Source organism: Phyllostomus discolor, chromosome 3 (assembly GCF_004126475.2).
Source record: "Phyllostomus discolor isolate MPI-MPIP mPhyDis1 chromosome 3, mPhyDis1.pri.v3, whole genome shotgun sequence".
NCBI lineage: Eukaryota > Metazoa > Chordata > Mammalia > Chiroptera > Phyllostomidae > Phyllostomus > Phyllostomus discolor.
The window spans coordinates 156,032,618-156,104,706 of record NC_040905.2 but is presented as its reverse complement, the minus strand read 5'-3'; the positions used below and the strand labels follow the sequence as shown (position 1 = coordinate 156,104,706).

Sequence of the window (72,089 nt, the reverse complement as noted above, 5' to 3'; positions counted from 1 at the left end):
TAATGTAAATGCAATTATTTCTACATCAAATAATCATTTTGCATGTATTCCATTGTACACCATCTTATCCAAGAAAAGACTTTAAGTAACTAAAAATAGCACAAAAATTTAAATCTCCATAAGTTAAAGAAAAACAGCTGACAAACTGAATCTAAGAATTAATTTTGTATCAATGTTTAAACATCTATATATGCATTGCTCATCAATGTGCATATATGTGTAGATTACTGCTAGAATTTCATTTATATTAAACTGAATCTAAATTTTTTCTATTATAATAATATGTAATTTCACTGTATACTTTCAAATGATTATATTTCTTTTAAAATTGAGTGAATATAGTTTAGTCTTCTAAATTCATTGTTTAAATTATGGCATATTCCCATATAAAATAAAAATAATATTGACACTTTCTAATCTATACTCTATAGAGTAGTATAGATTTATAATCTATACTACTCTTTGAAAATGTGGTTCAATATTTAATGCTTGACTAGATTAGGAGGAATGGTTATTATATATATATATATATATAATAGGCTTCTCAATGATATTTCTTGTTTATTTTCTAAAAGATAGGCTAAATATCTAGAAACTAAGGAGCACTACCAAGCATTTAGAGTACTCCTAATTCATCTCTCTAGTGTACCATAAATCTCTTTTTTGAAAATTTTTTTCTTTTATCAGACAGGGCTTCACATAATGAATCACACTGATATAAAATGGTGACCATTTGTGACAGATGTTGCTAGTTCCAGGAATCATATCAGTGATGAAAAATAGAAAGGTCCAGGATAACACAAGTGCATAGTACAGGTGGAATCAAAAGAGATGTTTTCCATTCAGTTTGGAGAATGATTTGAGTCTCAATAAAAGTACAATATCCCCCAGTTATAAAAGCTTAGAAAAGCTATTAACCCTATAAAAGGGTTAATAGGTGTTAAAAAATCTCTTAATCACATCAGCATGAACCTTGCATCAAGAAACACCTACAACTCTTCCTTTCCAAGTCTCTGAACATTTCCCCCTATAAAAGGCTGCTTTTCTTAACTTTTGTGTATGTGGGTGTTATGATACAAAGGCAGGTGCACAAGGGTTAATTTAGTGTAATTTAGTGACATAAAATCACTTTGTCTTTGATTTATGTTTTCGCTTTGGCCTTAAGATTCATTTATAGTAGCTATAGTTAAGCCTTAAACTTTTAAAAGTTCAGTTCTTAAAAAATGGGGAAAAACAGTCAGTGCTGACCTTCAGTATTTGGGCTAATAAATTCTCTGCCTTAAAATTTCATAAGCTCTCTCACAAGAGATCGGTTACTGGCACTTTACTCAGGTCAGTATTACCAGTAAAAAAAAAAAAGATCTTTCTAATGATAAATTTAATTCAGTGCAAGAGCAAATGTGAGTGAAAGGGACCCCACACTTCTTGCTGTTGACTCACTGGCTTCTCCAGAGTCATGAACTTTCTAAAGCAAGAGAAACTTGTCAAGATGATCCATGGTCCATACTTGGCTCACTTCTTCCTCTTCTTTTTTTAATATGTTATTTATTTATTTAGAGAGGCAGAGGGAGGGAGAAAGAAAGGGACAGAAACATCGATGTGAGATAGAAACATTGGTTGGTTGCCTCTCACATGTGCCCCCACACCAGGACAGGCCACAGCCCAGGCATGTGCCCAGACCTTTCATTTTGAGGGACAATGCTCAGCCAACTGAGACATGCTGGTCAGGGAGGCTTACTTCTAAGGTACTGTTAGAAAAGAGAAAATTGCTTTCCCACCAACAAAAGACAGGAACTAACACACAGGAATATAAACCAAGTCTACCAAGTATTAAAAGACAAGCATAGTTTTAGGTCAGTAGTTTTAGAGGACAGCAGCAGTCATTCCTGTGGCAGCCAGTTTGGACTAAGTGTGGCCAATTTTAGTAGGCATGCAAAATGATAGGTAGAATTTATCAGTTTTTTTCATCAAAAAGAGGGGAAGAGAAAAAACTGAGACTCATGGATATAAGCACTTTTCCATTAGAAATATCATTCAGCTATATTAACTGAGTAGTGTAAAAAAAAAAAAACCTTAAATAATGTTTGCTCCAAGGAAAAAGTATTTCATAACCCCTTACTTTCTGAAGGTAAGTGTTACTATTTTAATTGGTTAGACTATAATAAATAAATATTTTAAAGACATCACTTTTGGCTTATAAGTTAGGAACAACTTATTTATTTGAGCAAATACTTTTTAAGATGATGCAATGATTGCAAATGTGTGATTCATTGCTGAAAATGCTTGTCTGAAGGCTTTAAATCATAAAATAATTAAATGGTGTGAGTGTACTTAAAATATGAACAAAGAAGATTTGGCTTTCTCAGTAATTAAAAGTGAAATAATTATTATTATTAAAAGATTTTATTTATTTACTTCCTAGAAAGAAGGGAAGGGAGGGGGAAAAAGAGGGAGAGAAACATCAATGTGCTAGAAATACATCAATTAGCTGTCTCTCACACACCCCTAACTGGGGAACTTTGCCCTGACTGGGAATGGAAACTGCAACCTTTTGGATCACAGTCCAGAGCTCAATCCACTGAGCCATACTAGCTAAGTTGGGAAAAAGATAAAAACTTTTTTTAAATGATGGAGCATTTTATATAATGTCCCAAAATTTTGAAAGAAGGAGTTACCCTTCTTCAGGATCAGAGATGGGTGTCAAATCTGTAGAAACTGGCATATTATACACAAGGGCCTACATTGGTCAATTCCAGTAGTGGGGTTACAAGCTCCCAGGTAAGAATTCCCTGAAAGAACCTAAGTTCTGCCTGTACTTTTATAAATGAAATTCTGACTTTTCATGTAAAGTGCAAAAACACATTTCATCTGTCAAAGAGTCTGACAGTGAAAGGGGGACAGAGCCCTAGAGAATATGTGTATTAAAATGTAGTTATTTCTCCCATGATGCTTTACTCTCTGGATTTTGGCAAGAGAATTATTGCTTTGGAGGCTAATATAGAGAAGAGCAGTGTCTCAATAATTCTTTTGAAGTAAATTATAAGAATCAGTGTCTACACGGCATTGTAAAGTTATTGGGGACAGTGGCCCTAATTTCTTATTGGCAACACTGTTATCAACTCCATACACACTCCATAAATAAGGCACCAAAATAATCTTTTGATGCCTGAAAAATAAATTAAGCCATTGGTAAGCTAAATGAAATAAAATATGTTAAATCCAATTTATGTAAAGAAGATTAAATCAGTATATAGCGACAAACTGTATTCAAGTTTAAATCTTTGTATGTGGCTTTCCAGTTTTCTCAGCATCATTATTGAAGAGGTTTTCTTTCCTCTGTTGTATGTTTTGGCTCCTTTGTCAAAAATTATTTTCTCATACACATGTGGGTTTATTTCTAGGCTCTCAATTCTGTTTTATTGGTTTGTGTGTCCATTTTCCTGTCAATACCATGCTGTTTTGATTGTCATCATTTTGTAGTATAATTTGAAGTCGGGGAGTATGATTTCTCTGGCTTTGTTCTTTTTTCTCAGGTTTCTTTGGATATTCGGGTCTTTTATAGTTTCATACAAATCTTATGTTCTATTTCTTTAAAATAATGTCATTGGGATTTCAATGTGGTTGCATTAAATTTTATTTTGGGGGGAAGTGTAATATGGATATTTTGACTATGTAAATTTTTCCAGTCCATGAACACAAAATATCTTTCCATTTCATTTTGTGTCTTTTCTATCTCTTTTAATAATTCTTTGTAGTTTTCAGTATACAAGGTCTTCACAACCTTTGTTGTTTATTCCTAGGTATTTTATTCTTTTTTATTGCAATCTCAAAGTGGGCCTCAAGAATATCAGACTAAATGAATGTCAGTCAGAAAACCTAAGAACCCTATGTGAAATATAAAATTAAAAGCAACAAATGAACAAGCAAGAAAAACCAAGAAAAACTCATAAAAACAGCCAACAGTATGGTAGTTACTAGAGGGAGAGAGTGGGGGAGTAATAAAAGACAAAGGGGGCCAAATACATGGTGGCAGAAGATCTTTGTCTTTGGGTGGTGGGCACAAAATGAAATACACAGATCATGTATCATAGGTGTGTATACTTGAAACCTATGTGATCTCATTAACTACTGTTACTCTAATAAATTTAATTAAAATAGGCAAAAGGACTTTAGTGCAACACCAATAAGTTTTCTAAGCTCAAACATTTATTTAGCCAAAAATTACTTTGTCTCTGATGAAAATATATTTTTGTGCTAAGGAAAAAATTATCAAATGATAAAAAAATTAAATAGAAATGAATTTGAAAAGAATACATTCAGTAAGAAGCTGTCATAATACTAATACTGTGAGATTGCTGTTAATTATTTCTCATTAAAAGCTTTGCTAATTTGGGTTTCTTTACTAACTTTTCAAACAGTTATAAGAAACACTTTGAAACAATTGAAATAATTACTTTTTGTTTTACTTAGGAAAATGAAGGGGCAAAGTAATACATTCTCTGGAATGTTTTAATTCTATCAATATTAAAATGCTAATACAAGTTTTATTTTTATAAGCATTTAAGATCAACAACCTACATTAGAACAAATTTTTAATATAAATCTAAGTTACAACACTATTACTTTTTTTAAGTATGTTCATATTAAGTAGTTTCTCATTAGTGCAGAATGCCTCTCAGCTATGTCTAATCCTCTGTAACAAAAAAGGACAAAAGCCAGATAAAATCCAAAGACAATTTACCTTATGCTTTTATAGATTTAATTTAAGGAAGAACATTTAAAATCAAATAAAAATGATTACACACAAAACATATATAATTAACTTACAGGTGTATTAAACAAAATTTTAATATCATAATGGTTTCCATTTTGCCATAGAAATTTTGTGAATTTCTATAATACATTAAATGTCCAATTAAAACATAAAATCCATTTAACAGATTTTTGACTGAGCAAAACTAAGTATCGGTAGTATACTCATCTAAGATCCTTTATCTGAATTTTAAATTTTTAATATAAAATCCTGATATAAACTTAAATATTCACAAAATTAGTAACAAACAAAAATTGAAATTTTGCATTGTAACTATTGCAATGGCTATACAAAATACTTTCCTTAGCCTAGGCCCTCTAAGCCATATTTTTGATATTCCTATTTATGATCTTATAGGAGTAAATTAATTTGTGTCTTTCCTCTCAAACTTAAATTTTTTGTATTATGTTATAGTTTCATATGTATATGTAATTATATAATTTAATAGAAAACCATTATAAACATGATAAATATTAATTCAACTATCTCAATAATCACTCCAAATATGAATTGTTTCCATACATCGGAGGCTTTTGAAAGGTATACAAAAGCAATTAATGTTATGTTATCTATAAAAATTTGACTTTACATGTCAAATTTTACACAGGATAAGAGTAAATATATAAAGAAAGATATACCATAATAAGATTCGTGAAAAGAAAGATAGAAAAGTTATATTAATTTGAACAAAACAATCTATACAAATGATTCCCTGGGATATAGAGGATCAATAGCTAATGATAAATGAGTTAAGTCTTCAAGATTACATAAAAATTCTAATTCTATATGCATTTAACTATATACAGGACTTCAAAAATACATGTAAAAATGGATATAACTGAAAGATAGGCATGTACCCTTTTTAAAATGATTGTTTATGCTGTTACAGTTGTTCCCACTTTTCTTCCATTGCCCTTGCCCAGCCTCGCCCTCTTCCCACCCCCATGCAAATATCCACATTATTATCTGCATCCATCACTCATGAATAAATGTTCTTTGGTTAATCCCTTCACCATCTTTCATCCTGCCACCACTCCATCCCTCCTATCTAGCAGCTGTCAGTCTATTCTGTGTACCTAAGCTTCTGTTACTATCTTGTTCATTAGTTTATTGTGTTCATCAGATGCACACAATAAATCTGTAAGTGAGATCTTGTGTTGTCTTTCACTGACTGGCTTAATTTTCTTAGCATAATTTTCTCCAGGTCCATCCATGCTGTTGTAAAACATAAGAGACTCTTCTTTTTTACTGCTGCATAATATTCCATTGTGTAAATATGCCACTGCTCTTTTATCCATCATCCACTGATGAGCACTTAGGCTATTTCTAAATCTAGGCTATAATAAGTACCACTGCCTGATCATAGAGTGCATGTATTTTTTGTATTGGTGTTTTGGGATCTTTAGTGTATATTTCCAAAAGTGGAATCACTTGGTCAAAAGGGAATTTCATCTTTTATTTTTTAAGGATACTCCATATTGTTTTACACAATGTCTATACCAGTCTGCATTCCCACCAACAGTGCACTGGGGTTCACTTTTCTCCACATCCTCACCAACACTTGTAGTCTGATGAGTTATTGACGGTAGCCATTCTGACCAGTGTCAGATGATACTTCACTGGGGTTTTAATTTGCATTTTTCTGGTGATTAGTGATGTTGAGCATCTCTTCATATGTCTCTGGGCCCTCTGAATGTCCTCTTTGGAGAAGTGGCTATTGAAGTCTTCTGCCTGTTTCTGAATTGGGTGGTTTGTCTTCCTGGCATTGCGTTGGATTAGTTCTTTTTATATTTTGGAGATTAAACCCTTGTCAGATGTATCATTATGGAAATGTTCTCCTTTACAGTGGGTTCACTATTCATCCTGTTCATCATTTTTTTAGCTTTTTAATTTGATGTAGTCCCATTTGTTTATTTTCTGTTTTGTTTCTAGTACCTTAGAAGATACATTGTCGAAAATATTTCTACATTGAATATCTGATATTTTACTCCCTATGTTTTTGCCTAGGATTCTTATGGTTTCACAATTTACTCTTAAATTCACTAGTTACATATATACTGTTTTTGCTAATGAAACAAAAATAATGTGTCCAAGTAAGTATAAAATACAGCCAATACTTTACAAAGCAAACAACTCCTTTTACTCATTTATTACTTAAGCATTACTAATGCCTTAATGACACCTTTACAGCAGTGATTTTCAACCTTTTTCATCTCATGACACTCATAAACTAATCACTAAAATTCTGTGGCACATAAAATATATATATATATATATATATTTTGCCAATCAGATAAAAAGTGCATATAATTTTGATTCATCCGCCCTGGACAGTAGTGTTGTATTGGTTATTAGTTTTTTATGTGAAAATCTAAGGGAAAAGAGAGCGTACATGACTAAATAGTTTTGGATTGTATGTTTTAAAAATTCTAATAGTATGCCAGTTGAAAATTGCTGGCTTAGAGCCAAGAAGAAATTCCCTGGCCTGTGATTTATCTCCTAAGAGGAAAGGGAGTGCACGTGTGTTGAGTACCTGGTTTCCCCAACTCTGTGGGACACTGCACATGGGGCTCATTTCACCTGTCCCTTATTCAGAGTACTAGCTCAGTTCTGTGTTCCTGGAGGCAGGCAGAGTCTGGGGCAGTGAGAGATAGCAATCTCAGAGGACCTTAAATGGACATGGATCTTAACTGCAGTGCAGATTCCCTCACACATACCACTCCAGTGTAAACCATTCCACACATACCATTCCATTCCACACATACCATTCCATTCCAGTGTAAACTGGAAGGAATCAGTTTATAAGGAACAATGGGAAAGAGTTCAGATTTTTAAAGACAAAGCCAAATTTTAAATAGGAAAACTATGTCTTTATAGTCAATTGAAGTAACATATTGTTATGATTTCTGAGAAAACAAGGTTACTATAGATTTATAATTTCTCTTTTTCACTTGATGTTTAAAAGGATTTTAAAATTTCGAGCTGAAAATTAGTTAACAGGCCCCTTGTTTCTCATCATATCAGGTTCATGAGAAAGTGAAAAGGAATACTTTCATACTTGTCTTTAGGCAGCAGGGACTACATATTCAGGAAAAGAAATGCAAATATCAGGCTTCAGTCAATGCTTAATAGTATTTCTTAGTATTTTTATTTATTCCTGGTTCATGTGTTATTTGTTTACTGTGTTGAAAGGAATAAAATTGAATGTTTCTAAGATTTCTTCAGAGGTACCCAATGATTAAGAAACTCATGACATATGCTTGAACCTATCACTAATTTTTATAAGTATAATAAAATTCTCTCATAATTTAAGAACATCTTAACTCTGATAACCTATGTCAAATAATTACACAGAAGCCCAGGTTCAATTAAAATAAGTGGTATACAGATTTTAGCAAATTTGGCAGAAAAGTATGCTATGTGTAACTAAGTGATATTAAACATGTTACATTTTACAAAATTTTGTTCTTAGAGATTTTACAAATTAGAACACTGATTTTACTTATAATCCCAGAGATGATATAAAGACAAATATATTTTTCACTAAAGTGTAAACATACTAGGTTAACTAATTAGTGTATATCCCAGTGTTTATAGTGTAAAAAGTTTTGAAATTATTTTGTAATTCGAGAATAAAACATTGTACAAATCTTTAATTGTATCCAACTGGCCTATCATATATTAACTATTATAAAACATTTATTTTTTTAAAACTTGATATGTCTTAGCATATTATAAATAAAAAGAATCACAGAATCATAAAGTAAAGCATAAAAGATTAAATAAAATATTCTAAAATGTAATTAAAGACAAATCTGTATATTGTGCTTTTAGATCAAAATTATTCATCTAACTTTCATTAATGTTAAAAGATGTAATTAAGACCATAAATAGTTCTATTAGGTAAAGTGATTCATCTGAATAATACTAGAGAAAAACTCTATTTAAATCACTTGTTCTGGAATATTTTTAAATATATTTTTTAAAGATTTTATTTATTTATTTTTAGGGCGGGAAGGGAGGGAGAGAGAGAAAGAGAGAGAGAGAAAGAGAGAGAGAGAGAGAGAGAGAGAGAGAAACATCAATGTGCGGTTGCTGGGGGTTATGGCCTGCAACCCAGGAATGTACCCTGGCTGGGAATCGAACCTGGGACACTTTGGTTTCCAGCCCGCGCTCAATCCACTGAGCTATGCCAGCCAGGGCTTGGAATATTTAATATTAGCTAGTAACACAAAAATAGCTAATATGTGTCAATCATTTTGTAGATATGTAAACATTTGGCACCATGTAGAGTTAAAACATTTCAAAATCTTTCTGCACATGGCAAAATATTATATATAAATCTGTTTCTAAAATGCAAAACATGTGCACATGTTTTATAAAAACTGACTTGTATTTGCTAGTGTTTTTTTTATAAAAGTGCAATATATTAATATTCCTATTGATACTAGTCAATCAAGAGGAATGCTTAACACACATTCACATAAATTCAATCGTAAAGTTCAAATTCTGTAAGAAAACATTGAATAGGTGTAAAATGTTTGTTCCTCTGATAAAAATCTTTATATTCTATTTGGACTCAATTAATTCATTCAAAGGCATAGATTGTAATCTGACTTTTAATGACTTACTGTACCTATGTCAATATAGTGAAATCTTTATCAAAGAGTAAAAATAAATGTAAGGACTATTGAAGTAAATTGTAAATTATAAACATTATGATATTTAAAATGTAACTTATCTTTTTTTCTGTTTATATCTTATATAAGAAGTCGATCTACCACATTCTCTTTGCCATTCATGTTGGAAAACTCCTGCACCCAAGCTCTTGTTTTATTTTATTTGGATATTTTTTTTTATTTTAGTTGTTGTTCAAGTACAGTTTTCTGTCTTTTACTCCCATCCCAGCCCACCCCCCACCCCTCCTCACCCCCCTCCCATTTCCAACTCCCCTTTTTTTTGTCCATGTATCCTTTATACTTGTTCCTGTAAACCCTTCTGCTTTTCCCCTGAAATTCCCTCCCCTCTCCGTTCTGGACACTGTCAGCCTATTGTCTATTTCAGTGTCTTTGGTTATATTTTGCTTGTTTGTTGTTTCATTTATTAGGCTCCTGTTAAAGGTGAGATCAAATGGTATTTATCTTTCACCTCCTGGCTTATTTCACTTAACATAATGCTTTCCAGTTCCATCTATGCTGTGGCAAAGGGTAGGAGCTCCTTCTTTCTTTCTGCTGCATCTTGTTCTATTTTTGTGTACAATTGTACTTATATTCAGCAATTACATTTGTGCTCCAGAGTAGAAGGTTATATCACCCTTATCTCATACATCTGAGTTTGGAAAAGCAGTAGCATATTATCAGGAACTATTTCTCTAATATTTTTGTTCTGAATATACCAACCATATACAGTTTCAAAGACTTTTCTAAGATTGTTAAAATAATGCTGGAGAGCCCTGTCTGGCATGCCTCAGTGAATTGAGCACCAGACGACAAGCAAAGGGTCGCCAGTTTGATCCCCAGTCAGAGCACATGCCTGGGTTGTGAGTCAGGTGTCCAGTAGGAGGGCACACAAGAAGCAACCACACAGTGGTGTTTCTCTCTCTCTCTTTCTCCCTCCTTTCCCCTCTCTCTAAAAATAAATAAATAAAATCTTTAAAAAATAATAGTCCTGAAGAAGGATATTTGAATAATATATATTTATATATTTTACAAATATATAAATTCATAATATATATTTGAAAAATTGAAAAACAGTTACTGAGCAGTAAAATAATGCCCCCCCCCACCTGCCAGGGTCTATTAAGTGATTAACACACTTAATGGGGCTGGAATTCAAATCATCAGTGTTGCTGTTTTTGAGCATCTCTGCCCTGCTTACCAGTTCCTCCATCTACCCTTTCTTCTGTAACATTTCAGCTTTAAACATGTATGTAGGCTCCAGCAGCTAAAACTGTGCTTTATAAGCACAGCCTCCCAGATCACGGTTGATTAACCTGTGTGGTCATCCTCCATAAGAAGATTTTCTTTGTCTACTAAGGAAGTTTTGCTTTCGTGTGTGTACATATATGTTTGTGGAGTGAATGTGTGATGAATAAAGACATTCACAATGTAAGTGCAAAACTACAGAGAGCTAATCTAAACACAGAAATAAAATAGATATACAAACAAAGACAAAGATAAGACGGTAAGAAAAAACAAATATAGTACCTATATCTTTTCAGTTCCAAAAATATCACTGGCCTGTTCTGATCTCTCTACCTCTCTGTCTTCCCTTCCCTCTTCCTCTTCCCACATACAGAGTGCACATGCATTTGCATGTATACAGGCAATATTCAAGTGAAGCAAGTGTATTTGTACTATTGTAAAGTTTCAAATTGCAATTTGGTTTGCCTCGTTAAGCTTTGTAACTTATAAAACATAATTGTGGGGTCTCGGGTTTCAGTAAGAAAATTAAGAGGAAAGAGATGAAGAAACAAAGATTAGAAATATGTAATTAGGATCAAACAGGTGAAATCCAGAGAACACTGATGGCTTTTCAATTTTTTTAATTATGCTTCTTCATGGGACCTGACTACTCTACTACATTTGAGTTCTGTTGACACAGTCCCAGTGTGAACATTTTGATAATCATATATGCTTTACTTAACATAGATCAATCTGATTATATCCAACAAATATATTGATATAAACTGATATATTCTCACCAGCAATATTAAAGTAACACTGTTTTTCTCAAAAGTTTTTTTAATAAAATAAATTAGATTAAAGAATAAAAAACATAGCTAAAATAAATATTTATAACAGTACTGTTCCTGCATACTTGACACCTTTTATCATATTTTTATCTGCTCAATTTTATTTGTAATTCTTAATTCTTATAAATTCTGGACTATACAATAATTTTTAACATATTTTGTTCTCTTAACTTTATACACTAAAATAATTTTAAATTTATGAAATTTTACAAACATAATATAAAGATTTCCTGTGTTCCCATATCCCAACTTTATCAAATGTGAAAATCTGAATCATAGTAAATTCAGCAAAAACATGAAAGTAATTTTTCTACAATACTGTTAACCAACCAGAGACCTTTTCAACTTTTACATATTGCCCCACTTGTGTCTTTTCTCTGGTACACGATCTGATCTGGGGTCCCACATGACACTTGAATGGCATGATTCTTTAGGCTTCTCCGTGTGGGAAGGTAGCTTGTTTTTTTTTTGTCTGACTTTGAGATAGTATTTAAAGAGTACCAGCCAATTATTTTCTAGAATTTATTATAATTTAGATTTGTGTGGTGTTTTGACATGATTAGATTCAAGTGGTATACTTTTGGTAAGATTACCACTAACCTTTACTAAATATTTAGTAATCTATAGTAATTTTATATGTAGTAATAAATAGTATAAATATTTAATACATATGTTGTGGAACATATTTCAAGATTCTGCAAATATTTGATACCTTATCATATTTTGCTCCACTAATATTAGCATCCACTCTGATTCTTGACCACAGAAGTTATTTCTATAGTAATTGTCAAAGATAATTATCTATTTTCTCCATTTTTCACATTTTAATTAGGATTTTAGTGTAAGAAAAAGGAGTTTCTCCAAATCAATGTATTCATTTAGTCAATTATTTATTTATATTGTCATAAAGTCACATATATATTTCATATACATTTTACTCTGTGGTTAATACTTCATTTTTATTGCTAAAATTGTCCTAGATTTGGGCAATGGGAGATTTTTCAAATTGGATTCTTGCTGCAGACAGGTTAGGATCACTTTTCGAAGATATAGGGGCTTACTTTCTGGCACACAAAATATCCCAGGCACACCTTGCTCTAGCACCAGCAGTTTTTTAAAGAGCTCTGATTTATTTCATGGGAACAATGGTAGTTAGTGCAACATCTCAGTACTAGGCATGTTTATTGCTACTGGGTTACCACTTTTCTAGGAGGTCACAATAAATAAGCTAAGATATATGTATAAGATATAGATAACATATAGATATATAAGGTAAACTATCACATACATGTATGTGTGTAGGCATGTATATATATATGAAGAGAGAGATAGAGAGACATGTAAAATTACTTAGATAAATTCCTGGCATGTATAAAGCAGTGGGTACATATTAGATATCAATTTTTAGTGGGAGAAAATAGGCATACTTGAAGAGTACAGGAGATGTTGAAGAAAGGTAATACAAGCAATGTCAGTGAGAATGTAAGTTTGAATACAGAGAAAAAAAAATCTATTTGATTAAGGGAGCAAAGGAAAATAGAGTGTGGCCAGAAATACAGGAATGAAAGGTTATAAAGATTCCAGAAAATGTCAAGATAAAGAGACCCTCTCACCCCACCTTTAGCCTCAGATATTACTTTAGATATAAAATACATGAACAAACCTCAGTAAAAATGCTGTTCCAAAGTAATCTATATAAACAGTCTATATATTTGCAGAAAATTATTTGTTGCAAAAGGAAAATGAGTGTCAGCTTTAGCCTCTGAGAAGAAGAGACCTATTTGTTTATTTTTTATTGGTATTGTAGCTACTAGATCATCATGTTGTTTGTCTTGTCTGTAATGTCCTTTCTGGCCTTGCATTTCAGGAAAATGTAAATCAAAAGCCTTTAGGGTTATAGATCCTGATGATTCACAAGGTAATCTTGCAGACACAGCAGGGAAATATATGTTTTGCAAATTGCTTAACTGACATCTCTGCTATTATCCAAAAATATTGTTTCAGTAGAACTCATTTTATAATATTTCAGCTTGATTATATTTTAAAACTTTGCCTTTCTCAAGATAAATATATTACTTCCATTTGCATATTTTTATTTTGTAAAGTTGTACATGTTTTGAAGGGCAAGGTGCTTTATTTCAAGATGACCAAGAGTTCTTCTTTTTGTGTTTGTTATTAAGTTTGTTCCTCTTCTCCTACTGAACTCATTTAAATATTTTTTTGCACTGGACTTTCTTACAATTAGAAATTATTATTGAATTTCCCTATAAATGAACACTACAACTTTGATGTTTTCAATTTTCTATTATGTTTATTTCATGAAAAAAGGTCTATTAAATGTAGAATTCATCCTCAATACTTTCAAATGATGATGATCTCTCTAGTGCATTTTTCATCAGCCTAATATAAGCACTGAAATGTACTTACCAATATTATACAAAACTCTTTTCATTTAGGTACCTCATGCTGCAAAAATGTAACTGTAGGACAATTTTCTCAAAGAGGTTTATTAATAAAACCCAGCATTTGTAATAACTTTGTCATTGTGATTTCGATAGACATATACCTGCTTTATATACACTTAGAGAATAAGAGTGAAATTATTTGCACATATTAGAAAATATTCCAGCCATTCACATCTTGTCAAGTAGACATCCAGGGTTTAATCAGATAGACACTGCTCAGGGCAGAGTACTGTGATACTAGAAGAAAGGTCAATGGCAAATTAGGGAATCACTTATAAATAAGAAGAAGAAGAGTTGGTGAGAATTATTACGAACCACTCTGTTAATTTTAACCATTTAGCATGGTATTTTAAACTTTAATTATGGATGAATAAGCAAACACACACACACACACACACACACACACAATTAAAGAGTAAGCATTTTGTATCTTTATTGAGGGGATATTTTAAGTTTTATAGAACCAAAATTAAATGAGGGGGAAACAGAATGTAAATGTTAATAAGAAATGTTTCTTTAGTGTAGAGAAATATTTTTCATTAAGAAATAAATTAATTTAGAAGTATCCCTCTCCACAGATATTCAACCCAATTTCAGATTATGTCAGTATAACTAAAAACAACCTTGATCCACTCATTACTTAGAATAAATATCAATGTGAATCAGTATTAGAAACAGGAAGGGAGACAGAGGACATAAGCACATATTCAGAATACACCTGGGTTGTATGTCTTAGCACCAGTCTAGTACTTTCACAGAGGAAAATGTAGGAAGGGAAAGCATGTTAAAGAATTTCTACTAATTGTGGCAGAAATGGGTGTCCTTCATTACCTGCTGTACAAAATCATTCACCAAACTAGAATTATACCAGAGATATTTCTCTAGATGAATGGAGTAGAGTAGAGAGAAAAAGGCAGGGAGATGAGTTGTTTTTGTGATAATATTTCGTGTTATTACATATTGAAAGATAATTGTCAATTTACCTTTACCTATACCTTTCAGAAGGTATTATCTTAGAAAGGATATCTGCATGGAAAAGATTACATCAAAGTTTTATATGTTTGACAATATTTGATATGTTTACAGTGTTTTAAATTCTAAAATGCACCCCAATTTCTCTGCTTGGCTTTATATAATTCATTAATATTTACATTTTCTCTAATATATAAAGAAATTTCTCTGTTCTTTTTTTCTCAGAATTTCTAATCTTTTGTCCTATAGCATATTAAAATGAAAACTGAGTCTAAAAAAGTTGAAAAAGTGTAAATTATATTTTTAGCTCAGGGAAGAGCTTTGATCTCACCTATAAGTGCAACCAAATCAACAAAACAAACAAATGAGCAAAATAGAACCAGAGACTTGGAAATAACAAATTGGCAGTGCCCAAGGGTAGGGTGTAGGAGGATAATGGGGGACAAAAGGGGAAGCGTCAAGCAATGAACATGAATGGAGGACTCATGGGCAAGGGCAATGCAGTGGGGGGATTGACTATGGAAGTGGGGGGATGGGGTTGGGATGAGCAAGGGGGGAAAAGGTGGGACAACTATAAGTAAACAATGATAAATTTTTTAAAAAGCATTTAAAAATGAAGACCTTTTTATTTTTCAAATATTGATTATATATTACAAATTTTTAATATTTTAAATCCTAACCTGAGGATTTTTCTTTTCCATTTCATTTAGACACAGGTGTGTCAAACCTGTGGCCCAGGATAGCTGTGAATGTGGCCCAACACTAAATTGTAAATGTATTTAAAACCATTTATTTTTGCTCAACGGTATTCATTGGTGTTTGTATATTTAAAGTGTGATCCAAAACAACTCTTCTTTTTCTAGTGTGGCTTAGAGATGCCAAAAGTTTGGACACCCCTGAGATAGAGGATGGGAAAAGGTAAAGGGGAAAGAAAAACATCAATACAAGACAAAAATATCTAGCGGCTGCCTCCCACATGTGCCCGGGCTGGGGATGGATGCCCAGACTGGGGATCAGCATCTGGAAGGGTGTTGTATACATCTGCTCATGGACCAAGGATTGAACCCACAACCTGGGCCTGTGCCCTGACTGGGAATTGAACCCACAACCTTTCTGTTTCTGGCTGGCACTCCAATCAAGTCACACCATCCAGGGACAAGTCATTTTGTATATCTGCCCTACTGAGTATATCAATTATTAGTATAGTTTTTATAATTTTTACAAGTGATATATTCAAAAACATTCCTTTATCTATGTAAAAACAAGGAAGGAATGACCACAATTCAATATTTTAGGGCTAATGAAACTACTTTTATGAAAATTTGAACTATTCATAATACTATGTAATATATAAGACTTTTAATAGCAAAGGTAAATATAATGAAATTGTTGTCAACAGCAAAATTTAGGCACAGATATTTGTGATATCTAATTAGGGTCTGAAATCAGAGAACCTAATTATGTACTCTCCCTAAATATAGCGAAATCATAACTGTGATGTGGCCTACAGTTCTTCAAAATAGATATAATTGTCAGAAATAAGAGGACTGTAAGTTGCTCATATAATACCTAAAAGTATGAGAGTAAGTTGCAAGAAATTGTTTTTTTTTTTTCTCATGGTGAATAGATAAACAATGGGATATGCGGACAAGAATTCAAATGTATGTCCACATAGAATATTGGATTGCAGTATTATATGTTAATAAGTATGAGCCCAATGTAGCATGGGGTTTGATTTTCTTTATTCTTTCCCAATGGGAAAATAAAACAGAATTTTAGTAGGTAGGAGAGAATACATATTGTAAATATAATTCTAGGTTAGTGAAATGAATGATGTTTTTGTTAATAATTTTATTAGTTATCGTATTAAGCAATGCTTAATGTGTTCCTGAGGTAACTTAATTTTATCCCATAATAGCTGATAAATGCAATTTATAAACAAATTGTTATGAATGAATTTTGTTTAGGAAATTGTAGGGAGGGAAGTTTTTAGTTCTCATGTTCAGTAGCTGATTATAGAGGACAGCCAAAATTACATTATCGTCATAAGAGCATTGTATTTATTCCCACTTTTTTCGTCTCAGTGAAGGCTGGTAAAACTAGAAGTAGTGAAGGTATAAGTGTTGATAAGGACTTATACATACATTGAACTTATGAAGCTTTTAGGTATATTATAAAAATACATTCAAATTAACTTATTATATAAGGTCTCAGATAACTTTATATTTCAGAGGATCTATCACTAAGAGAATTAGCAATTGATTATATATAAGTAAACAAAAATCAAAGCTGATACAATTATGTACTTATGATAATATCTATTATATTAGAAGACAATTTCAAAAAGCTCTTCTTGTAATACCCTATCTCTGATAATTCTTTCCTCAGAATATCAAGACTTAATTAAAATGGTTGTAATACATGCTTCAATATAATGTTAAAATAAGAGTATTGTGAGAATAAAGACAAAGTTTATACAATTTGGTTATTTAAATTGAAGAGAGATTATTTTAAGAGAATTGTGGCCATCAGTAGAACATCCTGGCAATATATGAAAGGATCACAATATATTTTAAATCCCTGGGAAGACAAAAATAAGGATTGTCTCCCAGATTGACTACTGTTAAAGCAGTCATTGAAAAAGAAAACAATATGTCTGCTGCTAGGACATGAGTACCCATGTGTGGGGCTGAGATTAATGTAATTGAGAAAGAAAGATAAAATTAAGATAGTGCATTGTAGTAGTTTCTGCATAAGAAACTAGAACCAAAGAAAGAAAAATTAAGAAGCCTCTCCTGTAAAGCCTCAAAGAGAGCCCAAGAATAATTAGAAAAATATCCCTTGAAGTTTTGGAAATTCTGCCAGCCTGGTATTAAATGTCTGTATAGCCTTGAAAAATGAAAATAATATTAAATCTAGAATTTTAATATATATTAAATTACTATTAAGTTTATGTGGCATATTTAACATCTCCTATATAATATTACCATTAAATATGTATTTATATATCCACAGATGGATGAAAGGATGGACAGATAAGTGGGTAGGTGGCTGGATGGGCAAATGGAGGGATGGATGCAGAGATAGGTAGATGGTAAATAGATAGATCGATACAAACAGATATTTTAAGATAAAGGCAGCAGTATCTGTGGACTAAGGGTTATGCTTGTAAACATTTATGGAATGTCTACTCTACTGGAAGGCAGGGGAATAATGAACCTATCAATGGAAAGCTAGGCAGGATATTGATAGAGTTTAGCTGAAGAGAATTTGTAGGTTCTATTAAAGAATTTTTACCGTTAAAATCATCAAACTCAAGGAAAGCAATTTTTTAAATGATTTGTTTAAACATTGAATGCATTTAGTAAATCTGTAATTACATTACAATTATAGAAAACCAAGTAGACTCTAGCAAAATGTAAAATATATTATACTCCATGATCTAATACTATTTATCCAAGAAATGCAAGGTTAATTTAATTCTTACTTATGTGTAGAATCTAATAAACACTATAAACTAATGAACAAAATAGTAACAGAAGTTTAGATACACAGAAAAGACTGACAGCTGCCAGAAAGGAGGCACAGTGATGGAATGAAAGCTGGTGAAGAGATTAACCAAAGGACATTTATGCACAGCTCAGGGACAACAATATGGGAACTGATTTAGGTAGGGGAGTGAGTGGGGCTGGGTGGAGGTGGTGAAAAGGAGGAAAGACAGGAATAACTATAACAGTACAAACAATAAAGTACATTTTTTAAAAGATTGATTTAATTTTTAAAAAATAAGTCTTCAAAATGCATCATATTAATAGAATGATGATAAAAATACAGTACTCTAAAGAGAAATAAAAGACATTTGATGAAATCTACTACTCTTTTTGATAGAGACACCTCATAAATTAAGATTACAATAGAATTTCCTTCACCTAGTGAAGAATACCTGTGTAAAGCCCATAGCTAACACCATACATGGTATGGTGAAAACTGAGAGCTCCTGCTGATCACAGGATCACAACTTCCATTTTTCATCGTACAAGACACTTTAGCCAGGGCAGTATTTAAGAAACAAACTAAAAGGGGCCCTGACTTTAAAAGAAAAAATAAAATTATAAAAACTTCAAGGGACTCCACATAAAAACTAAACTACTTTCCTACTGTCATACACTTTGAAACAATCTCAGTATAAAATGACTTCAGCAATTTGTAGAATGCAAAATCAATAGACAAAAATCAATTGTATTTCTATACATTTAAAATGAACAATCCAAAGTAAGCTCAATAAAACAAACCCACATACAATAGAATTAAAATGAATAAAATATTTTTGAATAAACTTAACCAAGTAGCATAAGACTTGTGCACTGAAAATTATGAATTTGCTCATGGAGTGCATCCCTGCAGCCCCCGGTGGGAACAACTTAGTAGCTGGAACCTAAGCTCTTTGGGTTTTGCTCAATTCATTAATTTTTCTGTTGAGTTCCCTCTCTAAATTTTACTGGAAGGAAATTTAGCCAGGGGTTTTACAGGCTACTTAGTCCTGTGGGCCCTTTTAGTGAATCATTGGACTTATGGGTGATCTTGAGAACCCTGAATCACTAGTAATTGCAGAACAATTAATTCTTTTTTTTTTAAATCTTTTTTCTAAAGATTTTATTTATTTATTTTTTAGGGAGGGAAGGGGGGGGAGAGAGAGAGAGAGAGAGAGAGAGGGAGAGAGAGAGAGAGAGAGAGAGAGAGAGAGAGAGAGAGAAACATCAATGTGCAGTTGCTGGGGTTTATGGCCTGCAACCCAGCAATGTACCCTGGCTGGGAATCGAACCTGGGACACTTTGGTTCCCAGCCCGTGCTCAATCCACTGAGCTACGCCAGCCAGGGCAGAACAATTAATTCTTAACAGATATCCACCAGGTAACTACCATTCTGTTGTCTGTATCTATGAGTTTTTGTTTTTGTTTTGACAGTTTGTTTTTTACTTTAATTTTATTCATATGTGGAATATAAAATAATACACTTTTGTCTTTTTCATGACTTATTTCACTTAGCCTAATTCCTTCAAGATCCATTCATATTGTCATAAAAGGTAATATTTTACTTATTTATGGCTAAGTAGTATTCCATTGTATATATACTACATCTTCTTTGTCTGTTTATCAATTGATGATCATTTAGGCTTTTCCCATATCTTGGCTATTTTTAATGGAGCTGAAACTATGAATAATGGCAGAATTGGGCAATCATATTATTGTGATAAAATAGCTGAAGGCCACAAAAGGATAAATGGTATAGTACCTCCCTTGGTTATTTATAACAGCATATAACTCACTGTTTAGTTTACATATCACAACATTGCTTCAGCATTGTTTTGACTTGAATAGATTAATTCTACCTGACTCTATTCACAAAATTCAAAAGAGCATGTTTTATATGATTAATGTAAAAATTTCCAAATAGAGATATATGTTCATATTGGTTGTGCATTATTCCAGCATACCCCATGGAAAACCCAGAAGGACGAAAACTATTAATAAATAGCATGCATGCTGAACTTGCAGTCACAATTGAAAAAATTAGTGTTATCAGCTCTGAATATCTAGTGCTCCCATCTCAACTACTGACATGTGTTTGTCACCAGAGAGTTTCTTTGGGTTAAAACACCTTCTGTCTTAATATAATTTATGTGGACAACAACATGGTTTGTGCCATTAACTCTATTTCTTTATTAGCTTCTTCAAGCAACATCTTTTTTAAAAAAAATCCCAGGACCCATTGACAAAGACAACGGGGTGGGGGAAAGATTGAAAGTGGAATGTGAGGGGTGGGTAGGGCAAGGAAGAGTAATGGGGGGAATGGGACAACTGTCACTGGACAAAAATTTAAAAAATAAAATAAATAAAAAATCCCTTTTCTACTTATGCTGGTAAGTTCAGTCTAGACCTGTGCTGTTCAATATTGTACCCACTAGACATACTTGGCAAGTGAGCACTTATAATGTTGCTAATGCATCTAATGAATTATTAATATCATTCAACTTCATTTAAATTTAAAAACAAACATTAACCTTATTGACATAAAATTTTATTTTTTAAATAATTTTATCTTTTACTTTTTTGTATTGTATAAGATACTGTCTAATAGTATTTTACAGTTGCGTGATGTAAGGTTCCTATGATTACATACGAATGCATCTCTCATCCAGTCTGTGTCTTTGGACTGATTCAATTTGAATGATTGTCCTAGACACAAATGTAATATTATAATTTATTTATTTGATTATTTTATGCAGACAAAACAGGAACAATGATATCTATTTAAATCAAAACAGGCAATTAATTGAAATACTTATAATACCACATAATTAAATTATTTTGGTTAAAATTAAAGTATGAGCAATTTCTTAAATTTGAAATAAAGACATCTGATGTAGTATCTAGTAGGGATGAAGAACTACTATTATGGCAGGAACAGAAAAGATAAATTTGTTGAAATAAGGTATGCAACAATTGTTTCAATGAGGGACAATTGCATTTTCTGCAGCAGAGAAAAACAGAAAGCTATTCATTACTTTGAGGAAAAAAGATTGTGTTTTTTTAAAAGATTTTATTTATTTATTTTTAGAGAGGGAAGGGAGGGAGAAAGAGAGAGAGAGGGAAACATCAATGTGCAGTTGCTGGGGGCCGTGGCCTGCAACCCAGGTATGTGCCCTGACTGGGAATTGAACCTGTGGTGCTTTGGTTCGCAGCTCGCGCTCAATCCACTGAGCTATGCCAGCCAGGGCTTAGGAAAAAAGTTTTAACAATATTAAAGTAGATAAAATAAAGAGACATTTTTCAAAAATACATAGCAAATTTGATGTTTCCTCAACAGTCAGAAGACAATATCTGAAATGTTACTTTCTATTGAAATTAAATATCCACCAAAAGGTTTTAGAAAATTTTTAACAAAATCAAAGTTATACTATAGGTAATGAAAAAATAAAACACAAGTTATGATTATTTTTATTTTGGAAATTTTGTGGTAAACTCATGAAATAAAAACTAAAAAGTGACTTTACTATAGGTGGAAGATCTTCACTTAAGCCACCAAACAATCAGTTATAGAATACAACACTTTTCTTTAAATATCCTAATTCAGAGAAAAACTTTTAACCCCATCAAAATTAATTTTATTAAAATGTTTAGAAATGTTAAGTACCTTTCTTTTTAAAAATATTTTATTGTTTATGCTATCACAGTTGTCCCAATGTTCTCCCTTTGCCCCCCTCCTACCCCCCACTCCCATAGTCAATACCCACACAATTGTCCTTGTCCATGGGTCATTCATACATATTCTTTGACTAATCCCTTCATTTATTTCAGTCAGCCTTCACCCCACTCCTCTCTTACAGCTGTGAATCTGTTCCATGATTCTGTACCTCTGGTTCTATTTTACTGTTTATTTTGTTCATTAGATTTCACTTTTAAATGAGATCATATGGTATTTCTCTTCATAGACTAGCTTATTTCACTTAGCACAATAGTCTCCAATTACGCCTATGCTGCCCCAAAAGGTAAGAAGTCCTTCCCTTTTCACTACTGCATAGTATTCCATCGTGTAAATATACCACCAGTTTTATAAAGTTAATTATTTTTTAAAATTCATTCATCTACTGAAGGGCATTTAGGCTGTTTCCAAATCTTGGCTATTAGAAATAGTGCTGCTATGAATATAGGGGTGCATAAATTCTTTTGAATAGGTGTTCCATGATTCTTAGTATATATTCCCAACAGTAGAATATCTTGGTCAAAAGGCAGTTACATTTTTAGTTTTTGAGGTAATTCCACACTGTTTTCTACAGTGGCTGCACCAGTCTGCATTCCCACAAACAGTGCACTTGGACTCCATTTTCTTCACATCCTCGCCAGCACTTGTTGTTTGTTGATTTACTACTTTTGCTTAGATTTGGGTGAGTGTTACAATGTAAAAGTTACTGTAAAACTACGACATTCAGTTTATTTTATCTCAGAGGACTTCCAAATTTACTAACACAATTTTTATTGGATTAATTAACAGTAACATTGAACTCTTCTTACACAGATTTTTTTTTCATTTATCTTCATCACAGAGAAATACCACCTACATATGAAAAAAAAAATAGTTCCTATCTCAAACTACTCCACCTTTGTTAGGTAATAATCTGAATTGCTTGAAATTTTTAAACAAAAGACTGATATTTCCCTTACTAATTTGCTCTACTGTACTGCATATTGAAAATATTTGTGCTATATTTTGAAGCAGCTCTTTGGAAAATGTCATGGACCATTCAGTATTGAACAATTTATATGATTGTTCAAATAATTAGAAGATAATGCATTTAATGACTTAGTTATTTGCCAATACTTAGTATTTGTATAGTGAGAGACTTTTAATTTTACCAGATTTACTCTATTATTAATCAGAATTCAAGATTATCTAAGATAAAGAAAATGCTTGATAAAAAATATTTAATCAAAGACTAGAAGTGGCCTCATGGTTTATATGTCCCTCACAGATATTATGTTGTAAATGAAGGAGTCCAGGTTAGCTCTACAAGAAAAAAAAAAGCTTATTTGTGACACAGTCAGACAGGTACAAGGATTTGTATTGAAAATGAATTTTAACACAATGCAGATCTGTTTTATCTTACATTATCTGACATAAACCAATACAGAAAATATTTTCATTCTTATTGATAGTATTATGTAAATTGACTACAAAAGTAATAGCAAGGTTTAAGAAAAAATAACACTAATAAAAATTAGCTGGTTTTCAGTTTTATCACATTGTTGAATTTGCCATTACTGAAGTGTAGGCTGATATTCTTAACTTGGACAGGTATAATTTTGAAATTATGTTTTTTGCTTAAAAATTATTCTCAAGTAAATGAACTAATTCTGCTAATGTTGAGTTAAACATTAAATGAAAACAATCTTTTGGTCCTCTGTCCAGTTTGGAAATTTACATTTGTTTGGAAAAACACTGGTATATGTCTCTTTTCTACTGTAACCTTGAAGAAAGCTGAAGACAGACAATTTATTTTAGAATTAAATATAGTGTCTGAATAAGATGAACTGTAAGTGTAAAATATCTACTTATTTAGGGCATTTATTATAAGAAAAACTATGTGAAATTTCTCAGTAAGTTTGAGTAGTTATATTAATATAATATTTTGATATATTGTGTTAAATATATTATTAAATAAATTCTACTGACTTAAAATTTTAATGTGACTTCTATAAGTTTGAAAGTACATAATATCTCACATTATATTTTCATTAAGAAGCACTGATTTGGAAAGTCTAATCTGCCTTTTCCAAATATTCTGTCTCAAAGGAGACTTACATCCACTTTTTTTAATTGTGACTTTGGTAGTCTAAAATGTCTAAAGAAGTACTATTCAAATATTCTCAACTCATGTGGAATCTTACTTAATATACTTACCTAGTGCTTTATCTAAACTATTGTGTAACAGTATATTAATTTTAATTGCATCTTTATGTTCAGACCCTCTCCATGTAATCACTTTCCATTTTGCAAAATGCTTCATACATATAAACAGATTGGTTTCAGACTGTAGAGGAACTCTGCTTTTCTGTTTTATCAGCATATGGTGAGCAATAAAAAGTGCTCTAATTAAATATGTAATTTATCGCTTTATAGTTCCTCATTCTCCATTTTTGGACTAATACCACAAAATTCAAAAATGTTATGTATTGAAAATATTGTCCTATCCTTTTACTGAATCTCAAAATACCTCTAGTAAGCATCCAGTTCCTAAACTGAAAATATAAATAAATTATAAAATGGTAAGTAGGGACAATTAAAGGGCCTCACATAATGTTACAGGGCATTAGTGCCTAGTACTGAATGCATTCTGCTATTGATCTTAATTTTCCTAAAAAAGCAGTTCTTGAGAAAGGGGGGCATTGATTGCTGTGTCATTGCTGTTTCTCTGAGAAGAAAACATCTGCAATGACTGGTGAGGAGCATTTCTGTAAACAAAGCGTGCACTGCACAAATGACCACATGGCTTCCTTTGGTTGGCCTGGGTTCAACTATAATGGACTAAATTTTCCTTTCCATAAAACTGTTGCCAGGGACTTAAGGACACATTCAGTTGCTATAAATGATTCCAATAACATGAGGAGTGGAAAAATAAATATTCCAAATACAAAATTAGCAGTCCAAGTTGTGTGGCTAATGTCTAAAAGTCAAGATGCCAAGCAGCTAATTTCAGCAAGATCATTGTGTATGCAGTAACCTTGATCATTAGCTATAGTTTTAGAGTCAAAATTATGTTGGTCTATCATGTGTCTTCATGAAAGAACTTGAAGGCTGAAATCTTGCTAGATGCTGCTGATGAATTTCATTTTTTAGTCAGGAAAATATTTATCTCCTAATTGAATTTATATTGAATTTTCAGCAAATGATAGTTCTGAATTATTAAGATTCTGGAAAGTTCCAAAAAAGTAAAAAGTAAACATAATAAACAACTTACTGTAATTATATTTTCATACAATAGTCTTCTTCTGATTGACTACTGAAAATTCCATGGTCACTTGGATTGATTTAATAGCTAGTGGTTATTGTTAGCCCATCTGTAGCCTATAATGTAAAACTTATTTTTACAAGTTACTTATCTACTCCTAGTCCTACTCCCTTAACTCAAGCCTCGCTTTCAAACAAGTACAATACACATAACTGACGGAATACAAAGGCAATTCATTTGGTAGCTTTCTTAGAGCTTGGGAATTTTCTACAAAGCTTGGTTAGCATTTGCCAGAGTAGGCTCTAGTTTAAGCTATAAACTAAACTAAACAGAGTGTAGGATATTAATCAATAAATCATTCAATGTTACAGGCACTGTCAAATTTTACTAACAAATTTTGGGAAATAAGTTGAACCAAATAAATTTAAATTGGGCCCTAGCTGGTATGGCTCAGTGGATTGAGCGCCAGCCTGTGAACCAAAGGGTCCCTGGTTCAATTCCCAGTCAGGACACATTCCTGAGGCCTGGGTTGCACGTCAAGTCCCCATTGGGGGGCGCATGAGAGGCAACCACACATTGATGTTTTTCACCTTCTTTTTCTCCCTCCCTTCCCCTCTCTAAAGATTAATAAATAAAATCTTTAAAAATTCAAATTGGATCTATTTAAAATAGATACAATAAAATTATGAAGTCATAGGTTTTGTATAAATCAATCCTCCTAGTGTAGAGAACAGACAGTAATTATGTAGTGAGAATGGATAAAGCTAAGTTTAAAATAGGTATGGTGATTTTAGAATTTTAATAATAATCTGGAGACAGACTCGATGAGGAGGAGAAAATCAGCTTCTAATACTGTTAAGGTTAGTGATTTTTGCCAACCACTTTAAACTTAGCCTAAGAAGTACCAATAATATTCAAGAGTGAGGGACACAGTTACTAAAAATAAAATGACATTAAGATATCAGGCAATCTTTTAGATAAAAATAAAAGTTATCCATCTGTTGCTTTCGTGGATTCTGTTAACAGTAATGTCTCAATCAATGATGCAAATATAGGGTACACATGAAGTTCCAATTCACATAAGGAATGAGAATCTTGACTTTTTGCCATCAGCTTGTTGTACAAATTTGGATTAGGTATTTTCCTCTTTCATTTCTTCTATTAAAATCTTGAAGTACTGTTGCATAAAACTGCAAGTCCTTGATATCAACACATTTCAAAGCAGTGTTTACTATGATAATCAATATAGAAGAGAAAGGAAAAGACTTTGTAAGATTAACCATTAAGGTACCAGGGCTTCTGCCTGTAATGCATAGCAAAATCAGTGCTGTCTTAATGTAACTGATTATAGCTCCCAATATATTCAGGAAAGCAACTGCTCTCTTCTCACACCAGCTTACATCAAAAAGTAACTAACATTTTACCCTAAATAATTGCTCTCAAAAAGAACAAAGACTGAGGACACAGAACAAACATACGTGAATCTCATCACTTCTCTGTTAGATCTTCTGTGTATTCCTCTTATGCAGTATAAGGAGGAGAAGCCATGCCCAACTTTATCATAAATTTCAAATTAGCATGCATCCAAAACCAATTTGTTTGCCTGTAAGTTGTGAAAAAGAGATAAGTTCATTTAACAGACTACTTTGCAATATATTTGGGGGAAAATCCATTTATTCAACAATGTTTAGTTGAGCACCGACTCTCTGTTGGGCACTCTTTTAGCTTCTTGTGATATATCAATGAACAAAATAAAGACTGCTTTCCTCATAACACTTACATATCCGTAGGAAATGGGAAGTCTACAAAATATAATAAATTAATTAACAATATAAAATATCTGAAGGTGAAATTAATAGAGAATAACAAAGAAAATCTATTTAGAGCAGGATAATAAAAATGAGGAAAGTCGGCATGGATGGCCATTCGAAGGTATGCATTACTCATTTAAATGGTGAGATTTGTACAAAGATTTCAAGAAGGCAAGAGTGTGAGGAAGGTGAGTTTGGAGATAGGAAAGTTTAAGGCAAAGGGAACGACTAGAGTTGTGCTAACTAATATGGGAGCCATTAATCTCATGTGACAATTGAGCATCTGAAATGTATTAGTGGAGCTGAATATCTACATTTTTAATTTTATTTATTATAATTAATTAAAATTCATTATAAAAATAGATAACCTTTGTTATTCACAAAACTTGAATTGTATTTGAAACAATATGATTGTGTAAATCTACTTTTCAACTATATATTTAAAAAATACACATAGATCAAGTATTATCAACCAAATTAGCTTGTAAATTGAGATGTGCAGTAAGGGTAAAGTACATAGCAGATTTAAGGACTGAGTATAAAAATATTATACAATATCTTATTGATAACTTTACATAGATCACAGTTTGAGATGATTATATATTTTGGATGTATTAGTTTAGCTAAACACAGGATGTGACAAAAGTAGGTTTATAGTTGTGAGTATACAAAACATAAGAGTTTCTTCTTGTATTATTACTTATTAACTATTGTATTATTTTCCACTGCAAACTTACTTTTGACCCACCCTGTTATATTAATATTAATTTCACATATTTTATATGGATCTTGTGTAGAGAATTAAATATAAGAAGATGAAAATATTCTTTAGAGTAAAATGAGTTGTTCATATGTAAACAGTGAATACTGGCAGCTTCTGTACATATGGGTGGACTCACCGTATAGGTATGAATAGCTGGAGAAATTTACCAGAGATAGGAGAAAGAGCCAGCCTCAGGGAAGAATTAAGATTTGTGGGATGAATCGGAATGCTACCAGCACCGGAGCAGGGACAGATGGTTCAGTCAACCAATTTCATACCCTAATCTTTCCTCACTCAGAGTTTTGTAAGAACTGAATAGAACTGGGAGGTTGGTAGCCCATGTAAAACATATACACACTCATAGCAATTGGATTCTAGGATTCCACTGGAGCAGGATTTAAAAGTGAACCAAAACTGAGATTGCTGCCAAAATTTTACCAATCTGAATACTAAAGGGAAAGATATGAGTTGGGATGTTGGGTATTAGGGTATCAAAGATAAACTCAATATGATTAAAATAATGACCTATCTCTAGCTCAGCTGGACTCTAATTTAAAACTGTATGACATTTTCACCCTTATTACCCTACATTAAAAAGGCTTTGGCATCATTGGAAACAAACATTTACAGTGAAAAGATATGTTTTATGCTTCACAGTTTATTCTTTAGTCAATGCCTGGAATACAGGTTAAAAATTTAAAAAAAAATGAAAAAATAGATGTGTAAAAAACATGAAAAAGAAAGCAAGTTAAATCGAAGCAAATGAAATCAGGTATTTTAAGTAACAGGCAAGTTCTTAAAAACAAGTTTTACAGAGTTTAAATAATTTTTAGGAATAACTTTCTTCTCTGATTCTTATATATAAAAAGTTAAAGGTTGATCTCAACATTTTTTTTTTACTTTAAAAAAGCATATCTAGCTCACCAAAGTACTGTAAGTATTAAGGGTTCAGTCTGAAATAACAGAAGGTTAGAAAAATCACTGACAATAACAAAGAAGCAGAAATCAAATCCATGACCTCCAAGTATATCTAATTGTTCAGAAAATTGTATTTAGAAACTTTTTTACAACAAAAGATAATTGAAAGATAATTGCAATATTTATTTATATATCTCTCAAAGAATTTTAAGAGAAGTTAATCCATAAGCTTGCCTGCCTGCCTGCCTTCCTTCCTTCCTTTTCTTCCTTTTTTCTAAATCCCTCTTAATTCCCTGTAGCTGCTTCAGAAAAATTTACTAGAGAAAGCTGTTAAACACTCCAATTTACATCATCCAGGTTTTCTATGACTTCATCTTATACTTCAGTTTACCACTTATTTCTTTTATAATTTCAACATAATGATTCTGGTTTTAATATGTTTATTATTTGGCCCATTTCCCAAATTCCCCCAAAGAAGGATACCATGGGATTTGTCCAACAAAAAAGAATCCTTGCTCCCATCCTTCATTATTAAAAAAAAAAAAAAAATCAGGGAAAAGAATCCTGTCCCCATTACAAGGACAGTCCCCAACTTACAATATTTCAATTTAGAGTTTTTAAACTTTACAATGGTGCAAGGGTGATGTTCTGTCAGCAGAAACTGTGCTTCAAATTTTTAATTTTGATGGTTGAACACTTGAAACTGTGCTGCACAGGGGCAGAGAACCCCAGCTCCCAGTCAGCCATGCTTTCATAATGGTAAACAACTGCTTCTCTGCAGTGTTTTTTCATTGTGTTGGAAGGTAAGCTAGGCTGCACTGTGATGCTCTGTAGGTTAGCTATATTAAATGCATCTCTGACTTAATGATATTTTCATTTTACATTGGGTTTATAGGAATATAACCCCATGAATTAAGAAGCATCTGCATTACCTCCATGAAGATTTCTGTACAGTAATCTGTGGAAAGATGACTTCATTTGTTTACCCTTTTATTCTCCTTTTAGTTTTCATCCTCCTTCTGCTACTGACTCTTTTTGATGAAAACTACTTCAAAAGTCCTGTGCATATTAACAACTTTGACTCATGCAAGCTCAGTCTCAGAATTTCATGTTCTCCTCATAACTCACAACTCTTAGCTGTTCCAACTCTACAACTGCCAGGTCAACAGACTTGCTCTGAAGGTCATTGTTTCACTGTCTACACTTCCATATTATCCTCTACCTGTGCGGCCTTTTGGTAGTCACCCATGGTGAGAATAAAATGTCTGCCCGCACAGTGCCCATACAATAAATCTATACACTGGTCATACTTGACTATTGAAATTTCAGCAAATAAGCATAGTGAATAACTCCATACACAATATGTCTCAGAGTACATTTTTATATACAGAGAAGTTGATTGGACAATAAAAATAATACTCATCCAGGTTTTTATATGTGTCATACCCTGTTCAATGATTTTATATGCATCAATTAACTCTTCAATATTTATAATAATCCTATAAAGCTCAACTTATTATTGTCATTTTATACATGAAATAACTGAGACACAGATACCAAAGTTCATATAATATTTATGTGGAAGAGCCAGGAGGGAAATCGGGAAGCCTAGCTACTGCGTAATCTAGTCTGTAAGTCACTCAGTCCTCAGTGTGTGTTTTGAATTTCAGTATTTTTTTGCTCATGATAATGTTTACTTTAACAGGAAAAAAAAATTCCAAGTGCTTCTTATGAAGAATGAACAGCTAAAATGCTGTATAAAAGATTAATTGAGAATCATAAAAATAAGTCAGAGAAAACTGGTATAGATAGTATTTCTAAAATATGTATAATAATTATATATATTTATAAGGAGAAGTAGTAATAATTATATTTAATCATTGTAATATATACTTATAGTATATAATTAATATAGTATATATAGTATATGGTATTATAGTATATAGTTAAATAATTCTTATTATTTTATTTTCACCCCCCACATTCAAATATTTTCTATATTTTTCAGTACAAGGATTTGCTTGCTTGCTGTATTCAGGTATTAAATTAAAGCATTAATTTTTACATTCTTTACATAAATTTCAAGGAAGTTTCATCTAATCTTGTTTGCCCTCTCCTCTCCTCCCACAATCATTTCCTATTTCTTTCCACCTATTTCATTTAGTTAGGCACTGCAAATGTAAATTGACTTTCTAGCTAAAGAAAATTAGGTTGGAGCTCTCTTTCTATCCAGGGGTTCAACAAACAGTAATTCCTTTCCCTTTATCATGCACAGTTGCTCTGAAATAAGAGTTGTTCTGAAATTACTTTTCCAAGGCTGTAAGTACTGGTGGTTTAAAACATGGACTTTGGGGTTAGAGAAATTTATTGTAAAACACAGCTAATCTGCTTTTTAGTAAAAACAAACCTCATTTACTATTTGTAACTTTTAAAAAATTAAAATATATTAAAGATTAATTATATATAAATTATATATACACACATATATCAACACACATCAATATTATATACATATAAAGCATATATTATGCTTAAATGTAGATGACAAAAGTGAACATGCACACATTTATATGTCTTAAAAAGCAGAAGTTTGCCAATACATTTGAAGAATGTATTCCCCTTTCTTATTGTTTCTACTTCAGGTTAATTGCCAAATTTTATATTAATGATTTTATTGCTTTATTTAAAAAGTATAAAGTTTACCATGTTCATATTAATCGTTAAGTATTGTGGGGTTTTTGTCACTTTCATTTTTCTATAAATATAACATTATAAATCTATTCTATAATTAACCTTTTCCCCTCAATTTCATGGCTTTAAATTTCATCCTTGTAGACACATTCACCTATATTTCATTTATTTATTACACCTTCAGTAGAATTCCTTTGTATGACTATCGCAAATGATCGATCTCACTGTTCATGAAAACTTGAGATTTACATGAACAGCTTGAGTTGTTCCCAGTGTTTTGCTATGTTGAATAATTCTGCAATAATCTTTCTCATTGAATGACTACCATGATGTGGTTATCCATTCTCTTGCTGATATACACTGCTATTTTTTTCAGCTTTAGGTATTCTAATACATGGTGCTGTGCACATTCATGTAGAAGTTTTCTGGGGTCATGTATATTTTTTCCTTGGGTAAATATCTAGGAGCAGGATGTTTGCTTCATGTGTTAAGTGCATGTTTATAGGAAATCACCAAACTGGTTTTCAAGGAAACCACTAATTTTGCATTCTGGCTACACTGTGGTAGAGTTCCAGTTGCTCTACCTCCTGGCCAACATTGGGTACAAAACTATTTTTATTGTTACATCTCTAGTATGTACACAATAGCATCATACTGTGGATATCAGTAGCATTTCCCAAGTAAGTGATAATGTTGGTCATGTTTTCATGTTTTTACTTACCACTCTCAGATATTCTTTATATAGTTTCTGATCAAATATTTTACATATTGTATGGAATTGTCTTATTGATATTATTTTAATAGTTATATATTCTGAGTACAAGTATTTGTCTTATATTTGTTTTTCAGTTATTTACTCCTATTTGTGGCTTGGGTATTGGTTGAAATTGCATTGAACACTTAAATCTACTTAAGAATAATTAATATAAAATTTGACCAGGAATCCTACATTTCATATATTACACTATCTGGAAGCTACTTTCCCAAAAGACAGGCTGCTGTAACAGCCTGGTGAAGAAAAAGCTGATGTGCCAACTTGGAAGCATTCTGCAAGAATGAGGTGCCATCCTCCAGGATGTTGAGCAGGTACTTAATCAAAGACACCCATGCGGCACTGTGTCTCCAGTGGGAACAATGTGTGGGTACAGAAAACAAAGAGCCAAGTCTGGAATAGCCTTGCCATTACTCTCAGCTGCTCACTGGAAAATTGTGCTTAATTTATCAGGCATGATTATAGGAAATCTTAGAAAGGCTCAAATGCTTGAGGACTTTTATAAGCAAAATCCTTCTACCAGTCCACAGGGGAAATATAAATTTAGGGGGAAAATATTAGTTTTATTTAGATATTGAGATTTTTAGAAAGTTTGCTATGTGATATAACTTATGTTATACTGTGTGATACTTCTGCACATAGTAGGTGCTTACAAATAAATGAATGGATAGGAATGAATGAATAGGATGATTAAACAGTGTGGAAAGTTTTCTTTCTGAGAGCATGTATTTATTTTGTTCATGTGTACCTATGATAATATATCATATTCTTCACACAAATCCTTGTCTTTGTTGTATTTTAATATTTATATCATTTTTCTCATATTTAATATTACTAAGCTAAATTTTTAAAATTCTATGCTAATTGGATATGTTTCAAGAATATGTGCTCATCTTGTTCCTATATAAATTACACATACTTATAAAGGTAATAACATTATATTTAATCTAGCAATTCAGTCTTAAGATCTAGATTTATTTGGAAAAGTTCTGTTAAATATTTATTAACAAGAAAAAAGCCACACAACATTCAATATCCCTATTTTTGAAACTACTTAAGCATTTTTCCTCCTATACCCAGTGTGTCCAGTTCCTGGATGTTATTGTTTTTTAAGCAGTAGTTCCTCAGACACAGTTTTAGTAGTTTTCTCATAGGTTTTCTTATGTATTATTTGAAGTGATTTTATCACAAACAAATGGCTTTATTATCTTACTAAGTTACATCTACAGGAAATATAGACAATTGCATTTCAACTATAATTCTAGCATTTCTAACTCTACAGCTAGAGCTACTGGTTGACTTTTTAACCAAGGGAATTTTTTTAATCTTGGGTATTTCATTTCATTACTTACATTAATATATGCCTTTTAAAATGGATATATCTATTGGACACTCCTGATTAATTGAGGATTTTTCATTTCAATCAACAATTAAAGGCTCTGGCTAGTGTGGTTCAGTGGATTGAGCACTAGCCTGCGAGCCAAAGGGTCACTGGTTTGATTCCCAGTCAGGGCACATGCCTGGGTTGCAGGCCAGGTCCCCAGTGGGGGGCATGCAAGAGGCAACTACACATTGATATTTCTCTCCCTCTCTTTCTCCCTCCTTTCCTCTCTGCCTAAGAATAAATGAATAAAGTCTTTAAAACAATAACCATTAATGCCCTTAAAAATTATATAAACATTGAAACAAAGCCTCCAGGTATATTTGTATAACTGAGAAGAAAACCATGAATTCCCTATTTGAAAAATCAGCAAATGAACTATGCAAATCATTAAAAAGCTCATATTACAAGTAAATTTAGTATACTTGTATATAACAAACATTAAATATTATGTATGTTAAATTTATCATAACAGGAATAAAAGGAGAGACATATTAATCCTATAAATTAATATATTGTCTACTATCAGAATGCATTATTTTAAGAGAGCATCTATAAGACAGAGGACAGAATTTTTTTTTTTAATTTCAATCAGCAATGCCTATAGGAAATAGTCTGAAGTAAAATTTTAGGAGTAAGATTAAAAACTAAAACAAAGCATTATCACTATCACAATAATATAAGGCAGCTTTCTCTCTCCTGTCCTGGGGTAGAGATAAAAAGTAACTTTTATAAACAAAACATAAATGCCAAAAGAATTGGTGATGTGAATAGATACAATGTAATCAAAGAACTTTAGCTGCTGTGGAATAGCAATTTGGTACGAAGTAATTGGCAATGAGATAAATTAGGTACAGGCATTCATTGTTTTACTGCACTTCGCTTTACTGGACTTAGCATGTATGCATTTTTCACATTGAAGGTCTGTGGCAACCCTGCATCACCCACGTCTTTTGGCACCATTTTTCTAACAGCATTTGCCCAATTTTTTGTCTGTGTCACGTTTTGGTAATTCTCATAAATACTTCAAACTTTTTGCTACAGTGTTCTGTGATCAGTGACCTTTGATGTTACTATTGCAATTTTGGGGGGGCTCCACAAACCATGCCCACATAAAATGACGAGTTTATCAGCAAATATTGTGTGCATATGACTGCTCCTCTGCCCATCTGTTCCTCTCTTCCTCTCCTCAGACCTCACTATTACCTGAGACACAATAATACTGACATATGGACAATATTTTTTTCTACAAATAATATTACTGAAACTGAACAAGTAGCACAACAGACTACCTAGATTGGGGGCCTTAATCAAAAGCTTTAAATCAAAAGCCAAAAATGATTAATTTTAGTCAGGATGATATCAGTATGTGGAAAGTCAGTACATACGATCAGTGAGGCCTCTTGTGCCAAACAGTTAGCCAAGTTGTGAATAGAAAGGACATGCTTCTGAAGGAAATTAAAAGTGCTATGCCAGTGAACACATGAATGATAAGAAAGCAAAACAGGCTTATTGCTGATACAGAGCAGTTTTAATGACCTGGATAGCAGATCAAACCAGCCACATATTCTCTTAAGCCAAAGCCTAATCAAGTGTAAAGCTCCAATTCTCTTCAATTTTACAAAAGCTGAGTGAGGTGAAGAATCTGCAGAAGAGATGTTTGAAGCTAGTGGAGACTGGTTCCTAAGGTTGAAGGAAAGAAACCTTCATAACATAAAAGTGCAAGGTGGAGCAGAAAAGTTCTCCAGCAAAGAAGCTACAGCAATTTATCCAGAAGATCTAGCTAAGATAATTAATGGAGGTGGCTACATTAAACAGCAGATTTTCAGTGTAGACAGAACAGCCTTATGTTGCAAGAGGATGCCATCTAGGACTTTCATAGCTTGAGAGAAGTCAACGCCAGGCTTCAAATCTTCAAAGAACAGGCAATATCTGTTCTTAGGAGCTACTGCAGCTGGTGACATTAAGTTGAAGCCAATCCTCATTTACTATTCTGAAAATCCTGGAGCCCTTAAGAATTATGCTAAATCTACTCTGCCTGTGCTCTATAAATAGAACAAACAGCCTAGATGACAGCATATCTGTTGACAACATAGTTTACTAAATATTTTAAGCCTAGTATTCAGACCTATAGCTCAGGAAAAAGATTTATTTCAAAATATTATGGCTCATTGACAGTGCTTCTGGTTGCCCAAGAGCTCTGATGGAAATGCACAATGCGATTAATGTTGTTTTCATGCCTGCTAACACGACATCTGTTCTGCAACTCATAGATCAAGGGGTAATTTCAACTTTCAATTCTTAATAGTTAAGAAATAATTCTGTAAGGCTACAGCTGACATGGATAGTGATTCTTCTGATGGATTTGGGCATAATAAATTAAAAACCTCCTGGAAATAAATTACCATTCTAGATGTCATTAAGAACATTTATGATTCCCGGGGAGAGGTCCAAATATTGGCATTAACAGGAGTTTGGAAAAAGTTGACTCCGGCCTTCATGGACGACTTTGAGGGGTCTCAAGACTTAGGTGGAAGAAGGAACTGCATAAGTGGTGGAAATAGCAAGAGAACTAGAACTGTAAGTGGAGCTCGAAGAAGTGACTAAACTGCTATAATCTCATGATAAAATTGTAATGGATGAGCAACTGCTTCTTATGGATCTGAGGACCCTTACGCTATGAGGATTGTTGAAATGACAACAAAGGATTTATAGTATTACATAAACTGATTAGATGAAGCAAAGGTAGATGTTGAGTATATAAACTCCAATTTTTAAAGTTCTTTTAAAGCACAATATTAGGAAAATCATAAAAGGAGATTTAAATTGCTCAGCCACACATCGGTGTGACTTAACAAGTATAATCTTCTGACAAGTTTGAGCATTAGTAGAATAAGATGATTCATCGGTAAGTGTACACAGGTAACAGGTTTGATTACGTATGACATATCAAATGCCATCCTAGGCTATTACAATAAATGAGATAGGCATCTTCATTTGTTCTGTGAAGACAAATATTTAATGCACAGATGTCATTTTAAGTTTTGTGGAGGAAAGGAGAACACAAAGGGAAAAAAGAAATTAACATTTGATGAACATATGTATATTCTAAGTTTAAAAGTAAAAGAGCTACAGTAATTTTTATTTTTTTACTGGTGAGAAAAATGAGGCAAATAATTAAATAAACTGTTTAAGATCACACAGATAAATGGTAAGGCCAGTATTGAAACCCAGATAATTTTGGCTTTGATATCCTAGGTTCTAGCACTATACAACTAAATGTTGGGAAAAATTGATTTAGAATAATCACAAAGGTTATACATGCTGTTTCAAGAAAAGTGAACAATAACCTTTGAGTTTCTGGTGCTATCATGGATAGTGATAAGCTCCAGACTGGTACTGACAAAGTCTGTCTGTGACGTGTGTATCTGTGTGTTTCCTTGTGCATGCAGCAGGGGTCGGGGAAGAGACAAATGTGAAAACTTGGAAAAGAAAATGTCACCCGTGTTATATTGGCACATAAAGAATGACTATGAGTTAGTTATTGAAAAATAAAGTATTAAAGATAAAGAGATAAACTATTACTGATAACTTCATATTATGACAGTTATTGTAAATAACCTAATAAAACTAGTTTTTTAACTGTCTACTTAGAAGGAATCATGGTTTGTACCTGTGTTAGGGAGCTCTTTTTTATAGGAGAAAAATGAATGAAAGTCAAATCATTCACAAATGAAAATGTCATAAGGACTTTCAGAAAGATAATAGAAATTATAGAATTTTTTATAGTCATAAAGTGTTGATGAAAAAGAAACAGTTATTAAGTAATAACCCACCCCATCCCTATTGCCTATTTGGTCGCATGTGCAAATTCACTGAATAAGTGAATTTTCAGACAATTTTAACCAGAATGTGCCCAAATCCTAAGAAGATCACCACCTAGCCAAACAGGAAGCTCAGGTGAAAATATCACTGCTTCCTATCTTATTACATAAAATTCCAACTTGAATGTGTGTTGTTCTAAGCATGTACTAGCTGGCAATTATCTCTTTTAGACCATTTTCCATTTAAATTATTTCAATCAGTCATTTAACTTCCACAGTTCTGTATGTTCTATCTTTTGTTTACTGCATAAATTAGAAATACATTTTTCAATGTTCTTTCATTAAATGCACTATAATTTTAATTTAAAATAAAATGAGTAAAACCTTATACCCTGTGTCAAATGTTTAATTGCACACTATATAATTTGGCCAACACATTTCTGTTATATATTTATTTTTTCTTTATCAATATACAATTGATATACAGCATTGTGTAAGTTCAAGGTATATAACATGTTGATTTGCTGCATTTATATATTGCCAAATGAGTACCACCACAGTGTTAGGTAACACCTCCATCACATCATATAACTACCACTTCTTTTTTTGTGGTGAGAACAGTTTAGGCCTACTCTCTTAGCAACTTTCAAGTGTAAACTATAGCATTGCTACCTATACTGACATGCTATCCATTAGTTCCACATAATTTATTCATCTTCAAACTGGAAGGTGGTACATTTTGCCCAACATCTCTCTGTTTCTCAACCTCCAGCCCAAGGTAACCAGCATTCCAGTCTCTGTTTATCCTACTTCATCTTTTTTGAATCCACATGTAACTATTCACATGTGATATTTGTCTTTAGCTGCCTGAGTTATTTTACTCAGTATAATCCTTCAAAGTCCATTTATGTTGTTAAAAATCGCAGGATTCCTTCTTTATTATGAATGAATGATATTCCATTGTACGTATATGTATGTGTATATCCTAGTTGGTAGATGATAGATAGATACATAGTTCAATGATAGCTATTTTGCATCTTCGAAATGGGATTGGTGGATCATACATTGGTTCTTTTTTTTTTAATGTTCATACTGTTTTCCATAGTGTCTATACCAATTTACATTTCCATCAACAGTGCACAGAATCCTGCTTTTTCCAAATTCTCACCAACATTTATTCTTGTCTTTTGAATAATAACCATTGTGACAGGTATGAAGTGATACCTCATTGTTGTCCTGATTTGCATTTCCCTGGTGATGAGTAGTGTTGAATATCTTTCATCTACCAGTTGGTTATGAATATGTCTTCTTAAAAAGATAGTACTTCATACTGGTCAGAATGGCCATCATAAACAAATCAACAAACAGCAAGTTCTGGCGAGGTTGTGGAGAAAAGTGAACCCTAGTATATTGTTTGTGAGAATGCAGACTGGTGAAGCCACAGTGGAAAACAATATGGAATTTCCTCAAAAAACTAAAAATGGGACTGCCTTTTGACCTGGCAATTCCACTGCTGGGATTATACACTAAGAATCTTGAACACTAATTCAAAAGAACCTATGTACCCCAATGTTCATAACAGCACAATTTACAATAGCCAAGTGATGGAAGCAACCTCAGTGCCTATCAGTAGATGAATGGATCAAAAAACCATGGTACATTTACACAATGGAATACTATGCAGCAGAAAGAAAGAAGGAACTCCTACCCTTTGCAACAGCATGGATGGAAGTGGAGAGCCTTATGCTAAGTGAAATAAACCAGGTGGTGAAAGACAAATACCATATGATCTCACCTATAAGTGGAACCTAATCAACAAAACAAACAAGTGAGCAAAATATAACCAGAGACTTTGAAATAAAGAACAAACTGACAATACCAGAGGGGAGTGGGGAAGGAGATAATGGGGGAAAGAAGGGGAACGATCTGGCGGCAGGACAATGGAGACAACTGTACTTGAACAACAATAAAAAAGATATCTACTTAGCTCTTCTGATCATTTTTAATTATATATGTTTTCTTTTGTTTAGTTGTATGATTTCTGTATATATTTTGGATACTATACTCATATCAGAGAGATGATTTTTAAATATTTTCTGTCATTTTTCTAATACTTTGTTGTTCTAGAAACACAACTGATTTCTGTATTTTTGATTTGACATCCTGCAATACTATTAAATTTATTATTTCAAACAGTCATTTTGATTGACCCTTTAGGATTTTCTATATATATGACCATATAATCTGCAAACAGATTATTTTAGTAATTCTTTTCTGATTCAAATACCTTTTTTAAAAAATGTATCTTGCTTAATGCTTTAGCTAAAACTTCCAGTATGACCTGGCAAGTAAGAGCTGAGTAAGAGTGGTGGTCGTGGGCAACCTTGTCCTTTGCCTGATCTTGAAGGTGAAGCATTTAACTTTTTGCCTTTGAGTATTATATTAGTTTTGTGTTTATCCTATATGGCATTTGTTGTATGTTCCATCTCAAACAAAGTTATTTAGGGTTTTTAATCATAAAATGATGCTGTGTTTGTCAAAGGCTTTCTTTTGCATCAAGATAATTATATGGCTATATTGTACTCCATTAATGACATGTATCATATTGGAAATTTGCATATGTTTAATTATCCTTGTTTCCTAGAGATAAATTACCCTAGATCATGGGTGTCAAACTCATTTTCACCAGGGGCCACATCAGCTTCACAGTTGCCTTCAAAGGGCCAAATGTAATTTTAGGTCTGTATAACTGTTACTACTCCCTAACTAGGGACAAGAAGCTTGGCACTGCTGCTGGGTAGGAACAAGGTGGGGGGCTGGATTTGGTCTATGGACCTTGTGTTTGCTACCTGTGTTCTAGACCATAGTGCTGCATGGTCATTCTAATATTCTTCTTTTAAGATTTTTTCTTGATCTTATGTTTTCAGAAATTTTACTATTAATCTGTAGCTTGTTTTCTTTTGTAAATCTTGGAATGTTTAGTCTAAAACATCCAAACCATTAAAAAATGCTTTTTTTCTTTCTTTATTTTAACCTACCAAATATATTATTTTTTTAAATTTTATTTTATTGTTGATACTATTTTGGATGGTCCCTCATTTCTCCCCTTTGCTCCCCTTCATCTGGCACCCTCCTCCCCCTAGCCTACACCAGTGTGTTGTCTGTGACTACATGCTGTGCATACATTCATACATGTTCTTTAGCTAACCTCTTCTAATCCCCCACCCCTCCTCTCCTCTGTGATTAGTAAACCTGTTCCATGTAGCCATGCCTCTGGTTTTATCTAGTTTGTCACTGTATTTTGCTCATTATATTCCACATATGAGTTAGATTATATGGTATTTTACTTTCTCTGACTAGGTTATTTCACTTAGCATGATAGTATCCGAGTCTATTTATGCTGTCACAAAGGGTAAGAATTTCTGTTTTACAGCTGCATAATGTTTCATTGTGTAAATGTACCACATCTTTTTTATCCACTCATCCACTGATGGGCACTGGGGCTCTTTCCAGCTCTTGGCTATTGTAAATAATGTTGCTTTGAACATAGAGCTGCACGTATTCTTTCTGATTCATGTTTCAAGATTCTTAGGATGTGTTCCTAGAAACTGTATTACTGGGTCAATCAGCAGTTCCATTTTTAATTTTTAAAATAAATTCCATGAGTTTTTTTTCAAATAGACATTTTTTTAAAAATTGGGCCCTCATAATGATACTAATATTTTTACTTTGTCTGTGTGCTTAGTAATGAATAACTTTATTTCCACAATTAAAACACACAAAGAATTATGGAAATTTGCCACCTTGGAATCATGTGTCAAATCAATCAGAAGGTGCTAAGACTTGCCCTAGCCAGATGTCCAGGTTGGTTGGAGCATTGTCCTGGGCATCAAAAGATTGTAGGCTTGATTCCTGGTCAGGGCTCAAACTCAGTCGACTGAAACATTTCTAGTCAAGGCATGTATGGAAGGCAACTGATCAATGTTTCCTCCTCTCTCTCTAAAAACATTAACATATCCTTGGGTGAGGATTTAAAAAAAGTGAGAAGACTTTATTGAAAAGATAGAATCTAGCCTGTACTTCAAATGATGGATATTTTTTTGCAAAAAAATAATAATTAGGAATATACAATAATCTCAGAGATATGAGGAAACACTAAAGTTTTTTAAAGTAGCACATAGTGAGAAAATGAGGAATATTACTAAAATTTTAGTGTATGAATTAAATGCCAGTAGATTTATAGGGCATATAAAAATTTACAGTTTACTATTTATTTAGTAGGGACTCATCAAAGAAATTTTAAATAAAAGTGTTATACTCTTATTTTTGTATATATAGTAGTTTAAGAATATATTACTGTGGTTCAAAAGTCAAGTAGTAAAAGCTTCAGCTAGAGAAGTGAAATGAAAAGCAAAGTCTTATCACCTCAGAGACTGAGGATTACTTATTTATTTATTAGAAGAGGAGGTAGCTCAATGCAGTATTCTATTGTAACCCCAAGTGTTTTATGTCCAAGTTATTGGTAAAATGCTAATATAATGAATTAAATAAGAAACAAAGAAGAAAGAATTGATTTGAGAGGAAAGTAAATTTCATTTTTATTTAGACATGCAGAATTTTGTGTTACTCACTGGTGTAGGTAGTGATTTCAAGCAAATTGCTGAAAAAGCAGGCCTGACTGGGTTGGAAAAGAAAACTGCTCCATCGTGATTAACTAACCACTGAGGCTGTGAATGTCTGTATAGAGTTACTACGGGCAGAAAAATGACTGACATTATTTAGCACATAGGAAAAAATGCCATCAAAAATTAATTTATATTCTCACAGAAAAAAAGGCTGCAGAAAAGGTAGTTTAAAAATAAATAAAAAAAACATCTTGCTAATTTCATTAACACTGCATATGCTCTAATATATATTCTGTATTATTGATTACTTTGGAACAGGTAGTTTTTAATACTTTAAAAATATGTGATGCTGCTTACTGTAAAAATGGTTAATAATTACATTATTCTAGCAAAGAACATTTCTGAAAACCTTATTTTTTAAAATTAAAAACAGCAATTTGATTGATGAAAAAGGATTTTCACACCAGAGTAATTGTATATTTTTGGTCATCATATTATTGTTATTAAGATAAACTATTATGTAACACTCATGCTGAGGAATGACTTAGCTGCGGCATAAACTATTTTACTTGCCTATTTTATCCATTCCATTTGTATATATACAGTGTCTGCCTTATGAAGAGCAAGAGTGTTACATGATACAGGGTTTTTCTAACAAATCATCATTTATGGTCATTTAACTTATATTGTCAAGTATTGATTAGTATATCACTTAAAACATTTTCTTCATAGTTTTATTTTAGTATAGGTATGTTAGGTGGTGGTATAAAAAACTCAGGCCATGATTTCAAAATTATTGAAGCTGGAATTTTGTTACTTGTAAATACTACATTATAAACTGTATATTAAATGTTGCTTCTTTTAACAATCGTTTGTAAATTTTTAGGTAAAGATCATTTGTAGTTTTTAAAGTTTTAAAACATATGATTTTACTACAATGAAAACTTGAAAATTCTACCTGCCTTGTTTCAGGCAAATACTATGACTGTTTCTTTGCACTTTCTATGTATTTTGCAATGAATGTAGTGCTTCCTCAGTTATTTTTGTTAGGAAATATAGAAATTATTTACTGTAGTTATTTCTCAACCTAAATATCAACAAATGACTTTAGCTCTTTTTAAAAATAAGCAATATTGTTGAAGAAAAATTTATTTTCACATGTGTTCATTAAATTGGTGGTTTTCCTCATAATAGCTATAATATTTAATACATTTAATAATGGCTATAAAATAATTATCTCTTAATATTCATATATAACTGGTATATATATGTAAATTATGTAATTAATTGGAATATTACACCTAAATTTAACTGATTTATGTCCAAACCCAATAAATCCTTGATATGTCAACAACCAGTGCATATGTAATGAAGAAGCCTCTAGCACATGCTCTAGTCAATATTTTTTACCAGTTGAATCAAGGCCATTACTTAATCTATAAATCAGTTTGGTGGAAGCCACTTAAGAGAGCTTGTACCTCACTTCTGATTTTATTTCTTCAGAGAAGCAGTAAGAAAAAACATGTAGTAACATTTGATGTGTTAGGAAAACAATATCCCTAGTGGCAGCCACAAATTAATGACCCTTACCATCCAGACATTGAGGATTTCAATTTCCCATGGAGTACACTTTGAGGTGAACAGAGAAAAGGAAAAATTGATGGTAATGAGGGGACATCTGTTTCCTTAACAATTTGGCTCAGATAGTGCTTAGTGCATCCTCGCTAGGGAAATAAACCATTGCTTGAATGATAAATATCTGCATGTGTTTTTGAAGATGGCAGATGTGCCATTGTTCAGCATTTCTAGTTGTTACACTGATGAATATGGGAGTAGCGTATTAGTAAAAGCACTTATTTATTACATCGTTATACCCTGCCAATTATCTTCTAGGCACAGAGAGAATGAACCACATTGTTTTTCTGTTTTTTTTAATTTGTATTGCACTTATTAGAGTAAAAATGGTTAATCAAATTATATAGGTTTACATTGTACCACTTTATAATACAAAATCTATGTATTGTATTGTGTGTTCACCACTCAGAGTCTTCTCTTTCTGTTAATTAATCCCTCTTTACCCTCTTCTACATCTTCCTGCCCCACTTTCCCTCTGGTAGTCACCATATCACCTTAACATTGTCTGTATCATGAGGTATTTTTCCCCTTAATCCCTTCATTTTTTTTATCCAGCTTCCCAAACCCCCTCTGCTCTGATAGCTATGAGTCTGTTTTGTGTATCTATCAAACTGTTTCTGTTTTGTTTGTTAGATTATTTTGTTTGTTACACTTCAAATATAAGTGAAATCATATGGCATTTGCCTTCCTCTGACTGATTTATTTCACTTACTATATACCCACCAAGTCCATGCTGTCTCAAAGGTAAGATTTTCTTCTTTGTTATGGCAGAATAGGATTCCATTGTGTATATGCATCACAGGTTTTCATCCACTCGTCTCCCAATATGTACCTGGGTTTCTTCCAGATCTAGGCTATGGCAAATGATGCTACAATAAAAATATAGGTATATATATTCTTTTGAATTATTGTTTGGGATTTCTTTGGATATATTTCCAAAAATGGAATCACTGGGACATAAAGCAGTTCCATTTTTAACTTTGGGAGGTACCTCAGTATCATTTTCCATAGTGGCTTCGCCAATCTGCATTCCCTCCAACAATACATGAGGGTTCCCTTTTCTCTGCATGCTCACCAACACTTATTGTTTGTCAATGTATTGATTATAGCCATTCTGAAAGGTGTATAGTGATAACTTATCATGGTTATAATTTGCATATCTCTAATAATTAGTGACATTGAGCATCTTTTCATACATCTATTGGCCATCTGTGTATTGTCTTCAGAAAGTATCTATTTAGGTACTTTGCCCATTTGTTTTGAGTTGGGTTGTTTGATTTTGAGGGTGTATCAAGTTTTGTAAGTTCTTTACAAGTTTTGCATATCAACTCATCAGATGTATTGGGCGAATGTGTTCTCCCATTCTTTGGACTGTCTTTTTATTTTGTTGATATTTGCCTTTGTTGTGCAAAAACTTTTCAGTTTGATGTGGTTCCATTTCTTTTTTAGTTTTTCTTTTATTTCTCTTGCCTGGGAGTTACATCAAATAAAATATTGCTATTAGCAATGTCCAAGATTTTGCTGCCTATGTTTTCTTCTAAGATTTTTATGGTTTCAGGTCTAACATTTAAGTCTTTAATCCATTTTGAATTTATTCTTATGTGTGATGTAAGAAGGTGGTCTACTTTCAGTTTTTTCTGTGTTTATCTGTCCAATTTTCCCAATACCATTTATTAAATAAACTATCTTTAGCCCAATATATGTGCTTGCCTCCTCTGTTGAATATTAATTGACTATAAAGGTGTGGGTTTATTTCTGGGTTATTCTGTTCCATTGATCAGTATTTGTTTTTATGAAAATATCATGCTGTTTTGATGACTATGGCCTTATAGTTTCATAATGGGTAACGTGATTCCTCCAGGTTGTTCTTCTTTCTTGGTATCACTGGTGCTAGGTGGGGCCTTTTGTGGTTCTACATTAATTTTTGAAATATTTTTTCTAATTCTGTGAAATACATCATTGAATCTTAATAGCAATTGTGTTTAACCTATAAATGAGGAATGCAAATTAAAACAATGAGATACCATCTCACACCTGTCAGAATGGCAATCATCAATAAATCAACAAACAACAAGTGCTGGTGAAGATGAAGAGAAAGGGCAACCTTTTGTACTACTAGCTGGGATGAGGACTGGTACAGTCACTGTGGAAAACAGTATGACTCTACCTTTTAAGAATTAAAAATGTATCTACATTTTAACCCAGCAATCCCACTTCTGGAATATATCTGAAGGAACTCAAAATATTAATTTGAAAAAACATAAGTACCCCTATGTACACTGCAGTGTTTTTCACAATGGCCAAGATATGGAAGCAGCCCCTGTCCAGTCGCAGATGAGTGGATAGAACAATTATGGGACATTTATACAATGGAATTCTACTCAGCCATAAAGAGGAGGAAAATTTTACCCTTAGCAACAGAATGAACTGACCTGAAGGACATTATGCTAAGTGGAATAAACCAGTCAGGAAAAGATAAATACCACATAATTTTACTCATATGTGGAGTCTAATAATCAAGCTGAACTAACAAGCAAAACAGAGACAGACTCACAGATAGCAGTATGACAGCTAAGGTGCATGGAGGTTAGGGGGTTGGAAGTATTATGCGAAAAGGAGAAAGGATTCATGGACATGGACAACAGTATCATGATTGCTTGGGGGAGGGAGTTATAAGGGGACTAATTGATAATGGGAAAGTATAATAAAATGTTTTAAAAAGAAAATGCTTTTGGTTTTCCCTGTTGAATATAATGTTGGTTGTGGGATGTTCTTTATCATGGTGAGACATGCTCACTCTATTCCCACTTTGCTGAGAGTTTTTATCATAAGTGGGTGTTAGTTTTCATCAATGCTTTTCCTGCACCTATTAATATGACCATGGGATTTTATTCTTCACTTTGTTTATGTGGTATATCACAACAATGGATTCACAGATATTGTACCGACCTTGCCTCCCAGGGACAAATCCCACTTGATCATGGAGTATGATCTTTTTAATATACTATATTGCTAGATTCAATTTGCTAATATTTTTGTGGAGAATTTCTCCATATGTGTTCATCAGGGATATTAACCTATAATTTTCTTTCTTTGTAGTGTCTTTACCTGGTTTTAGAATTAGGATATTGCCACCTTCATTAAATGAGCTTGGGAGTCTTCCCTTTTCTTGATTTTCTTTTAGAATAGTCCAGACTGGCATCTGGCTCTGGGCTGCACTTCACACAGGGGTCATTACATCAAGATTATGCTCATCTTACTAAAAGGGCTTCTCTCTTCCCTCCTTCCCTCCCTCCTCCTCTTAGTCTTCCTCCCCCTCCTTTCTTCTCCTTCTCTTCCTCCTCCTCCACCTTCTTCTTCTCCTTCTCTCCTTCTGGTTTTCCCTCTTCTTCTTCCTCTCCTCCTCCTCCTTCTTCTTCTTTTCTCATATGATCTCAATTCCTTCTGGTATTTGCCTTTCAAATAACCAAAATATTATTTCAGATAAAAACCAGTGAAAACATGTGGGCAGACATAAAAGTGCACTTTTGTAAAATTCCACTTATAGTAAACACCCAGAAAAGGTAAGGAAAGAGACAGTAATCACATCAGGAGTGGCCAAGGGCAGGAGTAAAAAAGTCAGTACTTTTGGGGTAATGGAGCATTCTGGAAGTCGACAGCAGTGGTGATGCTCTCACTGCATCATGAATATATTTCACGCTCAGGAATGACACAATTTAAACATATACACTACCTTTTATTTATTACTTAAAATAAATCATGCCAAGGAGAAAAAGGAAATATAAGAATTAAAGAAAATCAAAGAAAAAGATAAAAAATGTGGGCACCATAAAGCAACTTCTGGCAGAAGTGGAAGAACTGGTTAAATAATAATCAGCTCTAGAGCTGGCTCTAATGCATTGTCCAGATCAGCTCCACATCTCTGGCAAGAAACAGGCCAGGCCGAAGTGAGGGCTCTTCAGGCAGGGGTGGTGGGACCTCAGGTCAGGAAATCTTGCACAGGCTGGCCCTGGATCCTAAGCTGTGGCTGGAGCAACAGCTGATGGTGGCATGATCACTGGAGATAGACACCCCTCCAGGTCTGGAGTAGCCTCCTAGTCTGCCCCTGCATCTGACTCCTCAGGGTGTATGATAGGTGTCGAAGCAAGAGTCAGCTCTGTTTCCTGGGCTGGTGCTGGAATTTCCTGGGCTGGTGCTGGAATTACAAGAGGAGAGATGGCCACCCACATGTCTGCATTTCCCTGTGCTCCCCACAGACAGAACAGAGACAGAGCTTTCCAGAGAAGCTGTAGCCCAGGACAAAGCCCAAGACATCCTCCTCACTAGCAGTCCAGCAGATGGGTGGTCTGAGTCCAGTTTTGCTCATGTCCAGACACTGCAGATGCTCCTGGCGTATCTGGCTTTCACCACTCTTACTCAACTAAGCACAGGAAGTCCTAGCCACAGCAATCAGACAAGAAGAAGAAATAAAAGGTATCCAACCTGGAAGAGAGGAAGTAAAACTTGTTATTTGCAGAAGACATACTGTATATAGACAACCCTGAAGATTCCACTGAAAAACTACTAGAAGTGATAAAGGAATCCAGTAAAGTATTGGGATGCAAAATAAATATCCAGAAATCAGTTGCATTTTTATACACCAATAATGAACTACCTATCAGAAAGGGAAACTAAGAAATCAATTACATTTCCAATTGCATAAAAAATAACTATGAATAAATTTAACCAAGCATGAAAAGACATGTACTTGGTAAGTTATAAGACACTGAAGAAATAAATTGAGGAAGCTACAAATAAGTGGGAGCATATACATACTTGTTCACGAGCAGGAAGAGTTAATATCATTAAAATGTGCATACTACCCAAAGCAAACTATATGTTCAAAGCAATTCCTATCAAGATACCAATAGAATATTTCTCAGAATTTGAAGAAATATTTTTTAAAATTTATATGAAACCACAAGTTTATTATTTCTTGCATGCCGCACATAAAAAAGATAATTTTTCTAAAACCTCCTAATCTTGTTTGTTTGTTTGTTTATTTGTCTGGATATGTTGATGACTTGTTTTAAAAATTACCTTATAGTGTACTTTGAGATAATTTCTTTCTATAGTTTTCTGTGTTTTATTGAAAACAACTGCCTGTTACTCTCATTCAAAGTGAACTGACTATTCAATTCATTCTCACAGCAGAGGTATGTCTTTTAAATACTGGAACCTCTTCTACTGTCAGAATAGAAGTAGTCACTAACTTTTTCAGGAAAAACTATTTTTCATTAAAAATATATTTTAAGATTATTTCAGTTCCATTTATTTACGTAACTGTGATAATCCTGTTAAAAACACTTAATTTTTTTGTTTCAGAAGAGAGGCTAGTTTTGTAACATTGAAGATGTTGAAATCAAAATCATTACCTTCATTGCACTTTACCCTCTTTACCTTGGTCCCCTGCACTGTAGTTTGCCCACCTTACCCTGTAAGAACACTGAACATAAAATACAGGTGGACTCTGAGAGGGCAAAGATGTGTATCACAAACCTCTGATGATTTCCAGGAGTAAGAAAAAAGGAAAAATGCATCCTTGTTAGGAAATGTTGACAAGATTAAGAGTTCCAGAGCACCTAGTAACCTGTTGGAGGGGAATTGGGAGCAGTAATGTAAAATAACTTTGAGACCTTTTATCTTTGACTTGGTGTTATAGAGAATTAAATCTCTTCTTCAAAGAGAAATCATAGTGCTACTGTCAGTTCAGGTACTAGCAACTGAGACAGATGGAGGTTTATCACAAAATTTCTTACTGATACTTTCAGGCTTATTATAAACCAAGAGTTGGGATGCAACTTTAAGGGAAGAAGTAACAACATATGGTTAGATTTATTAAGGAGTAATTAACCTAAAAGGGAATAGAGCTGGACATTGAAAGATAATGCTGCTTAAAGTGCAACTTCTATAATGAAGCCTATTAACAATTAGATATCTTAAATAGCCTGTACCTATATTAATTCATTTTCTGAAGATTAGAATATAGCATTAAGAGATCAATGGGTAATTTAAGTAAGCAGGTATTATGAACAGCAGGAGATGAAGTTCATAAAAAGTGGTGATGGGGTCTTTACAAGCTCTGAGGCTATATCAGGTGTCCTGGCCCAACTTTGGGTCCCACACATCTCAGTTCACAGGCAGGCAGAAGAGTACAGCAAAAGACTGGGAGGAGTTGCCATTTCCTTTCATGTTTACCCCCTCCCCCCACCCCCCCCACACCCCATATTCAAGGTCTCAGTACTTCACTGTGTTCTTCTGGGAGGATATTCAGACAAGTTAGTTCATATAACACAAATTTATGTCACTCTCTATGGGTTATTGACCAGCAATATTTGGGTACTGCAGCTATTTGAGCATAAAATGAACAGATAACATGGCAGTCAACACAGGATAGTCAAACATGGCAGATACTTTCCTGGTTCTAATAACAACTTGTGAGAACTTGGCTCCCACATTTGCCTGGAGCCAAGAAAAGACAGTGCTCATTTTCATAGGACCTTAATGTGGGCTCTACTCTTGTTCATTGGTCCCTCCAGACCCAGTGCTATTATTCTAGCTAACCCCTTCCTCCTTCCCCAGTGTTGTGTCATCTCTCTTTCCTCCCCACCACAGCCCCATCATTTCTTATCCATCCTTCTAATAGGAAAACAATCTGGATCTTCCTCTGTTCTACTGGTAATGCTTTGTTCATGGTGAATATAAACCTTAGCTTTAGGTTTTCATGCTCTTCTGATCTCAAATGCTCTTCTTTCTTTTCTCTAAAAAGATATTTGAAATACAACTTTATTCTAATTCTAAACAAAAAGGAGAGGGAATGACAGTAACAACCAATCTTTTGCCACTGAATATTATGGCATGACTGCAGCAATATTATATTTGAAACTCAATAAGGAAGCAACTGCATTCCTTATTCCAAAACAGCTAAATATGCAGGTCCAAAAAATGAGGGTATTTTTAAACTATCACATTAATCCTGAAGCCTGTTCATCTCTTTCAGCATCCCAAATATTAAGCACAGGTTTTGCTTAGCTGTATAATAAAACAGCAAACACCTGCACAACTAAAATCAAAGGACAGTTGCCTATAAAACTAAACTTCTGCCACTGGGCTTCAGCTTCTCCCTCTCACAGTTCATCATTCTTATCTAGGAGAGTGGTGGTCTCAGCAACTTCTAGGTCATGCTCATACTGTACTGCCAAAGCTGGGTCCATGACAACCTCTTCTGGGGCAAGAGCAAGCATGGTGACAAAGTTCATGTTAGGGTCTCCAATTAGTTTTCTAGCTAGTCAGAGGAAGGGCCTTTCAAAGTTGTACTTACTTTTGGCAGAAATGTCATAATCCTGAAGATTCTTCTTTCAGTGGAAGACAATTGATTTTGCTTTAACTTTCTTGTCCTTAATATCCACTATGTTGCCACACAACACAATGGGGATGTTTTCACACATTCATTCCAGATCTTATGCCAGTTAAGCACATTCTTGTAAGTAACTCTTGATACTATACCAGACATTATAATGGCACACTGGGCTTAGATATCAGAGCCATCTCTCAGCCTGCTGAACTCCTCCCAGACTGCTGCATCCTATACCCTGAACTTAATTAATAGACCTTCTGTTGGTATAGAACATGAGGGGATAGACCTCAACAGCCAGGGTGGATGCATATTTCTCAAATTCACCAGTCACTTGTTTCATGAATGTGTTTTTCCTAATCCCTCTATTTACAGCAAATAGAAGTTTGAACTGAATTTGGGGTTCTCCTTGGGCAGCCATTGGTGATGTTACTTCCAGAAGTGTCACCTGGCCCATCTGACTCCCAAAAGCTTTTCTTTCAAATGTATGGTCTTTACTCCTTGTCCACAAAACTGAAGCTTAAACTGATATTTAAAACAGCTATACTTTTCTCCTTTTCTACATCTTTCTGTAATTACAAACTTGCACTTAGGCAATACATATAGATAGCCTATGTTGCTTCTTAAGTGATGCTAGTGAGTTGGAAGACAGGAAGAATAAAGAATATGGAAGAAACAGGTTTGGAAACAACACAAACAATTTAATGTGAAAATAGTCCTCTGATACATGCATTATATACAATGAGTCACATAGCTTGACTTTCTTATTAAGTATAGGTAGAGATATATTGATAGTAACAGCTAATCTGGAATGGTTAAGTGAGGCTATGAAGTAAAGTCCTCATTAAAAACTAACATTCCATCATGTGACAGATAATGAAGAATTGTTATAAATTCCTAACACCCAGTCAGTTTCTACTACACACATATTAACTGAGAGGGAAATGTAGGCTTGATTGACAGGAGAGAAAATCACACTGACCTGTGACAGTTGCATTTGGTGCCAGTTGTCCCAGTGTGACTATTTCCTTTCACTTTAAAAAAGTCAACTAGCATAAATGATGTGTTGTGTGTGTTTTATTTTTTTGGCCATCCTAATTAAAGCAATATTAAAATTGATGACATCATATTATAGAGAGCTAGAAGTGGGAAGGCAATGTTAAAAACAAATTCAAATAAAACTAATGATTATCATAACAGCACTATGAGGGCTTTCTTATGAATATAAATGTGACTGTTTCCAATTTATATAATACAGAGAGGCAGAACACAGTCCACATGAGAGTGTCTGTCTGTCTGTGTGTCTGTGTGTTTTCTAATAACTAACATTTCACTTACTGACACAGTAGAATAATTCATGTAAATCAAATTTCTGCTCTACTATATATTCATCACTGTCCCTTACAATTAATTGCAATAACTATTCTTCCCCTGTTCACAAGTGAAATAATCATTCCTCAAAAAATTAGAAGGAATTACTCCAGGGAAGATATCTCTGACCTCTCTCCAAATACAATCGATAGCACCTTTATCTCATGATCTTTGTACCTGATACATTCTTTGATGATTAAGCTTCTGACATTGTTCCTGCAATTTACTTTTTTCTGTATCCCTAATATATATTAGGCTTCTTGACAGAACAGAATGCTTTTCCATTCCTCCCAGTATTCCAAGTACTTGGTAATATGTCTGATCCACATATTTATTGAAATGATTTCAGTCTACTAAAATGGATTTGTGAATTTTCATTGTGGGCAGTCAACTGATTGGAAAATAAAATTAATCCTAATTGGTAAAAAATCCATAAAGTTGGAATTCTCTATTGTTTTTAGTAGTATGATTTTCCAAAGTTTCACATTAAATTAACCATCCAAATATGTGGACTAGCATATTAGCCTGAAATGTTTTAACTATATTTATGATTGATTTAAAGCACTCATAAATAATTTAATTACTTACACAATCAATTTAGGTGTAAAAATTGCCATATCTGGATCATTCTTATTTATTGAATCAAACAAAGAACCAAGGCCTGTATTTTAATAGCAGTTTTCCTAATTCTATACAATGTATGCTTGCATGGATTGAAACCAAAGGAATTTTAAACTACAGATTTTTAAGCAGTAATTTAAAAAATAAATTATTTTTCTCAACGATATGATTTTTAGGAGACTTTGTTCTACTTGAATCCTGACATTCTCAATCTGAAATTGAGAGGAAGTACTTTCTCTAGACCTGTTAAATCCATAACTTAGTGTATACTATTGTGTTATAAAATATGAAAACTATGAAAATGGATTTTTTCAATTACCTTAGTACATTTTCTTTTTAAAAATTTCTTCCTGGCTGGCGTAGCTCAGTGGATTGACCGCAGGATGGGAACCAAAGTGTCCCAGGTTCGATTCCCAGCCAGGGTACATTCCTGGGTTGCAGGCCATAACCCCCAGCAACCGCACATTGATCTTTCTCTCTCTCTCTCCCCCTCCCTCCCTTCCCTCTCTAAAAATAAATAAATAAAATCTTTAAAAAAAAATTCTTGAAGTTACCCTTGACTTACAATCTTGATTTTCTACCAAGATTAATTTTTTCTTTGTTTTCATAATTACTTACAATTTAAGAGACATAATTTGACAAATATATTCAATGAGATTTCAGTGAAATTTTAGGGAAAAAAGTGTTTGTAAGAACCATATGCTTTAAAATTATACTGAAAATGTGAATTAATACTATATTTTACCACTTGCATTTGTAGTATTTTATTTATAGGTGTCTTATTTTCTAATTGTTACCATTAATTTACTTTTTTAAATTTTCTTTTCTATCAACACATCTCTTAGGATGCCTTACACAGACTAGATGGCCAATATATTGTATATTCGTGAAGAATAAATGTTAAATTAATGTGTAGTCTAGGTGATTTGTTTCTTCAACTACAAATAACTTCAAAAAAACATAATCTGGTTCAATTTATAAACTACATGTTAACACTCAGAAATAATTATTGACTATTCTAGAGAAAGGTTTATAGTAGTTTTTCTGAAAGGAAAAAAAGAAGTTATTGAAACTTATAATTTTTTCTTAAGGTAAACAAAAGAAATATAAAATTTATAATTAATAGCTGCTAAGCTCACTAATTTGCTACTTAGCTTCTATACAATACTTCTAGCTATATAGGTCATCGATGCACAGAAATAGCTATTGTTATTTTGCAAGCATCCTCTCATAACCTTTTAGGAGCAAGTTTATATACTGTTGCTCCTAATATTCTTGGTTATTTTCAGGATTGAGTTCAATAGCCAGCACTTGATTGTATTCCTTGTGCTGATGACTCTGAACCAGGGTCTACAGATATGGATTGGGTTTTACATCAGTTATTGCAGCAGATTTTAATTAATGAATTTGACCAAACTTCAATTTAAATTAATACATTGACATAAAGCATATGTATAACAACATTAAATGGCAGACACAGCAATGATTGTGGGGAGACATTTTCCTCTGTATACATTTTGTTACTATAAATAGATCTAGGCGATAGATTCTATTTAAAAGTAATGTTCTACTGAACATTTATTACTATTTCATGGGCCAGCCATTTCCAATGATTCTCAGTAAGTTTTCACAGTGGTTGTTGTCCCAGTTTTATTGAGAACTGTGATGCAATGAGATAGGGGATATCTCAAGTTCCAGTCTTTCCTTAGACATATTCTACCTTTCCCAAGATATACAGTGTTAATGAGAAAGATAAGGGTCCAGTAATGTGTGTTGATTTATGTCCTCAAACCATGCCACTTCCTAAAGAAAGGCATCTTAGAAAGAAAATATGTGTCGCTCAGCAAATTACTAAGAAACAATGTTCACAAAATTCCTTGGAAGGCAGGTAAGTTAATTTTAAGACTACTTACCAGGACTTCACTCAGCAGCATGTGTGGTGGAGATGTTTGGGTTAAGTTAGATCCTTAGCCCAATTTGTGTAAATAAACAATCCCAACTTAATGGCATAAAACAATAATCAATTTATTAAACTCACAGATTGTGTGGCTCAGGAATTCAGGCAGGACCAATCTGTTCTTCTCTGCTACACATATTTGGGGCCTCAGATGGCAAGATTCAATTAGTTGAGGATGATGTGAATATTTGGGAACTGAAATATCTTGACAATATTTCATTCATTGCCTGGTAAATGGTCTGTGATGACCCAGAGGCTGGTCCCAACTTGGTCTGTCAAGCTGCATGCCTACACGTGTCTTCTCCAAGTGACTGGATGTCTGACATTGTGGAAGCTGGATCCTAAAGGGAAGCATCCTAAGAATAAATGTCCTAAAAGTATCAGGCAAATGGCATAGCACTGTGTGACCTGTTTTCAGAAGTCACATCGTGCCAGGCACACACACAAGACTTCCACATTCAAGGGAAAAGGTATAAATCCCATCTCTCATTAGGAAGAGTGTTAGATGTATGACATTTTTATTCATAACTGACATAGAAGGGTGAAGGCCAGATTAGGAAAAAAACAGATTAGGTAGGGGTTAATCCAGGAACCTGAGTAAAACCCAGGAACAAGAGTAGGAGGATCATGAAGCACAGTACTCAACATGTAAAGGATAATTATCAGTGTATAAATAAAGCCTTGTCATGGTTGGGTAGCTTCATAAAATATTTGTTATAATAAAGCAAGATAAAAATTGGAAAGTAGGGTGAGCTAAACTGGATAAGTTCAAATATAGAAGTAAATCAAAATATGTGATGGATTCTTAAAATATCATTTTAGACTATGTGCTATTTTTAAATATACATACCAACACATCCATACATGTAGGTAGATAGATATATTAAATAGTAGATACCCTAATCATGATAGGGCATTAGATATTGATAAGAGAGTCTTGAGATATAGAGGTAGGAATGGGACCACAGCCTTCAGTCCCTTTAAAAAAATTATTGTATAACGTTCAGCCTTATTTGGGATTCAATAGTTCTATTTTTGAGTGGTAACCTATTATTTAAAAATAGCACTAGCATTTAGTACAAAAATATAATCACAAATATCTTTCTTTGCCTTATATATCCACTTGGCTAAGATAGAAATGGAGAGCTATAAAATATTTAATGTTTCCATATATTTTGTTCATAATAATCATAGTGAAGCAGAAAAGCACTCACACACACACACACACACATATAAACAACTTCTAAAAGTTTGTTCCTCGATAAAAGCCATGAAACACTGGCAGACATTGTCAAAATAAAACCCTTTTCAAGTTCTGGAAATTACCAGTTGAGGAGTGTTTATTCAACAAGACAGCTGAATCTCAGTAAGAATAGTACATGTTATGAAATTATCTTAACTTATCCACATAACTCTTTCCAGTAGATTTAAAAATCTGCAGCCTCATAACCCTAGTTGCTATGAAAGCCAGAAGACTAGCACACTGGAAAATGATAGAATCACCAATAACCCCTTTCTCAAATAGAATATTTCACATGTCTTCAAGACTCTTCAAAAAAGTCTTTTTCACAAGCATGTATATATATTTACTTAAACCAATATTTCTTTAGTATGAAAATAACTATTTTCAGAGTGTTTCTTAATAAATCACTGGCAGTTGTTTAACACTACAGCTGTCTAAAGTAACAGTACTCACTGGGAGCAAACAAGAAGCTGGCTAAAAAGCATGAAAAAAGAATGATTGAAGAGAATATCAGTCAGGGTCCCTGAAAATCTCCAATACTCAAAAAGTATTCTTGGGAATCTAAAGTCCATGAAAATATTCAGAGCTTTTTGAATGCCCATAAAAGATGCAAAAAGACCTGCATCTCTCAACTCTGTCTGACCTTGAGTCACTGTATAATCAGGAAGTGAAGGTTTAGCCAGAGTTGTAAATTGGAAAAACATTAAATGATGTTCCTCAAAACATGCATAAAGCCTTTTAGCAAGGTTTGGAAGATTTATTGGTTCAAGGCATTTAAGAAAATTTCTGTCCAAACATTATCTAACCACTAAGTTAACCAATCTGAGTTTATACTAGCCACACACAACATAGAAATCATTTTAGCAAATTAGTTCCAGAAAGTCATTAAACTAACAGAAAAAAAATAAAACTCACAATAAGCTTCAAAAATAAAGAGCAAGAATAGCAAACCCTAGGGAGGAAAGTTATCTGATTTCCAGGTTTGTCTCATTTTAATATTTAAGTGCCCTATATACAATAATAAAATGAGACAAACAAAGAAAAAGGAAAGTGTTGTGTTGTAAGTATGAATGAAAACCAAACAGGTGATAGAAATTGTCTGTTAAGGGGCCTAAACATTGGACTTAGAAGAAAAAGATTTTAAGTCAATTATAAATATGTTCAACAACTGAAGAAAACATTTCTAAATATCTTAAGGAAAATCTCAAATTAAAACATATAAATACAAGTAAGAAAAATATTTTACAAAAAATAGAAATTTACAACAACTGAAATGAAAAATTCACCATAGGGATTCAAATTTGAACTGGTGGAAGAAAAAAATCAACAGTCTTGAAGATTAGTCAATTGAAATCAGTGTGTCTGAAGAAAACAAAAGAAAACTTAGAAAAATGAAAAAATCTACAGAGATGTGGGATGTTATCAAGTGTACCTATTACAAATCAAAGTGAAAACATATGCAAAAGGAATGCTTTAAGAAATAATGAATAAAACCTATCAAATTTAAAGCAAAAATACTAATATACATACCTAAAATTTTATTTATTTTTTAGACAGGAAGGAAGGGAGGGAGAAAGAGAGGGAGAGAAACATCAATGTGTGTTTGCCTCTCATGTGTACCCTACTGGGGACCTGGCCTGCAACCCAGGCTTGTGCCCTGACTGGAAATCGAAATGGTGATCTTTCGCTTCACAAGTCCATGCTCAATCCACTGAACTACACCAGCCAAGGCTAAAATTCTTAATGAACTTGAGGTACAATAAACTAAGAGCCAATCATAAGCATATTACCATAGACAAAATGTCAAAAATCAAAAACATACATTCTTGAAAGCAACAACAGAAAGGATCATAAACAAGAAAATGAACACAATTAACAGATGATTCCTCATCAGAGACCGTGGAGGCCAAATTGCAATAGGATAAACATATAAAGGACTAAAAAAAAAATTAAGAAAATCGACCAAGCATTCTGTATCCAGTGAACTAAGAGTGTCCAACCTGTGGCCTGCAGGCTGTGTGCAGCCCAGGATGGCTGTGAATGTGACCCAACACAAAATTGTAAATTTCCTTAAAACATGAGTGTTTTTGTGATCATGTGTCACAATGTACTTAATGTGTGGCCCAAGGCAACTCTTCTTCCACTGTGGCACAGAGACACCAAAAGTTTGGATATCTTAAGTAAAAAACAAAGAATAAGAGAAAAACAATTTCTTCACAATCCAAAAAATCTGAAAACTATTCAGTTTACAACATAATTTTTAAATTTCTCAGAACTATTTTTCACAAAAAGGAGGTATTAGAGTTGTATGCTAAAAACTAACAAATACTATTGAAAGGAAATGAAGAAGATCTAAATAAATTGAACAACATCCCATGTTCATAGATCTGAAAACTTAATATTGTTAAGATGACATGATTCTCAAAATGATATAGAAAGTTGATGCAATCCCTTTCAAAATTCTAGTGTGTTTACAGTAATGGATAGCTGAATTGTAAAAGAGATGTTGAGAAGGGGGGACAAAATTAAACTAACAAAAACATAGAGTTCTCTGTCTAAATATGATGCCTTCTTTAAGTTCCATGTTTTGGTCAAAAGTTCTACAGATTTTCACTCTAAGATCAATAATAATCAAACAGCATAAAACATCAAGGATGAGGATAAACATATATGTATACATAGGTTTTTCCATTAAATAACATTTTTAGAATAGTATCTTCTCTAAAAAAAAGTATCTCTAGAAGTTTGTCTTGTCTATATGGTTGTGGGTTTTGACAATTTAAATTATTAAAATTTTATATAAAAATCTGTCATAAAAATTTACTATTTTCCCTTAGTCTTATATTATTCAAATGACCACATGTTATTTATAATGCAGCCATATAATATTAAGTAGGTTTATTCTAGTATATAGGGAAAAATGATTTATTGACATATTTAACTATGACATTATGTTTACCTTACAAATAGTTGCTACACTTATATATTTTTACTCATAACCTTGTATCAGCACACTGCTGTCCCCCTTAAAAAAAAGGAAAATGTTAAAAAGAATTCACTGGAATCCATTTAAAATTGAATAATTACACAATTGTTAATTCTTAATTCAATTATTAATTAAAGAATTACACAATAATAATTATTTTTAAAAGTACTACCTGAGAAAAACTTTAATATAATTTGAAAAGACAAGATTTCTCAAAATTTTTTCTTGCCACTATCATGTTTGTATCTTATATGCACATCAAAACAACATTGCTTGGAAACAAGTACAAACTTGTTCAAATTTGTGAAAGTTTTTTTAAAGATTAAAAATAAATTTATGTGACTACTTACTAAACTAATACCCTAACTATTACATAAAATTAAAGTTCTAAATTTGCAAAAATAATTGACCATAACTTTGCAGTTATCATTGACCCAAAAGTGCTCATCAGAGAGGTGTCGCAATGAGTTTTCATCAATAGGAACATGATATCTTTCTTTCTCTCTATTCTTTAGAGGCTGGAGCTGGAAAACTACTCTCTCTATGGTTACCAGGTTACCAGATGAACAGAAAATAAAATAAAAGCTTTAGTTTTATTCTGTTCCTTGCATGCAACACCATCAATTTAGATGGTTCTGCATGGGAATATTTTAATAACATTGTACCATGCTAAAAGTTATTTTTGTTTGCATTTATATAGACCCACGGGAAACTACATTTTCATAAAGTTTCTTATACATAAATCTCAAATCCCTCAGGTAAGATATTTAACTTTGAACATGGGTCATGTCTTTGTGCTTTTCAGTGAATAATTTTAGCAATACTTGGAAGGAAGGGAAAGCATGCTACACAAAGCAAATTAGTTGCAGAATGCTGACATGCAAAAAAAGTGAGGAAATTAAATGGGCTTTAATATTTTTGTCTTGATAAATTACATATATGAAATCACTTGCTACATAGTCCAAAATTGTGCTTAGAAAGCAAGTTTGCTCTGGGTAAACAATTGGGAAATAAGAATGAGAGATGAAGTTTTAAAGAAATGAAGAGGCATCCACATGTCTCCGTAATGGTTTGATATTAACTATTCCCTGCAATAAAAGCACAACACACTGGTGCTTTCATAATGTGACTTTCAACTAGTCTGACTCCTCTTTTTCCATGCTATCTCCCATCTATGCCAACCTAGCTCGAATCACAAGGATTCACTTGCATTCTTAGGGTAGTCCATGGTCCCTCATGCATCTTGAAATTCATTGATGCCGTTATTCCCTCTGCCTCAGAAGTTGCTTCTTTACCTCAACTCACTGACGAAGGTTTACTCCCCAACACTCTTATTTCATTTCACCTTTTAATGGAGTACTCCCCCGCCAAAAAAAAAAAAAAAAAAAAGAGGAGCAAAGCATTTTCACTGATCATTACAAAGCAATTGATACTGATTTGTAATAAAAACAGTTAGCACAGTACCTTTTTATGATTGCACTTTAATTTAGAGCTCTTGGAAAGCCAGGACTACATTGTATTTTTTTTAATTGTATAAACAGTTCTTAGCAGGTAAGTGCCCCATAAAGTTTATGAAAGTAAAATAATACCATATAAGTATGCATTTATGATGAAAACACGTGTAACTCAGAATCAAAATGTCTGTCCAGGAGTTAGAGGGCAAGAGGAGCAAAACTTCAGTTTTCCAGTGTGCAGGTGTAGGGAAGATAGGAGAAACAGTGTACGACAGGAAAGGGCTGCTTCAGCTTTTGGAGAAATTAAATCCTCTCTATTTCTTATGAGTGCTTATGATCTTGTTTTTTTTTTCATTATTTTCTACTTTATCCCCACTCTCCCTCCCTAGCACACTCACATATCCACCCCAACCCCAACACACACACATTGATCCATGGGAAATATGGGTCATAAAGAGGAAACATGTAATCTGCTTTTCTTTGGTTATTTATTTTTAACTCATATTCCTTTAAATGACTGTTACCCTTTTATAGTCATTGTTCTTACATCCCTGTCATGTGATCCCCATACCTTTAAAATAAAATACCCTACAATAAGGCTGAGTTCTGAATTTTTAGCTCACTATTTTAGTTAAAAATATAGTGATAATTATTGGAATATGCCTTCATGAAATAGGAGGAGATAAAAAGTGGCTAGAGAAGGTGTTGGAGAAAAATCTATATAGAAATAAAATATAAGGTACTGCTGATTTTGCTGCCAAGTAAAAGAAAACTGTTTTTAGATTCTATGTACAAGGACATAAAAACTTTATATATAATAAAATTTCTGCATATTGAATTCATACAGTCTATATAAAAATTTTCCATATTTTGTCTCTATTCCTATAATTTAGGTTTTTATAAAAGCATTTTATAAAATGCTTACTGTGTGCCATGTACTATGCTATATATTTTGTCAGTTTGGATTTTCAGAGAAGCAGATTACAAGATGTGATTATGAGTAACAGATCAATTGTGGGACATGCATCAGAAGGGTAAAGGGCAGGAGTGAGGAGCAGCATAGGGTTTTTGTTTGTTTTGTTTTGTTTTATTTTGTCTTTGTTTTTGTGTTTTGTTTTTTTTTTTAGATTGCAGTACAGACCAGATACTGTGGAGGAGACAGGAAAGGGGGAAGCTCGGGTTTGAAGGATCTTATACTGTAGCACAGATCTAAGAAAGGTATGGACAGGCCCATTGGAGTCTCCCGGCCAAAGTGTCTTCTGGATTTCTGACTTCTCTTGGGAGTGAGCTTACATAGGATTAGACCCTCACCTTTCTTAGACATGGTTTGGAGCAGCCCTCAGGAATCATGGCCTCATACAACCACCATGTGCATTCAGCGGGGCAGCATCTGGGAGCCTTTGGTCAATTACCCTCCTTAAAAAGCAGCTGAGTGGTGCATTTTTTGTTTTATTTTCTCTAATAGTGGCTTCCTGGGATAGAAATCCTAATTTTATAGATGGATTGGAGGTTCAGAGAGGCTAAGTAATTTTCCTCCAATCTAAGATAAGTAGGTGGTGTAGATGGAATTCAAACACAGATTTCTCTGACCTTTGAATTGCAGCTCTTTACACTTCTTTGTGAGTTGTTAGAAAAGCAGTCACAGATATGAAATTGGTATCATTATACTTAACCCACATGGTAACTAAGAGCACAGTGAGAAAGAACCATTGTTCCTACATTTATTGAACAAGATTATGGCAGCATTAGGAGTGTCTGTTCACATTCTATGTTGTCCAAAACGCCTTGACTTACTTCCTTGTTTCAATTTAATGCAGCTAATTAGCGGTTATATTGAGAAAACTGAAACAGCTGACCAAAATACTTCAAAGAATATTATTGATTATTTATGTGTGAATTTAAATGTATTTGTGTACATAGATAGTACATATATGTTGTATTTACAGTACATATAGTAGATATGAGAGATTAAATAGCTAGAACTTTCAAGAGATGCTGCAATTCCTTTTAAGTGACATGATATGCTGTAGAAGATAGAACACCAATAATGACTTCTGTACAATTGTTTTATCATGACAAACACTGTTCTAAATCATTAACTCATTTAATACTTATTACCACCCTATGATACATGTGATAGTTTTACTCCCAGTTTACAGAAGAGAAATTGAGAGGTTCAAAATTCATATACTATGTCTGAGACCATAGTTTCTGTTAGAGTCAGGATTTGAACCCTGAGAGATGATCATAGAAGGGTCTTTTTGAGTAATGAGAAAACACTCCCAAACAATACTCAGCTCAGCATACTGATTCCTGCTATATTTAACAATGATTCCTTAAATCAATCTCATATATTAGATGAAGACAGAAAAAGGAAGTTTAATTTTTCTGCAAAGAATATAGGAAACCCTCTAAAGTCACACCTTCTACAGTTTCTACTGCCTAGAATTTTTTTGTTCCCATTAGCAATTAGGAACAGAAATAATAAGGGCAGTGGACACATTTTTTCCTAAGCTTAGTGGAGTTAAGCCAGGAAGTGTTTTCTTAAATCACTGAATTTTAACAAGTTGTAGACAAAGAAAATGACAGCTCCCTCGGAATACCAGTGCTGATACAGGAAGAAGCCTGCCCAGCATGCTTTACTGTGGAAGGCAGAAAGGAGAGATAAAAGACTGACAGAAGGCAAGGGCAAAAATAGAAAAAGGGCCCAGGGACTTGCTGGAGAGGATATCTCCATGTCCTTTCTGGGGAATGGGCCATTAAAGCAATAAGCACAGTCAACACAAAAGCTTGGTAACTGTTCAAAAATAAATAGAAAAAGTCTCACCTTTACAAGTGATGCAATGCATTATTTAGAACTCCAATATAATGCACATTGTTTAGCACTGAATAAGTTCTTGTTATTTGGGATATATGCCTTCATCTGATTACCTTAACAAAGCCATTTGATAGATAATATTTCTCTAGTATCTGTTCTCCTACTTGTAGGTAATAAAAAGCAAGGCTTTGGGAATTAATTTTATTTGCTCAGATTAAGCAATCTACTTATTAATGTAACTGAAATTAGAATAGTTATGCTTCAACTCAAGTCTTATGGAAGCTTAAGTTTCCACTGGGCTAAATTTCCTCAGAAACCTAAATCCAGTCAAGTTTCTAAAAAAAACTAAAAGACCTAGTTGGGCATTATCTATATTATTCTGATTCCGTGGAAACTTATCTAATTTACACCTTGAGTTCAGGTGGCCAGCTTGTAGTTCTCAGATGAATAATTTTCAAGACCTAGGCCCACTTACACATGTAACTTTCCATTAAAACTTTAGCTCTGAGTTTGGAGAATGATGTCTTTCTAAAATATTTCTGTACAAATTGTTTGCAGCTTGTTGCCTTGGGCTATCAAAACAACTCACAACCCACATGACACCTGGGCCCTTTATTCTATTGGTGATTTTTTAAAATAGTTTATCTTAGTGTCATTCCTGAAACATGTCAAGCATCTATGGAAACAAGCATAAGAAGAACAAAAAATGCTGCTTTTATTTGGAGTTTAGACAACCAATGTGGTCTAGATCAAAGGGATTGAATCAATATACTTTAAGCCATAAAGAATATAAACTCAGTGATAAAATACAAGTTAGTTTTCAGATGACTTCATTTATAAACTGATACTGTGATTATGAGAAAGCACTTGTTGGGTCTTATGTATAATATTAACAGTTGCCTCTTCAGTGCCATAGTACATTTGCAGGGTCCTGCAGGTTGGCGATTAATACAGTCATGTTGTTGCCTCCAGTTCTGCTTTATTCCATGTCATTCCACCTCACATTTTTCCCACATTCTTGGTCAGAGTCTCAGATCTGACAGCTTTTCATTCACTCCAGGACAATGAGATCTCTGCAGGTGTGGGGGAAATAAAGTGATCTTTCTAAACTTGTTTAAAACTATCACTTCCAGATTTTTCTAGAAATTAGTCATGTGGTAGGGTATGCCTAAAACTAATCTATGCCTTATATTTATAGAGTAACTTACCATTTTCAAGACACACTGACATTTTTCATCTTTACAACAGCTTCATAGGACATAGGTATTATTCCTAGCATTTTGCAGAGAAGGAAATAGCAGTGCCACAAAGTTAATTTGCAACAAATTATACAGTGCTGAAGTGGCAGTGTTAGAACTTGAACTAGACTGTTTTCTTGTTTCTATACCATAAGTTTTCATCATAAGTTTTGAATGAGTCATGTATGTTCCACCCTTCTCCACTAATAACTCTGAACTCACTACATTACATCAATGGCCTACCAGGCATAGTTTTGATCCTATGACTTGATTTCTACTAATCTTTGCTTATTTTTTCTAGGATTATTTAAAAGCTTAACCAAACATCCTGGTTTGTGGTTCTTTATATATTCTTGGACTCACTCTCAAGTTCTACAATAAAAATTTGTTAAATTCCTATATACTGCTAGAAATACAAATGTGTATTCATTGGATAATTAAAGTTATAACCAAAGCAGAAATTCTTAATTAAAATGTAATTAACCCTGAAAATAGAAACTACAATGTAGATTATGGTTTCTCCTTTATTTAATATATCAGAGCACATAAAGTTTTTAGTCATAAATGAAAAAAATCATTAATATGGTTTCTAATCTGGGTTAGTTTCCCTAATAAAAGATCTAAATTTTAGGTTTATTCTTAATGAAATGTATTTTCTTTTTTTCCAAAATGCATTTTAAATACTCTCTGTTATATACTATAATTAGAATTAGACTAACAAAGCACTTGCAGTTCTAAAACTAACTAGTCTCAATAAATAGATAAGAATGAGTTGAAACTGGCCCATCAATTGCCTGTATGTAAATTATTTCTAGAGCCCTTAGACACTTGAAAATGTTCTTACATTCTTTTCAGTCATTTCAATCTTCTCTGGGCAAATACTAATTTTTCTACCAACTCCTTCATTATAGATAAGTCAAAACTCAGAGCATTTTATTACAGTTTCATAAATGCCTAAATGAGTTATTGTGAAGTGTGAATCAATGAAATTCAAATTAATAAAAGTGTGCAATCTTTGCTAAAGATAAATATCAGCCTAGCTTTACCTGCCCCATCCTAATTTATAGCATTTGGGTTTAGACCTTCATGGCTTAGTAATGATAACTTTGCAGACACTATACAAATGATATATATGTATGTGTGTGTGTGTGTGTGTGTACACATATATATGTATGTATATATTTACTTTATATATATAATTTGCAGACAATATACAAATTATATATATGTATGTATATAATGTACTTTGAAAATTAATACCACTGTAACTATATAAACATAATAACATGATTTTCAGAGAATCTTACAAAATAGGGGTAGGTGCTTCTAACGATGTGATTGGGTAGGGGTAATGTGGTATAGAGTTCCAAGCACAGGCCTAGAAATCAGATGATCTAGATTTAAGTCCCAAGTTATCCTTTGAACAATTTGTCAAATTTTCTCAAATCTGTGTGTCTTCACCAGGGAAACTTTAGAAATATATGCAAAAGCATGGTGATATTAATACCAATATTTTGAAACTGAGAAATGTCTAAATATGCAGATGTAAAATACTTTGAAAGTGTAAATTGCCATACAAACATGATCGTAATGGGGGATTTTAAAATGCTCAGATGGCTTATGAATATCAGTCAAATACACTATCTCCATTTGAAGCCAACACCACTGATAGATACAGTGTCATAAGCTGGACCTCAAAGATGGAAGCCCTGGGTTCCTAATGTATTTCTCACGTGTTGGTTGCTGAGTGACAAAACGCCATCAGATATGCTCTATAAACCTCAGTTTCCTCAACTGCAAAATCAGGACAATCATACTAATCTTACACAGTTAGTTTTGGATTTTAAATTAAATATTTTGTGTCTGTTAAACTCTTGGTAATTTTTAAATTTATATGTAGGCCAAGGCTATTTTAATGATTGGCTTTTCACTTCATTTTGGTTAAGTCACATTCTTTAATTAGACTAACTGACTTGAAGAGCTCTGTCTAAGGAAACTGTGGCACTACTCATTGCTGTAATCTGGTCTGTGCCACTGGGAGAAAGGAAGTGAAAGAAAATTACCTCAGTGTTAAGGAAGCATAAATAGGTCCAGGTGGCCAAGGGTAGGGAGGTAAGGGCATGGAATTTAAACTTCAGTAAGAAGCATAGTTAGGCTTTACCTTTGTTGGTGAAGAGGAAGAGTTCAATGTATTAACTTGTGTGTCAGCCTACATTGCTAAAGCTTCTTCTTATGGGCCTCAGACACTATTTAAAGTGTCAATGTACACAAATAATGATGTATAGTATGTAATTGGCCATTGTCTCATAGAAGTTCAATTGTAACAGTCCCTAGTGAGAAGGCCCTCCCCTTCTTTTTTCCTTCTTATTTATTTTGCTTCACTTTTTATTGTGAAATAGAAAAACTTACCAAAATGGCATAAACATAAATGTAATGCTTAATAAATTATTGTGAAATGAATGCCCATGTAACTATCACACAAGAAAATAAAATAAAATACAGCCAGCGACCAGAGACCCTATACGTCAGCATTCTCCAGAAAAAAACAATTGGAGACGACACATAAGCGTGGACATGCAAGTACACACACACAGAGCAGGTGGGGGAGAGGAGGAAAGAAAGTTTGAAATTGAGATTTATTTTAAGAAATTGGCTCACCCAGTTGTAGGACCTGTCAAGTGTGAATATTGTAGGGTCAACTAGTAGGTTGAAATTTCTGGTAAGAGTTGATAGTGCAGTCTTCAGTATGTAATACACAGGGCAGGCCAAAAGTAACAAAAACTCTATGCTACAGTTCTGAACCCAAAATCTTTCTTCTCTAGGAATCCTCAGATTTTGTTCTTAAAGCCTTCAACTGGTTGGATGAGATCCACACACATTATGGAAGATAATTTGCTTTATTTAAAGTCAATTTGTTGTGAATTTTAATCACATCTTCATACAATACACCATCACAGCAGCATTGAGAGTAGTGTTTGACTGAACAAATGGGCACCATAGCTTGTCAAGTTAAAGTAAAATATTAATTACCACATACCATGTTCCTTACAAATCACAAATCTCTCCCTTCCTGTTCATCATAGTCACCATGCTGAACTTTCTTCTTTACTTCTTTAGTGATTGCTTGCTTTCCTTTGTTATAGTTTTACTACCTAAAGATAAACCCCAAAACACAATGACTATTTTTGAATTGACTATAAAACAAATAGTACAGCATGTTTCCAAGGTGCTTGGTTCTTGTCGTTGAATCTTGTGTTCATGGAATTAATAATGTAACTAGTGATGTATTTGATTTTAATTTATTATCTTATAATATTCCTTTAATTTTGTTCTGCCTGTTTTATGATTTTTCTCCTTTTTGCATCCTTTGACTTGATTATTTTTATTATTTATTTTTCTTAGTTCAGAAGTTATATTTTCTTTTGCTATTAATTGGTCATTGGGCCAAGGACTAAATAAGTAAGCTTGACTATCACAATCAATATTATTTGGAACTTTTACTCTTCTCCATACATTTAGAAACACTTCAAAAGAGTTCATCTGTTTAATGAAAACTGAAAACTACCTTAGGTAGATTCCTACAAAAAGATCCTAAGATTAAGTATAATCTGTTAACAATTTATTAAAGAAGTGTTCCAGGGGAAACAGCAAACAAGTGTGAAAATAGGAGAAAAAGGAAGGAGAAAGTCTCTCCCAGGAATTCTGGAAGTTAAATAGCGACTCAGTGTTGCCCAATCCATTGCAAAGAATATAGATTTTTATGCTTCATTGACCAAGAGTTTTTGGCTAAGGATCAGGGAGTTTGGAAGGGAGGCTAAAAGAAATGGGGGAGGGGTGGAATCTTGAGGAAACTGAATGGAGGACAAACATTTTTGGCTTTATGCCTCCCCTCAATGTAAATGCTGTTTTCTTATACTTTTATTTTATTCATTTAAAAACCCTATAATGTTTATTTAACATTCACATATATATGTTGATTCAATGTTTATTTAACATTGAAACATATTCAATGTGTATTTAAATTTACATATATATGTGTATATATATATGTCCATGTAAATATATATACACACATATATTTTTTAAATTAAGAATTTCTTGTTTTAGAGTAGTTTAAGTTTCTCAGCAAAATTAAGACAGAAGATTTCTCATATGACCCCTGCCTTATACATGCATGACCTTCACACTATCACCGTCCACCACCAGAAGAGTACATTTTGAAACTGATGGGCATACCTTGACATGTAACAATCATCCAAAGTCCATACTTTAAATTTCAACACTACGGTTCATTCACGGTGTTATATATTCTGTGGCTTTGAACAAATGTACATTCATCCTTCATTGTGGATGCATATAGAATGTTTCCACTAACCTAAAAAAACCTGTCTATTACATATGTTTATCCCTTATGGAAGTCAATTTCTGGGTGCTCTAATCTGCTTTATTGATCTATTTGAGTATTCTTTTGCCAGTCCTACATTGTCTTGATTACTGCACCTCCAGGGCAAATCTTGAAGGCAGGTAAATAGTGCCCATCCTCCACCTTCAGTTTTCTTCTTTGGTATTGTGTTGGATATTCAGTGTCTTTTGCTTCTGCATATGACCTTTATATTAAGTTTGTCAATATCCACAAGTAACTTGCAGGAATTTTGACTGGGACTGTACTGTATCTATAGATACAATTAGAAAGAACATCCCAGCCAGGGTACATTTCTGGGTTGCAGGCCATAACCCCCAGCAACACACATTGGTGTTTCTCTCTCATTCTCTCCCCCTCTCTCTCTCTCTCTCTCTCTCCCCCGTCCCTTCCCTCCCTAGAAATAAATAAATAAAATTTAAAAAAAGAAAATACATATGTTTAAAAAAAAAAAGAAAGAACTGACATCTTGACAATACTGAGACCTTCTATCTAGGAACATGGAATATCACTCCATGTATGACATTCTTCTTTGACTGCATTCATCAGATTTTTGTAGAATTCCTCAAATAGATTCAGTATATATATTTTTTAGATTTGTACCTAAGTACAAATACAAATGGTACTTGGTTTTTAATTTTGAATTCCACTTGTTCATTATTGATATAGGGGACATGATTGACTTGTATATTAAATTATATCCTACAACCTTGGTACAGTTAGTTTTTAGTTCCAGGATTATTTTTGTTGGGGTTTCTTTTGGATTTTCTACTGTCATGTCATATGCAGAGTGAGTTTTTTTGTTATTGTTCTTCCCAACCTGTATATCTTTTATTTTGTTTTCTTACCATATTGCATTAGCAAGGACATCTATTATGATGTTGAATGATTGTGACAGGAGACATTCTTGCTTTATTGTTAGTGGGAAAGCTTCAAGTTTTTTTTATCATTAAGTTAATGTTAGATGCCATTTTTAAAGTTATTTTTATGCATTTGAGAAAAGTTCCCTTCTATTCCTAGTTTTCTGAGAGTTTTTATCACAAATGGGTATACTGTTTTATCAAATGTCTTTTCTGCATATATTATATAATTGTTTTCTTTTTGCCTATTGTGATGAATTACATTAATATATATTTAAATTTGAACAAAGATGTGCATACCTGGATAAATCTCACTTGTTCATGTGTATAATACTTTATATTCATTGTTGGATTCAACATACTAATTTTTTGAGGAATTTTGCAGCTATGTTTATGAGAAATATTGGTCTTTAGTTGCCTTTTCTTATAAAATCTTTGTCTGCCTTTGGTTTTAGGGTAGTACAGGCCTCATAGAATGATTTAGAAAGTATCCCCTCTACTTCTATCCTCTGAAATATATTGTAGAGAATTAGTATAATATTTTTAAAAATATTTTATAAAATTCATCAGTGAACTTCTCTGGGCATGGTGATTTCTGTTTGGGGAGGTTATTAGTTATTTACTCAATTATTGAAGATATCACCTATTCAAATTATCTATGTCTTTCTGTGTAAGTTTTGGCAGATTGTACCATTTAAGGAATTGGTCCATTTGTCTAGGTTATCAGATTTGTGGATTTAGAGTTGTTCATCATGATCCTTTATTACTCTTTTAATGTCCGTGGAATCTGTAGTCAAGCCCCCTGTTTTGTTTTGAATCTCAATAATTTGCATTCTCACTCTTTTTTTCTTATTTAGCCTCAATGGAGTTCTGCCAATTTTATTGATCTTTTCAAAGAACCAAGCTTTGATTCTGTTGATTTTCAATTTTCTGTTTTACATTTCATTGGTTTTTGCTCTTATTTATTTTCTTCTGTTTACTCCAAATTTGGTTTGCATTCCTTTTTCTAGTTTCATTAAATGGGGCCTTAGATAACTGATTTTATAACCTTTTTTTAATATATGCTTTCAATTCTGTAAGTTTTCCTCTAAGCACTTCATTTCATCTCACAAATATTGATAGACTGTTTTCATTTTCATTTTATTTAAAACATTTTTAAAATTCCTCCTGTGATTGCTTATTTGACCCATGTGTTATTGATGGTATGTTGTTTAATCTCCAAATATTTTAGGATTTTCCAGTCATCTTTCCTTTATTGATTCCTAGTCAAATTTCATTGTGGTTTCAGAGTAGACATTGTATAATTTCTATTATTTTCAGTTTGTTGAGGTGTGTTTTATAGCTCAGTATTCTTGATGAGCGCTTTTTATTCTTTGCCTTCCATTCTTTTTTTCATCTCCAAACTGACAACTGAGATCATTGTCCATTTTTTTGAAGAAACCTCCAAGAGTTCACCTTTTGATGGTTTTGCTAATGGTGGTGCTTATCAAAATGTATTTGTCCAGAAATGAATTTTTTTTCACATTCATTCTGAAAGAATATTTTTCCTGTATTTAGAATTTGTGATTGTCAGTTACTTCTAACCTACATATTAAAATATTCTTTGCTATCTTGGTCCACTTTTCTATTAGAAGTCATCTATGAGCCTAATGGTTGCTCACTGTTGTCAACTTCACTGTAATCTGTTTTAAAATTTGTCTTTATGTTTGATTTTTTAGGCTCAAATGATGTGTATGGATACAGATTTCTTTTCATTTAACTCTTTAAGATTCTTTTTGCTTCTTAAATCTATAGATG

At 33.1% G+C, this 72,089-nt stretch overlaps 2 pseudogenes; one reads left to right on the top strand and one right to left on the bottom strand.

Moving 5' to 3' along the window:
• The first annotated feature begins 27,425 nt into the window (after window positions 1–27,425).
• On the top strand, window positions 27,426–36,625 carry LOC118499387 (annotated as a pseudogene).
• Window positions 36,626–51,061: 14,436 nt separating this feature from the next.
• Window positions 51,062–51,745, bottom strand: LOC114510978 (annotated as a pseudogene).
• Window positions 51,746–72,089: the final 20,344 nt, after the last annotated feature.